At 39.7% G+C, this 72,089-nt stretch overlaps 3 protein-coding genes and 1 long non-coding RNA gene across 4 annotated transcripts in view; 2 read left to right on the plus strand and 2 right to left on the minus strand.

Moving 5' to 3' along the window:
* LOC131896161 (uncharacterized) overlaps window positions 1-858 on the plus strand; it is a 1,591-nt gene extending 733 nt beyond the window's left edge. The window contains 2 exon segments of the mRNA XM_059246741.1: window positions 1-661; window positions 664-858. The exon segment at window positions 1-661 is cut by the window's left edge and continues 171 nt beyond it. Coding sequence (XP_059102724.1) covers window positions 1-661; window positions 664-858 — 856 coding nt within the window.
* Window positions 859-7,023: 6,165 nt separating this feature from the next.
* On the minus strand, window positions 7,024-11,145 carry LOC131895528 (ovomucoid-like). The gene is made up of 5 exons (XM_059245998.1): window positions 10,798-11,145; window positions 10,184-10,275; window positions 9,279-9,316; window positions 8,239-8,351; window positions 7,024-7,393 (listed from the first exon to the last, which is right to left on the minus strand). Exons 2-5 carry the CDS (start codon window positions 10,224-10,226, stop codon window positions 7,348-7,350), a joined length of 240 nt encoding a protein of 79 aa, XP_059101981.1. The 5' UTR covers window positions 10,227-10,275; window positions 10,798-11,145; the 3' UTR covers window positions 7,024-7,347.
* An 18,847-nt stretch (window positions 11,146-29,992) lies between these two features.
* LOC131896068 (uncharacterized) lies at window positions 29,993-32,107 on the minus strand. The gene is made up of 3 exons (XR_009375355.1): window positions 31,944-32,107; window positions 31,301-31,358; window positions 29,993-30,029 (listed from the first exon to the last, which is right to left on the minus strand). It is a non-coding gene; the product is annotated as an uncharacterized LOC131896068 (long non-coding RNA).
* Window positions 32,108-56,829: 24,722 nt separating this feature from the next.
* LOC131896042 (neuropeptide Y receptor type 6) lies at window positions 56,830-58,274 on the plus strand. Its single transcript, XM_059246620.1, has one exon. The coding sequence runs from the start codon at window positions 56,973-56,975 to the stop codon at window positions 58,086-58,088; it is 1,116 nt and encodes a 371-aa protein (XP_059102603.1). The 5' UTR covers window positions 56,830-56,972; the 3' UTR covers window positions 58,089-58,274.
* The last annotated feature ends 13,815 nt before the right edge of the window (window positions 58,275-72,089 follow it).

Here is a 72,089-nt window from a genome sequence, read left to right on the forward strand (position 1 = left end):
GCCTGACAGGCAGGCCGAGGTCATAATGTCCTTCATTGGACAATCGGCCCCTGACATCCACGCTAAGCTACAGCGGCTGGAAGGGCTCCAGGGGTATACCTTGCCAGAGCTAGTAAAAGAAGCTGAAAAGATTTTCAACAAAAGAGAGACGCCGGAGGGGAGGAAGGAAAGGCTACGCAGAGAGCAGGAGCAAAGGGAGGAAAAACTGCGTAGGGAGCAAGAACAGAGAGAGGACTTAAGAGACAGAAAGAAAAATAAAAAATTGTCTAGAATCCTGGCCACCGTAGTCTCAGGGACAGAGCAGAATAAGCCTAGGCAGAATAGGAACCTGGGAAACAAGAGGAGGCCGCCACTGGAACAGGACCAATGTGCCTATTGCAAAGAAAAGGGACACTGGGCCAAGGAATGTCCAGTCCGTGTCCAGAAGACAAAAACATGCAAGCCTATCCCGGTACTGTCCTTGGAAGAAGATTTGGTGAGTCAGGGCCAGGAGCCTCCCCCTGAGCCCCGGGTAACTCTTAAAGCGGGAGGCCAACCAGTGACGTTCCTGGTTGACACAGGGGCCCAACATTCGGTCCTTACCCAGACCAAGGGGCCTGTGAGCTCCAAAACATCATGGGTCCAGGGGGTCACCGGGGGAAGACTATATAAATGGACTTCAGAGAGAGAGAGGTCCACTTATCCACGGGAAAAGTTACTCATTCATTCTTGCTGGTACCAGACTGTCCATACCCACTGCTGGGAAGAGATCTTCTCTCCAAGGTAGGAGCCCAAATTCACTTCCAAGAAAAGGGAGTCTCCGTTATAAACTCAAAGGGTCAGCCTCTCCAAGGTACTGACCCTGAGATGGGAGGATGAGCACCGGCTACACGAAGCTCCTCCAAAATCCCTCCGAATGGACCCCAAATGGCTCACCAACTACCCCTTGGCATGGGCAGAAATAGCAGGCATGGGACTGGCCACCCAGCAGCCACCGCTGGTGGTAACTTTAAAGCCTACCGCCACCCTGGTGTCCATCCGCCAATATCCTATGGCCAAGGATGCGAAAGAGGGTGTAAGGCCTCATATCCAGAGACTCTTACAATTGGGCATTTTGAAGCCCTTCCAATCAGCATGGAACACGCCCTTGCTGCCAGTCAAGAAACCTGGCACCAATGACTATAGGCAGTCCAGGACCTGAGAGAGGTAAACAAAAGGACTGAGGACATTCATCCTACTGTACCTAACCCTTACAATTTGCTCAGCACCCTGCCTCCAGGACATGCCTGGTACACCGTACTTGATTTAAAAGATGCCTTTTTCTGCTTGAGATTGAGCCCTCAGAGCCAGACCCTTTTTGCCTTTGAGTGGAAAGATCCGGAGTCTGGATTCTCGGGGCAGCTGACCTGGACCAGGCTACCACAGGGATTCAAAAATTCCCCCGCCTTGTTCGATGAGGCTCTGCATCAAGACCTGGCGGACTTCCGAGTTAACCATCCAGATCTGACCCTCCTCGAATATGTAGACGATCTGCTCCTGGCAGCTGAGACGGAACAAGGATCCCTCCAAGGTACCGGGGCCCTGTTAAAAAGACTGGGAGAGCTGGGATATCGGGCCTCAGCCCCAAAAGCCCAAATCTGCCAGCGAGAAGTGACTTACTTGGGGTATCTTCTACGGGAGGGCCAGAGATGGCTAATCGAGGGACGTAAACAGGCCGTGGCTCTGATACCCTGGCCCTCTATCACTAAGAAGCTGAGAGAGTTCCTAGGGAGTGCAGGCTTCTGCTGCCTCTGGATACCGGGGTTCGCAGAAATGGTGGCCCCGTTATACCCCCTCACAAAGGCCAATGCTCCCTACACCTGGGGCGAGAAGGAACGGCAAGCCTTTGATAACATCAAGAAGACTTTATTATCAGCCCCCCGCTTTGGGCCTCCCAGACATAAAAAAAAAAGCCGTTCACCCTATCTGTGGATGAACGAAGAGGGATAGCAAAGGGAAGGAAACTGCAGTAGAGCACGACTGCCACCTAGTGCTGGCTGAAACCCATGGCACTCAGGAAGACCTGACGGAGCAGCCGCTTCCGGATGCAGACTGCACCGGATGGAAGCAGCTTCCTATATCAGGGGGAACGGAGGGCAAGCCTTGAAGACAGCCAAAGACACCTTCTCTGCGTGGGTGGAAGATTTCCTTACGGGGGGGAAAAATGGCACAGGTGGTGGTCAAGAAGATTTTAGAAGAGATTTTCCCCCGTTTTGGCCTGCCCAAGGTAATAGGGTCAGATAACGGCCCTGCCTTCTTTTCCCAGGTAAGTCAGTTGGTGGCCAGGATATTGGGGCTGAATTGGAAGCACATATAGACCCCAAAGTTCAGGACAGGTAGAACGTACCAATAGAACCCTCAAAGAAACCCTCACTAAATTAGCGATGGAGACTGGCACTAGAGACTGGGTCGAACTCCTCCCCATGGCCCTGTTCCGGGTTCAGAACACTCCTGCTTTCTTTGGTTTAACCCCCTATGAAATCCTCTATGGGGGCCCTCCCCCAATAGCAGACCTGTTGGGGCCTGACATAGACTCCTTTGCTACACCCCCCAGTCTCCAGGCGCGCCAAGTCTGGAAACCGCTGGCAGCTGTGTACCAGTCCAAACCACCTAGTGTGCCGCATCCCTTCCAGATTGGAGACTCTGTTTACGTCTGCAGACATCAGACTAAGACCCTGGAACCTCGCTGGAAGGGACCTTACACCGTGTTGCTGACCACCCCAACAGTCGTCAAGGTCGACGGAATTGCTACCTGGATCCACGCCTCCCACATCAAGTCCGCACCTGCTGAGGCCAACGAGGACTCCATGAAAAAGCTCTGAGCTAGACTGGATAAAAGACAGAGAGATCGGGAAGCCCCACAAGGCTGGTTTGAAGGATGGTTTAATAGGTCCCCATGAATGACGACCCTGGTATCTACAATTATGGGACCCCTGATTATTTTACTCCTGCTTTTAACCTTTGGCCCATGCATTTTAAATATGTTACTGCAATTTATACGGGAGAGATTATCTGTTGTACAGGCCCTTGTTTTAACTCAACAATACCAAGCTTTAAAAGTTACTGAAATATAGGATACCATAATTTTAAGATTAAAATTTGCCAAAAGAAAATGGAGGAATGAAAGACCCTAACCCTTCAGGCTTACACTCCCCCCCCCCCAAGCCCCAGGAGAATGAGGAACTAAAAAGCTAGTTCCAAGGGAAAACTGACTCAGCCATTACTCAACCACCCCTGCCACAATGTAACAATGTAAAGAGATTTCTGTTAAGAGATGAGATGCGCTCCAAGAACACATCAAAGAAATTATCCACCATGACAAAGTAGGCTACATCCCAGAGATGCAAGGATGGTTCAGCATAGGAAAATCTGTCAGTGTAAAACACCATATAAACAAACTGAAAGAAAAAACACATGATCATCTCATTAGATGCTGAAAAAGCATTTGACAATATCCAACACCCCTTCATGAAAAAGGTCTTGGAGAGATCAGGAATACAAGGAACATACCTAAACATAGTAAAAGCAACTTACAGCAAGCCAACAGTCAACATCAAATTAAATGGAGAGAGGCCGGGCGGTGGTGGCGCACGCCTTTAATCCCAGCACTCGGGAGGCAGAGCCAGGCGGATCTCTGTGAGTTCGAGGCCAGCCTGGGCTACCAAGTGAGTTCCAGGAAAGGCGCAAAGCTACACAGAGAAACCCTGTCTCGAAAAACCAAAAAAAAAAAAAAAAAAAAATTAAATGGAGAGACACTCAAAGTGATTCCACTAAAATCAGGAACAAGACAAGGCTGTCGACTCTCCCCATATCTACTCAACATAGTACTCTATGTCCTAGCTTAGCAATAACACAACAAAAGGAAATCAAGGGGATACACATTAGAAAAGAAGAAGTCAAACTTTCACTATTTGCAGATGATATGACAGTATACAAAAGTAACCCAAAAAATTCTGCCAGGGACTACAGCTGATAAAAACCAACAATAATGTGGCAGGATACAAGATTAACACACACACACACAAAAAGATCAGTAGCTCTCCTATATACAAATGATAAATGGTCTGAGAAAGAAATCAGAGAAACATTACCTTTACATTAGCCACAAAAAATATAAATTACCTTGGGGTAACTCTAACTAAGCTAGTGAAAGACTTGTATAATAAGAACTTTAAGTCTCTGAAGAAAGAAATTGAAGAAGATATCAGAAAATGGAAAAACCTCCCATGCTCATGGATAGGTGGGATTAACATAGTGAAAATGGAAATCTTACCAAAAGCAATCTACAGATTCAATGCAATCCCCATCAAAATCTCAAAACAATTCTTCACAGACCTGGAAAAATAATACTCAACTTCATGTGGAGAAACAAAAAACCCAGGATAGCTAAAAGAATCCTGTACAATAAAGCTACCTCTGGAGGCATCACCATCCCTGATCTCAAGCACTACGATGGAGATATAGTAATAAAACACAGCTTGGTATTGGCATAAAAACCAATATGTGGATCAATGGAATCGAATTGAAGACCCTGACATTAACCCACACATCTATGAACACCTGATTTTTTGACAAAGAAACTAAAACTGTATAGTGGAAAAAAAGAAAGCATCTTCAACAAATGGTTCTGGTATAACTGGATGTCAACATGTAGAAGATTGCAAATAGATCCATATCTCTCATCTTGCACAAAACTGAACTCCAAGTGGATCAAACACCTCAATATAAAACCAGTTACATTGAACCTGATAGAAGAGAAAGTAGGAAGTAGTCTTGAACACATTGGCACAGGAGACCACTTCCTAAATATAACACCAGTAGCACAGACATTGAGAGAGACAATTAATAAATGGGACCTTCTGAAACTGAGAAGCTTTTGTAAGGCAAAGGACATGGTAAATAAGACAAAATGACAGCCTACAAAATGGGAAAAGATCTTCACCAACCCCACATCTGACAGATGGCTGATCTCCAAAATATAAAAAGAATTCAAGAAACTAGACATCAAAATACCGAACAATCCAATTTAAAAAATGGGCTACAGATCTTAACAGAGAATTCTCAACAGAAGAATCTCAAATAGGTGAAAGACATTTAAGGAATTGCTGAACATCCATAGTCAGCAAGGAAATGCAAATCAAAACGACTCTGAGATACCATCTTACACCTGTCAGAATGGCTTTGATCAAAAACACTGATGACAGCTTATGTTGGAGAGGAGGTGGAGTAAGTAAACACTGATGATGGGAGTGCAAACTTGTACAGCCACTTTGGAAATCAGTATGGTGACTTCTCAGAAAATTGGGAATCAATCTTCCTCAAGACTCAGCTATATCACTCTTGGGCATATACACAAGGAATTCTCAACTATACCACAAGGACACATGCTCAACTATGTTCATAGCAGCATTATTCATAATATCCAGAACCTGGAAACAACCTAGATGCCCCTCAACCAAAGAATGGATTAAGAAAATATGGTACATATACACAATGGAGTACTACTCAGCAGTTAAAACAAAAACAACAACAATGACATCATTAAATTTGCAGGCAAATGGATGGAAGTAGATAATATCATCCTGAGTGAGGTAACCCACCCTCAGAAAGACAAACATGGTATGTACTCACTCATAAGTGGATACTAGATGTGGAGCAAGGGATAACTAGTCTGCAACCCACAGCTCCAGAGAGCCTGGCTGGTAAGGAGGACCCTGGGAGGGACGCAAGGATCACCCAGTGATGGAGAAATGAATGAGAGCTGCAGGAGCCGACTCGGGGTGAGGGTGGTAATGGAGGGCAAGGGTCCGGGGAAAGAAAGCTTAGGGGAGCGGGAGGTTCAAGCTGGATCAGGAGTGGAATGAGAGAACAAGGAAAGAGATTCCATGATGAGTGAAGACACCATGGGAACTGGGAGAGACAGAGTGCTAGGGAGGACCCCAGGAATCCATAAAGATGACTCCACCATTGACTAGTGGCAATGGTCGAGAGGGTGTCTGAGCTGACCTGCTCTGGTGATCAGATGGCTGAATACCCTGACTGTATGACATGATAGAACCCTCATCCAGTGACTGATGGAAGCAGATGCAGAGATCCATGGCTGGATCCCAGGCAGAGCTCCAGGAGTCCAATAGATGGAAAAGAGGAGATTCTATGAGTGAGAGGTATCGAGACCATGATTGGAAAAAGTGCAGAGACAACTAGCCAAACTAGTGGAAACACAGGAACTGCAGACCAATAGCTAAGGAGGCTCCATGGTACTGGACAAGGCCCTCTGGATAAATAAGATAGCTGTTTAGCCTGAAGTGTTTGGGGGGCCCCCAGGCAGTGGGAGCGGGACCTGTCCCTAGTGTATGAGCCAGCTTTTTGGAACCTGGTGCCTATGGTGAGACAATTTGCACAGCCTTGGTGTAGGGAGGAGGGGCTTTGACCTGCCTTGACTGAGTGTGTCAGGCTCTGCTGACTCCCAATAGAAGACCTTCTCTTGGAGGAGGTGGGAGTGAGGGGTTTGGGTTGTGGGGGAGGGCTGGGGAGTGGGATGGGGAGGACAGGGTAATCTGTGGTGTATATATATATATATATATATATAGATAGATAGATAGATAGATAGATAGATAGATAGATAGATAGATAGATATAGATATAGATATATAGATATATAATAGAAAAATCTCTTAATTTAAAAAAAAGGAGAAAAAAATGAAAATTAGCACTTTACTTCCAAGAGCATGTGTTTGAGTTACATCATTATCCAAACAAGCAAAGAGCATTGTTTTTAAAAGATACGTTTTCTTTTACATTTTTTTTTTGTGTGTGTGCATGTATAACATGTCTGTGAAGGTTCTAGAGTGAACAGAAGATGGTATGAGATCCCCCTAGAGATGGAAGTTATAAGTTACACAACATGGGTTCAGGAAACCAAACATGGGTTCTCTCCAAGATCGCCAAGCATTGCTAACCAGTGGGCTGTCTTTCCATCCCACAAAAGATTTACTTGATAAAGAGTGTACTTTAAGATTTTATTAAGAAATACAACAGAGGTATTGATTGTTTTAAATGGTCAGTTTACAGAATGTAGATACTAACATTTTGGATTCTTAGGTGTCAATTAAGTACTTGACCATAGAGGGTAAAACACTGAAATCCCAGGATCCCAGAGGTGAAAAGAGCAGTGACAGCCCAGCCTTCCATCTTGTATCCCACACACAGATTCACCCAATCTTCTAGGACTGTGAGAACCTGATGACAAAACCTCCAGCCCACTGTAGACTTCAGTGCAAAACTGTGATCATAATAAGATTCATAGGAAGATGTAGCTCCATCAAAAACTCAACATTCACCATCATGTTTAAATTTAATGGAACCATGGCTTCGTCTATAAAGAAAAAAATAAAAGAGGTCAAAAAGTTTAAACAAATCATTAAAGAAGACATCAAACTCTTTGAGCAGTGTATTATGTAATTTTCAAAAGGGAAAGATTGAATTGTGGACATTAGTTTCTCCTTCTATGAACAACTAAACCCTGACTGCTCCCAGCATCTTCATACATCCAGCTGTGGGTGTACTGGGCCCTTTCTACTGTCTCAGCTCTGCCTTAGTCTTGGAGCTTGGCCAGATTCATAAAAGAAAAGAAGTAGGGATTGTTAGTAGGCGTTGAGAAAGACATGGCAATTAGAGGATTGTTAAGTGGAAAAGCCATTGCGACCATGTCATATAAAATAGAAGAAGAAATAATTCTACATGAGACACAGCTATCTGATCACAGAGCAGAAAGGACAGAAGGAGGAATCCAAGAATGTCTTGTGATGTAAAATCTTTCATGGAGCTCAAGGGATAAGAGGATTCTCTCAGGGAGTCACTTTCTAGCATGATAGATTGCAGACTATAGCAGAGACACATTTAGCATCAGGGCTTTGGTATTATCTCATAATGTTTACACATCTGAAATTAGTATTTCCCAATAATTAAGTGAACTGATTTATTTGTTTGCACCATGTTCAACACAACTATATTCTTAAGTCCCAAATGCAAAAGCCACTTTAAGAACTCAAATATTAAAGGGAGGTACGTATGTTTCTTTGTCTTTCATAGCACATTGGTTTGGTAAGTTCATGTTTTTCTTTGTATTATGAGCATGGAACACCAATAACACAAACCTAAGATTTCACTACTAAGTGTTGATTATTTAGAAAGAACTTGTATTTATTATTGTAATCTTACCTGTTTGCAATACAGAACATGCATCTGTTGCCATAAGTATAGCCATCAGTCCCACAGACTGGTAAATACTCTTTGGTACAAAATCCATGAGGACTATACGTTCCACATAATGACTGAAAAACACACAAAGATAACAGAAATGTATTAGATGATGGGGTATTGAATAAAATGTTCTTCATTCTTAGTATTTAATGTCATACAAAAGAGTTTAAGTATGATCTACACATAGATGTAAAGGACATACGACACACATAAAACGTGAAAATAATTATCGTATTTTTAGTTTGTAAGCCTCTACTAATAAGAACACCACACAGCTAGTGTGACATGATCTTGTAAAGCAGCCAACTCACAGTATAACTATGTGATTCTTCACCAGACAACTTTCCATTCATCAACCCCACCTCTAGCCTGAATTTTTTATTGATCATTCTGTTATTCCTCTGTAAATTCTCTGCAATTCAATGAATGTATTTACTGTATATTTACATATCAATACATCTCATTTATGTGCATGTTTATAAACACACCTTTGCAATTTTAGATACTTTGGTAATTTATAGAAAGACAGCAACACTATATATATATATTATATGCATGTGACTTACTTCTTACATATTCTAGTGACACATAAATGTCACAGGCATACAGATATATTGATATTTAGTTACAATTCTTTTATTTTCAAATTTAACATTTATTTTCAAATGTAACATTTTACCATGGGAGTATATGGAAGTCATCATTTTTAATGGTAAGTTAACCATTGAGCTGTCCCCACTGCTTGTATAGATACTGAATTATACATCAAATTGTCAGTGGCTGGAATTTGGGATTAAGTCACTCATTGTTATATCTTGTATCAATAAGAAGTTGTCTTGCATTTCTGGATTGATGTTTTGGACTTCTTGCAATGATGTATACCATTTTTTAATGTTTAAAGAGTTTATTTTCTTTAGTAAATTTTACCCTATATTGCTTCATTTATGAAAAAGAAAGCTTTACATTTTAAATTTCCATAGAAAATAAAAGTAACTTACATATCTCCTGGTAAATGCTGATATTATAAATAAACATTCTGAAAAGAGAACAGAGAAGACAGATAAAAAATGTATAAAACAACATTGTCCACCTTGTTCATGGTGAGAAGTACCTACATCTAAATGAAGCAGACATTGATGTAAATTGCATATACCTGTAAGTAATAAACCAGAATTTTGTGGCAGTGGTAAAACATTAACTAAAAATACATGCAAATCTAAATAATTGTAATTTCCAAATATATATAGCTCTGTGAAAAGTAGTACTATATACTATGCTACTATACAAAAGTATTATGTTCCATTTGTTAATAGATCTGGGTTTATTAACATTACATAATTTTATAAGTGAAATACCCTCACCTCAGAGTTCACAATGTCTTCCATGTATTCACATAAGTTGGAAAACAATTAATCAGCTGTAATTTCAAGGTTCTATGTAACATTTCACAAATCCTCACTTTGAAGTTCATAGCCAGTCTTGATCTAGATTGAGGATAAAAGACCCCCTAATGGAGGCCTTGACTTAGAGGGTCTAAGGCTGTCAAACAAATTGGATTTCCAAAGAATAGTATATTTAAAGACATTATCCTTTCCTTGACTTTGCATTTACCAATAGAATTTAGTTAGCAATCTGGAGTACAAATTAGCAGAGACTGAATGTCTACACAGCCTGTTCTAATCCTCTGTTCTCTGTACTCTCTGCTCTCTGTTCTCCAGTGTGGACTAGTTAGAAAAAGCAATCCACCACTGTAATTTTAGAGATATTTATAACAAGGCCATTTAAGGACTGCAACACAATCAAGACAAGCTCGTTCATTCTTTGTGGTTTTTCAGATATTTACCTCCCTGAAATTTTTAGAATATGCTTAAGGTTCTGATCCAGGACAGGAAAATGTACTCACCAGAAAAAAGAAGAAGATACATAACTCTTGAGAAGACCAACATTTTATGAAAGATACACAAGAAATCTTTGGAATGTGGGTAAACACGGTACCTTGGACAGTAAATAAAAACAACCAGGGATCAGTCTGACAAAGCATCTTGATTTTGAGGAAACAGTTCCATCCACCCAGATTCCTAATTAAGAGAATATTCTCTTTGATCTGTTTCTAAAATATGATTTAACAAGGTCATAAAATATAATCACAGTAGACCACCCAGAGATGAGAGAGAGAGAGAGAGAGAGAGAGAGAGAGAGAGAGAGAGAGAGAGAGAGAGAGAGAGAGAGAGGAGAGGAGAGGAGAGGAGAGAGAGAGAGAGGGAGGGAGGGAGGTAACAAAGAAGTGGAAAAATACTAACGGAGGAAATCTACAAGTGTGTGTGTGCGTGTGTGTGTGTGTGTGTGTGTGTGTGTGTGTGTGTGTGTGTGTGTCTGAGAAAGAGAGGGTAGGGGAGACAAAGGAGACATTTAAATCTGTATTTTAAAAAAACCTCCAGTGTCATTATTTTAGGAAGAACACTAACCTGGAGAAGACCTCACACAAGGCTGTCTCACTGGGAGCCCCACTTGACCTACCTCACACAGAGAGATATTTGGGTTAAGGACAACAGTTCAGAGACTGTGGCTGTTTTGTTAATTCCAATGTTCACTTCGATTTCCTCAGTCAAAGCCTTCTTCAGTTTATCTATGATGGATGAGTTCTATGGACTAAGAGGATTGCTCAGGGCAGATAAGACAAGGAGGCATCCTGCATTCTTCCTGGAAGCTGTAAAGCAGGTCATGAGTGAAGCCTATCAAATCATTCTCAGTAGATCTTTTCTTGGCAGGAGAACAGAGGAACAAGTTGTCCTCATGAATTTATAAGTACTAAAAGAATGAAAGTGCTCATTTATTTTAGAAAAGGGAAGATACATAAATCTTCGAAAGGAACTAATTGTAAGAAGAAAAGAGAAAATAAATGAAGAAAATGAGTTGACAATGACATTTAGACATGGGCATCAGTTATTAATTTTTTAAAAATAAATATATGGTAGAATAATGCAAATGTTCTAACAACAGTGAAGACATTGTCGCGCTGTCAAAGTAGTGAATTCATAGTTAAGAGAAAACCTGAACATTGCATGGGCAAATGCTCCCAGGTGAGTCTCGTCAACAGCCTGGTTTAAGGGAGCTTCCCCCAAACAGAATTCAAAAGTACAGAGCAAAAGAGAGCACAAGCTGAGGGGAAAGTTGCCTTGTTAAGGTTTATTAATTACTTCTTTCCAACTTTTCTGCAACTATAAATACTGGGAATGGATTCTTGCCCTGGCCAGCATGGTCTTCAACAGGGACCTAAAGGGAGGGCCGGCGAATGAGAGGGACAGGAGAAACAAAGAATGAGAGCAAGACAGGATGTCTCTGATCAAGCTCCAAAAGTTTATTTTCCTCTTAAGGCATATATAGGCGGGGGCAAAGGGGGTTGCAGTCAAGGAGGGGACTTTAATCATAGCTTGTTCAGCCAGCAGGGAATGTTGCTACGGGGATTATCTATCTATTCTTGCCTAACTGCCTAACTGCAGCTTGCTCACCTGATTTCTGAGAAGAGGTTCTGGTATTTGTGAGAAGAGGTTCTGGTGCTATGGAGACTTAAGCAAGGCCTAGATCTAGGAAAAGAGGAGAGAAGCCCAAATATGGCGGCATGTGTGTCAAGGGTCACTTAGGCTTATGGCTCCCATCAGATTTTCACTGTGCCTGTCCTGACACACACTTTCCTGCTGCTGTGCTTTTCAAGTTCTTTCTTTTTCCTGAGTACTTGGGGAAATAAACTCTAAGAGTCTATTCTTCATTAAATCTAGAACATTAAAAATAGACCATTGTTTTAAATGAATATAAAGATATAAGACTGAGAAATGCATTTCTATCTCTTAGTTTGGGGGTAATCTTGATTATTTTAAACTAAAAATAAAATTTTAATACAATATTTTCTGATTATAATTTCCCCTCATCATAGATCCTCCCCAACTTCCCCACCCAATTGAATCCACATCCTTTCTTTCTCTCTCTCATTAGGATACAAACAGGCAACTAAAAAATAATGTTAATAAAATAAAATTAGATAAAATACAACCGAATAACAGAATAGGACAAAACATCTCAAGCATTATTAAGGACCTGCCTTATAATATTCTTCCCACCATCCCAGAAAAAAAGCTACAAATGGCAAGAATTATTTTTAGGAAATGAATCTAAATACACCAAGCTCTTTGTACATCTACTTTCTTCCTCTGGGATAAAATCCCATCTACACAGCTTCAGTTCTGTTCTCATGCCTAGCTCCTTTCTTGCCTGATTTCTCTCTATATTTATCTGCTGTCCCCTCTAAGTTCTATCTTAATTCTCTCGTCTTAATTCTGCCTCATCTATGTCCTTCTCATCTCATTCTTACCTATCTAGTACTTCCCCATCTGGCTCTTCCTCATTGTTCATCTCATCCTCAGGTTCTCTAGTCAAAATCCTCCTCTAAGTCTCCTTATACCTCTTAGTTCTCTCCAAGTCTCTCAGGTATTCAGTTATAAACCTAAGCAATAGCAATCCTCTGGCAGAGCAAGGTCACCAGGCTTGATGTACTACAGGGTCATAAAGGCAGACAAGAGTTTTCCTCAGGTAGTCACCCTCAGGCTTTCTTCTACAACCAAAAAAGGGAGTTGTAAAGGAGGAGGTCAACTGAGAGCTGAAAGCAGTTAATACATCAGAAAAACAGAATTTATGTGCTCAAACTACATTCCTAGAAGTGGTTAGGTAAAAATGTTAGGAGCCTATAATGTTAGTAAGGCTGTATAAGAAAGGAGGGTCTCAGCTTAAATAGCACAAGAAATAAAGCCATTAGCCTGACCTAGGAGACAGGTGAGACAGGTGTTGTTTCTGTAAGGGTGTTACCTTGGTTCAGGAGACTGTTTGGCCTTGGATGCTTGATAGGTGTTTTAGATAAATACACTGTTAGGAGTTCTTAGAAGCACACACAGCATACAAGAAAATCATTTCAGGAATTGGCTAATATATATACAAAAGCTAAAATATCAACAAGACTTCTTAAGCCTTGGCTTGACCTTTGGAAAAGTCCTTAACCTTTCCAAGTAGTAGCTTTTGTGATAGCAGCTGAATTCCATTACATTTTCCTGCAGATTATAACAAAAACAAATGAAGAAACAGACAAAAAGAGACAAAGAAACAGCTCAAGAAACATCTAGGGACACCACACACACACACACACACACACACACACACACACACACACACACACACACACATTCTCACACACAGAAATCCCAAAAAACACAAAACCAAAAGCTATAATATATACAAAAAGGACATGTAAGGTTAAAAAATAAACAAAGCCTTGACAAGCATATGAGAAAAAAATGATGTTCAAAGGAAGAATTATTTAAATTATAGAAGATGGGCATGTCTCCATGATCTCTTTCTCTGCATGTTGGTTGGTGCTGTACAGAACACCTACTGATGTTTATAAGTTGATTTTGTATCCTGACACTTTGCTAAAATGGTTGTTTCTAGAAATTTTCTGGTGGCAGTTTTGGAACATCTTGTGCATAATATCATATTATCTGCAAATAGGAATAATTTGACTTCTGTTGTACTGACCACATTCCAGGGGAGGACCACACCTGAGAGACTTTTCCATCACAAACCAGACTTGCAAAATTGATGAGGTAAGGAGGATGGAAGGTAGGAAGGGAAGCAGGGAGGGGGAGGAGGGAGAGAGGGAAGGAAGAAAGAAGAAATGGTGGGAAGGAGGGAGGGAGGAAAACATGAAGGTGGGTAGGTAAAGAGTTAGGATGATATGGGAGGAGTTGGGGGATTAATATGTTCAAAATACATTGCATGAAAATTTCAAAGAATTAAAGACATTTAACTTTATATAAAGAGTATCTCATCACTCCCACAGCTACTTCTGCAGTCTTCAAATTGACTTGATCATGGACCCAACAAACCTCTTCTGGCATCAGACCCATGAGCTTCCTCTATCATGAGACAAGACTTCCTGCTCCAAGTGCTACCAAAGCAACACCTACCATAGCTTCAGTTTCTGGCACAATCCTACCAGAAATATCTGTAACAGCTCTTCCAGAAGGAATTTGATAAAAAGGCTTCCCAGAGCCTGCAGCCAGGGCCACCTTCAGCACCCCAGTGGAGAAAGGCATCACTGCATAAGCTAAGCAGGAGCTCTAAACTGTGGTTTGGGCCCCACACAAACTCCTACCCCTCTAACCCCGTGGGAATGCAGAGACTGCATTAGGACAGAGTTTGTACTGGCTATCTACAGCTGACAGAGCAGAGCTGTTAAGCAAAGATTACATGCAGGGGAAGCTAGACTAGTGAAAGTCAGTACAGAAGATAGCTCAAACCAGGACCAGAGAGATGAAGGAACAGACCAAAGAGACAAAATGAGATTCAAATGATCATATTTCCTCATATCCGCACTTCTCTTTCCCCACTATAGCTATTATTTATCTGCCAGTGATTTCATTATGTTACACCTTCTCCCTACTCTCTGTTCACCAAAACAAATATGTATTATCGATATATTGCAGAAAGTCAATGTAGAAGACCAATACTGCCCACTACTGTTAACATCTTTTAAAATTTTGCTCTCCTTATTTTTCATTGTTTTCCTTCCTGACTTTTTTTTCTATACCCACTCCTTTTTTTTTTGTTTGTTTTGTTTTTTTTTTTGTTTTTCGAGACAGGGTTTCTCTGTGTAGCTTTGCGCCTTTCCTGGGACTCACTTGGTAGTCCAGGCTGGCCTTGAACTCACAGAGATCCGCCTGGCTCTGCCTCCCGAGTGCTGGGATTAAAGGCGTGCGCCACCACCGCCCGGCCCTATACCCACTCCTTTTACTGTTACACCTCCAAAAGACCAGAGGTTGGCCTGGTTTCTGATATTTGAGTACATATCCATACCCTGTTTTTAGTGTATCACTAACCAAACTCCCACAAATTTCACCTCTCCCCATTTTTTTTTTACTTTGCCTCAGTAATTCTCACTTTTCCTCTACCTCCAATCCAACAAATAATAGTACTTAGCAGTCTCACTGAGAATGCTTCTTTTTCTTTTATTTTCCTGTCCACTCATGACAAAATAACCAGTATATCATTGCACACAGCACCATCAGCATCCTCTTGCCTTGCTCCCTAAGCTAATCAGTACTGAACTAGTGTCTGGTTTATAGTCGTGTGCTAGTCAGTTATTAGAATGGGTTAACTGCTGGATAGGAACTGTTGCTGCAAACCATACTCAGCAACAAGAACAAACTAGATTTAGGCTCTGGTGCCTTGAGCACCAGTTTAATACATGAAAGCATGACCGCAAATGTATACAACCTGGTCTGCCTCCTGAACACTACAAACACAAATGTTGAAAAAAAAGGTAACCTAACAAGAATTACAATAGAAATTGAGATTGGGGAGATCTCAATGAAATAACACAAGTAACATGGAAAAACAAAATGGGTTTTTCCTCCCAAAATTACCAGCACCATAGCAAGGCCTCTGATGGGAATAACTTTAATGAAATATCTGGTGCAGAAGTCAAAAGAAGGTTTATAAGTGTGATCAAATGACTCAAAGCAGATACAACTATTTTCTAAGACAACACAGATAATATAATGAAATACGGTGTTGATACACGATTTGAAAATGAAATTCACTATACCTTCTTCTTAGCACTTCATGGAACCTTCTCCAAAATTGACCACATACTAAGTTACAAAGCAAATCTCAACAGATACAAGAAAATTGAAATAACCACCTGTCATCCTATAAGACCACAACAAATTAAAGCTGAGTTTCAGCAACAACAGATATACTACAAACTCATGGAAACCGAACAGCTCTTTACTGAATGACTGCTGGGTCAAGGAAGAAATAAATAAAGAAATTAAAGACATTCTTGAATTCATGAAAATGGAACCCAAAGAAAGCTGTGCTAGATAATTTAGAAAGCATATTTGAAGAAGTAAAGAAAGTTTTGTCTCATTGGGGATATCAAATTGCTCCTGAAAAATACAAAGAGGAGATTCTATTAATTACTTAGGATAAAGACAGATCTATAAAAATTTAGATCCCAAAAGGTATAAATCATGAGTGATTGATTGTGGACTGAATGGTTTTCTTTTTTTTCCCTGCCTCTTTATTTTTTTTAATTTTATTTTATAATTTAATTTAATTTTTCATATCAGCCATGGATTCCCTTCCCCCCCCCCCCCCGCCTTCCCCCAGCCCACCCCCCATTCCCATCTCCTCCAGGGCAAAGACCCCCCTGAGGATTGAGTTCAACTTGGTAGATTCAGTCCAGGTAGGTCCAGTCCCCTCCTCCAAGGCTGAGACAAATGTCCCTGTATAAGCCCCAGCTTCCAAACAGCCAGCACATGCACTGAGGGCAGGTCCCAGTCCCACTGCCTGGATGCCTCCCAAACAGATCAAGCTAATCAACTGTCTCACTTATCCAGAGTGCCTGATCCAGTTGGGGGCTCCTCAGCTATTGGCTCATAGTTCATGTGTCTCCATTCATTTGGCTATTTGTCCCTGTGCCTTATCCAACCTTGGTCTCAACAATTCTCGCTCATACAAACCCTCCTCTTTGTGGCCAATTGGACTCCTGGAGTTCCACCTAGGGCCTGACAGTGAATCTCTGCATCCACTTCCCTCAGTCATTGGATGGGGTTAATAGCACGACAATTAGGGTGTTTGGCCATCCTATCACCAGAGTAGGTCAGTTCGGGCTGTATCTCGACCATTGCCAACAGTCTGTTGTGGGGGTATCTTTGTGGATTTCTGTGGGCCTCTCTAGCACTTTGCTTCTTTCTATTCTCATGTGGTCTTCATTTATCATGGTCTCTTATTCCTTGTTCTCCCTCTCTGTTCTTGATCCAGCTGGGATCTCCCACTCCCCTAAGCTCTCTTTCCCTCAACCCTTGCCCTTCATTACCCCCACTCACATCCAGGTTGTTCATGTGGATCTCATCCACTTCTCTGTCATTGAGTGATCCCTGTGTCTTTCTTGGGGTCCTGTTTTCTAGGTAGCCTCCCTGGAGTTGTGAGTTGCAGTCTAGTCATCTTTGTTTTACATCTAGTATCCTCCTATGAGTGAGTACATACCATGTTTGTCTTTCTGAGTCTGGGTTACCTCACTCAGGATGATATTTTCTAGATCCATCCATTTGCCTGCAGACCTCATGATGTCATTGTTTTTCTCTGCTGAGTAGTACTCCATTGTGTATATGTATCCCATTTTATTTATCCATTCTGCAGTTGAAGGGCATCTAGGTTGTTTCCAGGTTCTGGCTATTACAAACAATGCTGATATGAACATAGCTGAGCAGGTGCCCTTGTGGTATGATTGAGCATTCCTTGGGTATATGCCCAAGAGTGGTACAGCTGGATCTTGGGGGAGATTGATTCTCAGTTTTCTAAGAAAGCGCCATATTGATTTCCAAAGTGGTTGTACAAGCTTGCATTCCCACCAGCAGTGGAGGAGAGTTCCCCTAGCTCCACATCCTCTCCAGCATAAGCTATCTTCAGTGTTTTTGATCTTAGCCATTCTGACAGGTATAAGGTGTTATCTCAGAGTGAAGTGATAGTGAAGTGTCATAGGAAGTGATCTCCTATGACAATATGTTCAAGACTACTTCCTACTTTCTCTTCTATCAGGTTCAGAGTAGCTGAATTTATGTTGAGGTCTTTGATTCACTTGGACTTAAGTTTTGTACACAGTGACAGATATGGATCTATTTGCAGCCTTCTACACGTTGATATCCAGTTATGCCAGCACCATCTGTTGAAGATGCTTTCTTTTTTCCATTGTACAGTTTTGACTTCTTTGTCAAAAATTATATGTTCATAGGTGTGCAGATTAATGTCAGGGTCTTCAATTCGATTCCATTGGTCCACATGTTGGTCTTTATGCCAGTACCAAGCTGTTTTTATTACTGTAGCTCTATAGTAGAGCTTGAGGTCAGGGATCGTGATGCCTCCAGAGGTTGTTTTATTGTACAGGATTCTTTTGGCTATCCTGGGTTTTTTGTTTTTCCATATGAAGTTGAGTATTATTCTTTCCAGGTCTGTGAAGAATTGTGTTGGTATTTTGATGGGGATTGCATTGAATCTGTAGATTGCTTTTGGTAAGATTGCCATTTTTACTATGTAATCCTGCCTATCCATGAGCAAGGGAGATCTTTCCATTTTCTGACATCTTCTTCAATTTCTTTTTTTAGGGACTTAAAGTTCTTGTCATATAGGTCCTTCACTTGCTTGGTTAGTGTTACCCCAAGGTATTTTATATCATTTGTGGCTATTGTAAATGGTGATGTATCTCTGATTTCCTTCTCAGCCTGTTTGTCAATTGTATATAGGAGGGCTACTGATTTTTTTGAGTTGATCAAGTATCCTGCTATGTTGCTGAAGGTGTTTATAAGCTGTATCAGTTCCTTGGTTGAATCTTTGGGGTCACTCATGTATACTATCATGTCATCTGCAAATAGGGAAAGCTTGACTTCTTCCTTTCCAAGGATGCAACAAAGAAAGAGAACTACAGACCGATCTCCCTCATGAACATTGATGCAAAAATACTCAATAAAATACTGGCAAACAGACTCCAAGAACACAAAAAAGCAATTATCCACCATGATCAAGTAGGCTTCATCCTAGGGATGCAAGGGTGGTTCAACATATGAAAGTCCGTCAATGTAATACACCATATAAAAAAACTCAAAGAAAAAAACCACATGATCATCTCACTAGATGCTGAAAAGGCATTTGACAAAATCCAACACTCCTTCATGATAAAGGTCTTGGAGTGATCAGGAATACAAGGAACATACCTAAACAAAATAAAGGCAATTTACAGCAAGCCAACAGCCAACATCAAATTAAATGAAGAGAAACTCAAAGTGATTCCACTAAAATCAGGAATGAGGCAAGGCTGACCGATCTCCCCATACTTATTCAATATAGTACTTGAAGTTCTAGCCAGAGCAATAAGACAACCTAAGGAGATTAAGGGGACACAAATTGGAAAGGAACACTAGAGGACCTGTCAGACCAATGTAGGACCTGATGTGTGTTTTATATATAGTATGTTCCCTATTTCTGATGATTTCTAGTAATTGTATAATAGTAAAGTTAATTCTGTGATATCAGGAATAAGTTCAGCAGTTTCAATATGTAAAACAACTCTCTTTGCATATTGAGAGTCAGTAACTATATTGAGAGGTTCTGTGAAGACCACTAGTATTATAAGAATGACATACAATTCTGACTTTTGTACAGAATTGTAAGGACTTTGAACCACTTTACTTAAATATCCTGATTTATATTCTGCCTTTGCCGATTTATTTGCATCAGTATAGAAAGTGGAGACTCCAGAGATTGGTTTTTTGCCATACAATGTGAGGAATGACTCAATTGGTTCTTTTTATTTATTCTATTCTCTTGCTTTTGGAGTGACAGTTGTTAATCTCTCCCCAAAAATTACTATAAGGTTTTTGCCAATACTCTTTCCATACCTATAATTTCTGCTAGGTCCATTTCTGTTAATTGACGAAGGCTTAATTTTCCTTTTAAAATCAAATCAGAGATCTTTTCTACATATGCCTTTAATTTCTTACTTGCTGCATCAAAATCCCTGTAGGGGAATGTCTGGAGGGTAGTATGACCAGAATTCAGTTAAGCTCTGGATTCACATGATCCATGTGTACCTCTCATATTTTATTTTCTATTAGAACCCAAATCTTCTCAGCTTCAGTTGATAATTCTCTTGGACTATTTAAGTATTTGTCCCCATTAGGGTATTGGCCAAATTTATTAGTCCATCTTTAGGTATTCCAATGAGAGTCTGTAAGTTGGAAATGCTTCCTAATAATCTTTGAAAATCATTGAGTTGCCCCAGACCTCCCATCTGGAAAAGAGGTGAGTGCCTGGGTTCAGACCCAGAGAGGCTTGCCCCTAGATTTCATCCCTGGGCACCAACCATTCCAAGTTCTTTATCTTATTTCTCAGAGTAGATTCAATGATCTATCTCATATTTTATTCTCTTTTTCTTTTTGCTTTCTAGGGGTGAAGATATCTTTAGGGAATCTTGAAAAGAAAATTTTTGGGTTAATTGTCCTGTATCATTTGTCCAGTCTCTGCATAAAAGGAAAGTTCAGGGCTTGTCATAAGTCCTTGCTCGAGTAGTCTGTCAGGCTGGATCATCTCAGCTAGTCATCGTGAAATTGTCCTGACCAGTTTGTAGTCCAAAGTCGATTTTTCCATGGTGTTAATTGGCTTAATGGCTTTACCATAGTCCATGTGGAATCATCATTGTGGAGTCCTGTCCTCTTTTTGAAGATTTCAAAGTCACTGTTAGGCATGGTCATGGTTCCCTGCAGACTTTTTTTTTTTTTTTTTTTTTTTTTTTTTGCCTCCTCTGTAGTTTGGAGTAATCACAGTCTGATAAATGTCTGTCTCTCAGAACCATGAACATTCTTCCCTAGAACAGAAAATCTTCACAGCAATTTCTCCCCACCATTTGTCTTGCCAAACTTTTCCAAACTGACCTTTGTCGATGCTTTCTTGTAACACGATGGTCCTGGCAATTCTTCTCTGAACCAGCAGCAGTAAACCCTTCATCCCAGGTAGCAGCATTACCGAAGTCACCAACACGATGAGAAGGAGCTGGCAATGCGGAGCAGTAGCCACTGCTCCCATGGTCCCACCACTGTTTGTGGCTCAGTCTGGGCCGAAGCTTCTCCCAAGCCTCCTAGGCCGGCCTCAAACTCAGGATCCTCCTGCCTCTGCCTCCTTCAGCAAATCCTACCGGTGTGCGCCACCACAACCGGCCGAGTGTATCTCGGGTCTTTTCAAGAATTCGTACCACTAATGTTGGGCGCCAGATGTAGCATGAATCTTATTAATAAAATCAAACCTGAGGCCAGTTATTGGGGTGAACGCTGGAAGGTCAGAGAATCAGAACAAGCCACAGCTATCTCACCTCGCCAGATTCTCAGCTGGTCTTGTTTCCTCAGACTGGAAGCTTCTGTGTTTTCATCCCAATGGCTCTCAGCTGAACTGCTGCTAGAAGCCTGAATGCTTAACCAGCCAAATACTTAACCAGGCAAATGCTGCTAGCCAAATGCTTCTAGTTTCTGGTCCTCATGCCTTATAAACCTTTCTGCTTTCTACCACCACTCCCTGGGATTAAAGGCTGCTTTCTGGGATTAAAGGCATGAGTCACCATGCCTGGCTGTTTCCAATGCGGCCTTGAACTCACAGAGATCCAGAGGGATTTCTGTCTCTGGAATGCTAGGATTAAAGGCGTGTGCTAACGTTTTTCTAGCCTAAGTATCTTGTGGCTTTTCTGTTCTCTGACCCCAGGTAAGTTTATTAAGGTACACAATATTTTGGGGAACACAATACCACCACACCTTTCTACCACATTGGCTTCCTGAGACAGATCTGCCAGCTCTGATTGGACCAAGAGTGGCTTCCTGAGACATAGAATCCACTAGCTCTCATTGGACCAAGAGCTCCCATTGGACCAAAAGTAGCTTCCTGAGGGACAGAATCTGCCAGCTGTGATTGGACCAAGAGCCCTGATAGGATCAAGATCAGCTCCCTGAGGCACAGAATCAGCCAGCTCAGATTGGACCAAGGGCAGCTCCCTGACACAGAATGTGCCAGCTCCAATTAGACCAAGAGCCAAGATTGGACCCAGAGTGACTCCCTGAGACACAGACACAGCAAGCACAGATTGGACCAAGAGGAGTTTGCTCAGACACTGGCATTTCTTGCACTTATTGGAGGAAGAGATGAGTAGATGCCAGTGAAAAAAATACATATAACAACATGAAGAGCAATATGGTATCACCAAAACCTAGAGGTTCCAGAACAGCAAGACTTCCACATCAAACTGTAGAAGAAGCAGAAGAAAGTGACCTTAAAAATAACTTTATGAAGATGATAGATGAAAGAGGAAATGAAAAATTCTGTTAAAGAAATTGAGGAAAAGACAAACAAAAATTGGAAGAAATCAAGAAGCCCAGTAAAGAAAGTGAAGAAAACCAAGAAAAGGCAATTAAACATGAGAAGGAAACAGTTCAAGACCTGAAAATTGAAATAGAATCAATGAAAAAGAAACAAACCGAGTACAATTGCATGGAAACTGAATAATGTGCAACTGAATCACCAATAGGTCAAGGAAGAAATAAATAAATTAAAGACTTCCTAGAACTCAATGAAAGTTAATTACTACATACGCAAACTTATGGGACACTACTAAAGCAGTGCTAAGAGGAAAATTCATAGCACTAAGTGACCACATGAAGAAGATGGAGAAATCTTACACTAGTGACTTAACAACACACCTGAAATCTCTAGACATTTTTTTCTGGATAACTTATCCCTTTTTTCAGATGTGTCATTTGTCCAGTGTTTTCAGGTTCCTTAGCCTTCATTCTCCTGAAGGATAAAACACAAAACCCTTCCTCCACCCTAACTTTGGGAAGGTTTCCTTTTGACAAGTTATATCTGATTAAATGAAAATCATTTGTTAGTTACATAAGTTAATTTAAATTGAATGGTCATGCTGGTTGATGAACTATAGCTTCTGAATTTGATGTCATTCTATATACTGCTTAAGACAATCTTTGTAAGAAATCAGTGAAGATTTCTTTTGGGCCCTGTATAACTTTAGTAAATAACTCAGTTTTCTTTCCTAATTCTTCAATTCTGTCCCAAGCATTCAAAGCTGCCATTTGGCCATCTCCATGGTACATAAATATCACAATAACACTTGGAGTTTTGAAATAAAATAGCATTTTTTAATTAGAATTGTTTTCCTTGGTAGATGGTAGGTCGTGTGTGTGTGTGTGTGTGTGTGTGTGTGTGTGTGTGTGTATTTTAGAACACACACAACTGCTTTTTCTCCTTCTTCTCCTCCCAGTCCCTCTCCCCATCTACTCTGTCCTTGCATCCACTCACACTCTGTTTATATTCAGAGGAGCGCAAGCCTCCCATGGATATCAAGCAAACATGGAATATCAAGTTCAAGGCTGGATGAGGCAACCCAGTATGAGGATAAGGGTCCCAAAAGCTTTCAAAAGAGTCAAAGACAGTCCCTGATCCCACTGTTAGGAGTCCCACAAGAAGACAAAGCTACAAAACTGTAATATATGCAGAGGGTCTAGGTCAGTCCCATGCAGGTTCCTTGGTTGTCAGTATAGTCTCTATGAGGCCCTATAAACCCAGGTTAGTTGATTCTGTGGGTTTTCTTGAGGTGTCCTTGATCCATCCGCTCCTGCAGTCCTTTCTTCCCCTCTTCTGAAAGATTTCTGAGGCATGCCAAATATTTAGACATGGGTGATGGGGGAATGTCTTTCTGTATGCTGTGAATATGTGTTGCTCTGAATGGTTGATAAGTAAAGCCATTTGGTTTATGGCAAGGCAGCTTAGAGGCAGTTGGGAAATTCAAAGAGAGAGACAGGAAGAAGGCTGCCAGAGATGCCAGCGAGCCAACCTAGGAGCAAAATGCAATGGGATGCAGGTAAAGCTACAGAACATGTGGCGATACATAGATTAATAGTTATGGGTTAATTTAAGATATAAGAACTAGCTAGCAAAAGGCATGAGCCATGGCCATGCAATTATAATTAATATAAACCTCTGTGTGTTTACTTGAGGGACACAAGTAGGAGAGATTTGTCCCGACTGCAGTAGGCCAGAACACAGGAAATCTTCTGGTTACACTTTGGTCTCTGCATCTGTTTCTATTAGGTGCTGGATGAAGCCTCTCTAATGACAATTGGGATAGGTAATAATTTATGAGTAAACAGAATATCATTAGGAATCATTTCACTGATTTTTTTCCAGTTGTGATTGGTTTTATCCTAGGTCTCTGGACTATCCAGCCTCTGATTCTTGGACTTCCAGACAGTGTCAGGGGTGGGTTCACTCTTGTGGCATGTGTCTTAAGCTGGACCAGTCATTGGTTGGCCACTCCCACAATTTCTGTGCTGCCTATGTTCCAGCACATCTTCTAGGCAGAACAAATTGTAGGCAAAGGGTTATGTGGCTGGGTTGATGTCCCAATCCCTCCACTGGAAGTCTTGCCAGTTTACAGAAGGTGGAGAGCTGTTGAGGGGTTGGTTCTTTTTTTTTTGGGGGGGGGGACAGCCACCCAGCTCCCAAATAAATCACACACAGAGACTTATACTTAATTATAAATGCCCAGCCTTACTTTGGCTTGTTGCTTGAAAGCTTTCCTTATTTCTTAAATTATCCCATCACCCTTATGCCTCTGGGCTTTTCCTATTCTTTTACTTTGGCAAATTTTACTCTTACTCCATGGCTTACTATGTAGCTGGGTGGCTGGCCCCTGGAGTCCTCCTTGCTGTGGGATGTTCTGTATGGCAAATGTGTTGCTGATTGGTCAATAAATAAAACACTGATTGGCCATTGGCTAGGCAGGAAGTATAGGCGGGACAAGGAGGAGAATAAAGCTAGGAAGTGGAAGGCTGAGTCAGAGAGACACTGCCAGCCGCCACGATGAGAAATGGCGTGTGAAGATGCCGGTAAGCCACGAGCCATGTGGCAAGGTATAGATTTATAGAAATGGATTAATTTAAGCTCTAAGAACAGTTAGCAAGAAGCCTGCCACAGCCATATAGTTTGTAACCAATATAAGTCTCTGTGTTTACTTGGTCGGGTCTGAGTGGCTGTGGGACTGGCAGGTGAGAGAGATTTGTCCTGACTGTGGACCAGGCAGGAAAACTCTAGCTACACCTCCTCTTCTCTGGCTACTTCTTTTTCTATTCTCCCACATTTCTCCATCTATATGCTCTCTCTGCTTGCCAGCCCCACTTATCCTTTCTCCTGCCTTGAATTGGTTGTTTTTTATTAGACCATCAGGTGTTTTAGACAGGCACAGTTGCGCACCTTCACAGAGTTAAAAAAATGCAACATAAACAAAAGCAGCACAGCTTAAAATAATGTTCCCCAACAATGGAGAGTTCAGGTTCTGGAATCCCCATTGCTACAAGTCTTAGCTAGGGTTACCTTTGTAGATTCCTGAGGTTTCTAGCTCATCCCCGAGATGCATCCAATTTCAGTTCACTCTCCAAGTACTCTCTCCCTCCATTCTCCCCCAACCTGTTCCTATCTACCCCATCTCTCATCCACTCCAGATATCTATTCTATTTACCCTTCCCAGGGAGATCCATTGTCCCCCCCCCCCTTTAACTCTCCTTGTTACTTAGCTTCTCTGGGTCTGTGGATTGTAGCATGTTCATCCTTTACTTCACAGCTAATATCCATTAAAGTGAGTACATACCATGTTTATCTTCATAGGTCTGGATTACTTCACTCAAGACAATTTTTTCTAGTTCCATCTATTGGCCTGCAAATTTCATGATGTCATTGTATGTTTGTCTGTCTGTTTGTTTTGTTTTTCAAGACAAGATTTCTCTGTGTAATTTTGGTGCCTGTCCTGGATCTTGCCCTATAGACCAGGCTGGCCTCGAACTCACAGAGATCCACCTGCCTCTGCCTCCTGAGTGATGAGATTAAAGGCATGCACTAACACTGCCCAGCTCATTGTTTTTAGTAGTTGAGTAAGATCAACAATTACTAAATGGGACCTCATGGAACTAAAAAGTTTCTGTGAGTCAAAGGACATAGTCAATAAGACAAAATGACAGTCTACAGAATGGGAAAAAGATAAAGAGCAGGAGAAATCAGACATCACAATGCCAAACAATCTAATTAAAAAATTGGCAACAGAGCTAAGCCTAGAATTCTCAACAGAAGAATCTCAAATGTCTGAAAGACATTTAAGGAATTGCTCAACATCCTTAGTCATCAGGGAAATGCAAATCAAAATGACACTTAGATATCATCTTGTACCTGTAAGAATGGTTATGATCAAAAACACTCATAACAGCTTATGTTGGAAAGGATGTGTGGAGCAAGGGGAACACTCCTCCACTGTTGGTGGGAGTGCAAACTTGTACATCCACTTTTGAAATCAGTATGGTGGATTCTCAGAAAATAGGAAATCAATCCTCCTCAAGACCCAGCTATACCACGCTTGGGCATATACCCAAGGAATGTTCAATCATGCCACAAGGACACCTGCTCAACTATGTTCACAGCAGCATTATTCATAATAGCCAGAACCTGGAAACAACCTAGATGCTCCTCAACCAAAGAATGGATAAGAAAAATTTGGTACATATGCATAATGGAGTACTGCCTAGCAGTAAAAAACAATGACATTATAAAATTGGCAGGCAAATGGATGCGAGTAGAAAATATGATCCTGAGTGAGGTAACCCAGACTCGGAAGGACAAACATGGTATGTACTCACTCACAAGTGGATACTAGATGCAAAGCAAAGGATAAACAAACTACAGCCCACAGCTCCAGAGGGGCTACCTAACAAGGAGGACACAAAGAGGGAGATATGGGTCACCTTGGGAAGTGGAAATAGATAAGATCACCATGAGTAAACTGGGGATGGCGGGCAATGGAGGGTAGGGGATGGGGGATAAGAACATAAGGGAACATGATGGTGGAGCTGGAACAGGGATGGAGTGGGAAAGCAATGAAAGAGATACCATGATAGAGGGAGACATCATGGGGATAGGGAGTAACCGGGTGCTAGGGCAGTTCCCAGGAATACACAAGGATGACCCTAGCTTAGACACTAGCAATAGTGGAGAGGGTGCCTGAATTGGCTTACCCCAGTAATCAGACAGGTGAATAACCTATCATCATAGAGCCTTCATCTAGTAACTGATGGAAGTAGATACAGAGATCCACAGCCAAGCACCAGGCTGAGCTCCAGGAGGTCAGTTGAAGTAAGAAAAGAGGGGTTCTATGAGCAAGGGGAATCAAGATCATGATGGGGAAACCTGCAGAGACATCAAACCAAACTAATGGGAACTCACAAACTTTAGACCAATAGCTATGGAACCTCCATGAGACTGGACTAGGCCCTCTGCATAAGCAAGACAGTTATGTACATAACTTGATTTGCTTAAGGTGCCCCCCTGGCAGTAGGATCAGGACCTATCCCTGGTGCATGAGCTGGCTTTTTGGAGCCTAAAACCTATGGTAGGACACCTTGCACATCTTTGATGCAGGAGGAGGGTCTTGAACCTGCTTCTACTGAATGGACCGGGCTCTGTTGACTTCCCATGGGAGGTTTTACTTTGTTGGAGGAGGCAATAGGGGACTGGTTTGGGAGGGGAGACTGGAGGGGAGAGAGGAGGGAAGAGAGCGGCATATATGGTTTGTATGTAAAATGACTAAATAATTACTTAATTTAGAAAAGGGGGAAAAGATTTTATTAAGAACTACAACTAAGATATTGATTGTTTTAAATTGTCAGTTTACAGAATGTATATATTAAAATTTTGGATTATTAGGTGTCATTAAATAGCTGACTACAGAACGCAAAACATTGAAATCCCAGGATCCCAGGAGTGAAAAGAGCAGTGACAGCCCAGCCTACATACACAGATTCACCCAATCTTCTAGGACTGTGAGAACCTGATGACAAAATCTCCAATCCACTGCAGACTTCAGGGCAAAACTGTGATCATGATAAAATCCATAGAAAAGCTGGGCGGTGGTGGCGCACGCCTTTAATCCCAGCACTCGGGAGGCAGAGGCAGGCGGATCTCTGTGAGTTCGAGGCCAGCCTAGACTACCAAGTGAGTTCCAGGAAAGGCTCCAAAGCTACACAGAGAAACCTTGTCTCGAAAAACCAAAAAAAAAAAAAAAAAAAATCCATAGGAAGATGTAGCTCCATCGAAAACTCAGCATTTGCCATAATGTGCCAAATTGATGGAACCACGGCTTTCTCTGTAAAGAAAAAATAAAAGAGGTCAAAAATATTTAAAGAAATTATTGGAAAAATACATCAAACTCTTTGGGAAGTGTATCATGCAATTTTCTATGGGAAAAGATTGAACTGTGAACATTAATTTATCCTTCTATGAGGAACTAAACCCTGACAGCTCCCAGCTTCTGCACACTTCCACCTGTGGGTTTACTGGACCCTTTCTATGCCTTGGCTCTGCCTTAGTCTTGGAGCTTGCTCAGACTCAAAATTGAAAAGAATTTGAAACTGCTACTAGGCCTTGGAAACAACACGGCAACTAGAGGATTATTAAGTAGAACAGCTATTCAGAAGATGTGATCTAAAATAGCAGAAGAAATATTTCTACATAAGACACAGCTATCTGATTTCATGGCAGAAAGGACAGGGATATTGAAGGGAGGTATCCTAGAACATCCTGTGGCACAGAATCTTTCATGGAGTTCAGGGGATAAGAGGATCCTCCCAGGGAGTTTCTTTCTAGCATGATAGATTGCAGACTGTAACAGAGATGTATTGGGGCTTAGGAATTATCTCATAATATTTACACATCTGCAATTAGTAATTCCCAATAATTAAGTTAACTGATTTGTTTGTTTGTACAATGTTAAACACAATTATATTCTTTAGTCCTAATACAAAAGCCACTTTTATAACTCACAATATTAAAGGGAGATATATATGTTGCTTTGTTTTTCATAGCACATTGGTTTGGCAGGGTCATATTTTCTGTGTATTATGAGCATGGACATCAATAATGCAAACCTAAAATTTTGCTACTAAATATTCATTAATTATGAAGAACTTGTATTTAGTATTGTATTATTACCTGTGTGCAATACAGAAAGTGCATTTGTTGAAATAAGTACGGCCATTGGTTCCACAGACTGGATAAAACTCTCTGGTACAAATTCCTAGACGACTATACATTCCACATGTTGTCTGAAAAACACACAAAGATAACAGAAATATATTAGACAAAGTGCTATTGAAGAAAATGTTCTTCACTCTTAGTCGCTAATGTCATACAAAAGAGTTTAAATATAATCTACGCATATATGTAAAGGACATATAACACAAATAAAACATGTGAAAATAATTATCATATTTTTAGTTTGTAAGCCTCTACTAATAAGAACACCACACAGCTAGTGTAACATGATCTTGTAAAGCAGCCAACTCACATTATAACATCTGTGATTCCCCACCAGACAACATTCCCTTCATCCCTCATCACATATTTTATTGATTATTCTCTTATTCCTCTGTAAATTCTCTGCAATTTGATGCACATATTTACGGTATATTTACATGTCAATACATCTCATTTATGTGTGTGTTTATAAATACACATTTGTAATTTTTAATATTTTGATAATTTATACAAAGAAAACAATACTATTTATATTGTGCACATGACTGACTCTTTACACATCCTTCTGACACATATATGCCACAGATATAGAGATATAATAATATTTAGAGGGACAATTTATTTATTTTCAAATTTAACATTTATTTTCAAATGTAACATTCTACCATGTGAGTATATGGAAGTCATCATTTTTAATGCTAAGTTAACCATTGAGCTGTCCCCACTGCCTGTATAGATATTAAAATATACATCTAATTGCCAATGGCTGGAATTTGGGATTAAGACACTCGTTGTATCTTGTATCAATAATAAATTGCCTTATATTTCTGGATTGATGTTTTGGAGTTATTGTAATAAAATACGCCATTTTTCAATGTTTGAAGAGTTTATTTTCTTTGATAAATTTCACATTAAATTGCTTCATTTATAAAAAAGAAAACTTTACATTTTAAATTTCCATATAAAATAATAATAACTTACGGGTCTCTTATAAAATGCTGGAATTATAAAGGAACTTTCTGACAACAGATCAGAGAAGACAGTTAAAAATGTATAAAAACATAAAGCACAGGGACAAATAGCCAAATGAATGGAAACACATGAACTATGAACCAATGGCTGAGGGGTCCCCAACTGGATCAGGCCCTCTGAATGGGTGAGACAGTTGATTGGCTTGATCTGTTTGGGAGGCATCCAGGCAGTGGGACCGGGTCCTGTGCTCATTGCATGAGTCAGCTGTTTGAAACCTGAGGCCTATGCAGGATCGCTTGGCTTGGCCTGGGAGGAGGGGACTGGACCTACTTGGACTGAGTCTACCAGGTTGATCTCAGTCAGCGGGGAAGGCTTTGCTCTGGAGGAGGTGGGGTGTGGGCTGGGGGAAAGGTGAGGGGGGCGGGGGGGGAGAACAAGGGAATCCGTGGCTGATATGTAGAACTGAATCGTATTGCAAAATAAAAATTAAAAAAATGTATAAAAACGACCTTGTCCAGACTGCTTATGGTGAGAAGTACCTACATGTAAATGTAGCAGACATTAATGTAAATTGCCTAATGCTGTAAGTAATAAATAAGGATTTTGTGACAGTAGTAAAAAATTAACTAAAAATACATGCAAATCTATACAATTCTGATTTCCAAATATATATAGCTTTGTGAAAAGTAGTACTATATACTACTCTCCTTTACAAAAAGTATCATGTCCAGTTTGTTAATAGATCTGTGTTTATTAACATATAAATTTTAAGTGAGATATTCTGGCTCAGAGTTCAAAATATTTTTCATGTATTCACTTAAGTTGGAAAAAATCAATCAGCTGTAATTTCAAGGTTCTAGGTAATGTTTCACAAGTCCTCACTTTGAAGTTCAACTGCCAGTCTTGAAAGTGACTGAGGATAAAACACTATCTAACATAGGTCTTGACTTAGAGGGCCTCGGGCTGTCAAACAAATTAGATTTTTAAAGAATGGCATATTTAAAGACATTATTCTTTCCTTGACTTTGCATTTCACAATAGAACTTAGTTAACAATCTGAAGTACAAATTAGCAGAGACTGAAAGTCTACACAGCCTGTTCTAATCCTCTGCTCTCTGCAGACTTCTCTAGTGTGGACTAGTTAGAAAAAGCAACCCACCACTATAATTTTAGAGACATTTGTAACATTTCCATTTAAAGACTACAACCCCAGAAAGACAAGCTCATTCATTCTTTTGTGGCTTTTCAGAGTTTTGGCCTCCCTGAAATTTTTAGAATATCTTTAAGGTTCTCACGCAGGACAGGAAGATGTACTCACCAGAAAAAAGAAGAAATGACAAGATGATGAATGTAACTCTTGAGAAGACCAACATTCTCTGAAAGATACGGTGAACAGGTTACTTTGGACAGCAAATGAAAACAACCAGGGGTCAGTGACAGAGTTTCCTGATTTTGAGGAAATAGTTTTATCCACCCAGATTCCGAATTAAGATAATATTCGCTTTCATCTGTTTCTAAAATATGATTCAAAATGATCATGAAATATAATCACAGAAGACCACCCAGAAATTAAAAATAGATAGATAACACATAGATGATAGATAGATACATAGATAGATAGATGATAGATAGATAGATGATGATCATAGATAGATGGATGGATGGATGGATAGATAGGTAGATAGATAGATAGATAGATAGATAGATAGATAGATAGATAGATAGATAGATAGATAGATAGACAGAGAGACAGACAGACAACAAAGTAGAGTGGGAAAATACTAAGAGAGGACATCAGCTAATGTATGTGTGTGTGTGAGAGAGAAAGAGATGGGGAGGAAAAGGAGACATTTAAATCTATATGTTAAAAAAATGCCTCCAGTGTCATTATTTTAGGAAGAACACTAACCTAGAGAAGACCTCACACAAGGCTGTCTCACTGGGAGCCCCACTTGACCTACCTCACAGAGAGATATTTGGGTTATGGACAACAGTTCAGAGACTGTGGCTATTCTATTCAATCCAATATTCACTTTTATTTCCTCAATCAGAGCCTTCCAGTGAAGTCTCCAATTTACCTATGAGCAGTGAGCTCTATGGGCTAAGAGAATTGCACAGGAAAAATAAAAAAGGAGGCATCCTGCATTCTTCCTGGAAGTTGTAAAGCAGGTCATGAGTGAAGCCTATCAAATACTTCTTGGTAGATCTCTTCTTGGCAGCAGACACAGGGACAATTTGTCCTCGTGAACTCATGAGTACTAAAGAATGAAAGTTCTCATTTATTCTAGAAAAGGAAAATATATAAATCCTTCCAAATGAACTAGTTGTTAGAGGAAAAGAGAATCAATGAAGAAAAATGAGTTGACAATGACATTTAGACATGGACATCAGTTACTAAATGTTTGTAAATAAATGTATGGTGGAATCATGGAAACCTTCTAAAACCAGTGAAGACATTGTCATGCTGTCAAAGCAGTGATTCATAGTTAAGAGAAAACCCAAACACTGCATGGGCAAATGCTCCCAGGTGAGTCTCATCAACAGCCTGGTTTAAGGAAGCTTCCCCAAAACAGAATTCAAAACCGGGCAACAGAGGTGTATGCCTTTAATTCTCACACTGGGGAGGCAGAGCCAGGCCGATCTCTGTGAGTTCATGGCCAGTCTAGTCTACAGAGCAAGATCCAGGACAGGCACCAAAACTACACAGAGAAACTCTGTCTCAAAAAAAAAAAAATCCGAAAAACAAACAAAACAGAATTCCAAAGTACAGAGCAGAAGAGACCACGAGCTGAGAGGAAAGTTGCCCCGTTAAGGTTTACTAATTATTTCTCTCCAACTTCTCTGCAAATATAGACACTAGGAATGGATTGTCACTGTGCCTGCCCTAAGGCACACTTTTCTACTGCTGAGCTTTTGATCAATAGCTTTATTTTTTCCCTGAGTATATAGGGAAATAAACACTGACTTCATTAAATCTAGAACATTAAAAATAGACCATTGCTTTAAATGAATATAAAAGTATAAGACTGAGAAGTGTATTTCTGTCTCTTAGATTGGGAGTAATGTTGATTTTTAAACTGAAAATAAAATTTTAGTACAATATATTCTGATAATAATTCCCCCTCTTCATAGATCGCCCATATCTTCCCCATCCCCCTGAATCCACACACTCTCTTTCTCTCTCTCTTGTTAGGATACAAACAGGCATCTAAAAAAATAATGTTAATAAGATAAAATAAAACAAAATAATAGAATAGGACAAAACAAATGAAGAAACAGAGAAAAAGAGACAAAGAAAAAGTTCAAGAAACATATAGACACACACACACACACACACACACACACACGTTTGCACACACAGAAATCCCAAAAAAACCACAAAACCAAAGGCTATAATATACACACAGTGGAAATGTAAGGTTAAAGAACAAACAAAACCCTGACAAAGCATTATGAAAAAAAAAATGATGTTCAAGGGAAGAATTATTTAAAATATAGAAGATGGGCATGTCTCCATGATCCCTTTCTCAGCGTGTTTTTTGGTGGTGTATAGAAAAGCTACTGATTTTTATAAGTTGATTTTGTATCCTGACTGAATATCCTTGGCTGAAATGGTTGTTTCTAGGAATTTTCTGGTGGAAGTTTTGTAACTTCTTATGCATAATATTATATCACCTGCAAATAGGAATAATTTGACTTCTGTTATACTGCCACACTCCAGGGCAGGACCCACCCTTAAGAGACTTATCCAACACAAACCAGACTTGCAGACTTGATGAGGTAAGGAAGGAAGGAAGGGAGAAAGAGGGGTGGAGGGAGGGAGAGAAGGAGGAAGGGAGTGAGGAAGGAAATCATGAAGTTGGGTAGGTAGAGAGATAGGATGATCTGCGAGGAGTTGGGGGATAAATAAGTTCAAAATACAATGCATGAAAATCTCATAGAATTAAAGACATCTAACTTTATAAAAATAATAACTCATCACTCCCACAGCTACTTCTTCAGTCTTCAAATTGACTTGATCAAGGGCCCAACAGACCTCTTCTGCCATCAGACCCATGAGCTTCCTCTATCATGAGACAGGACTTCCTGCTCCAAGTGCAAGCAATGCAATTCCTACCACAGCTGCAGTCTCTAGGCAAATCCTGCCAGAAAAAGTCTGTAATAACTCCTCCAGAAGGAATTTGATAGAAGGCTCCCAGAGACTGCAGCCAGGGCCACCTTCAGTACCCCTTGGAGAAAAGCAACACTGCACAAGCTAAGCAGGAGCTCTAAACTGTGGTTTGGGCCCCACACAAACTCCCACTCCTCCAACCCTGTGGGAATGCAGAGACTGCATTAGGACAGAGTTTGTACTGCCTGTCTACAGCTGACTGAGCAGAGCTGTCAAGAAAAGTCTACATGCAGGGGATGCTGGACTAGTTAAAGTCAGTACACAGGATAGCTCAAACCAGGACCAGAGGACTGAAAAAACAGACCAAAAAGACAAAATGAGATTCAAATGATCACATTTCCTTATATCCCCACACTTCTCTTTCCCCACTACAGCTATGATTTATTTGGCAGTGATTCATTATCTTACACCTTTACCCTGCTCTCTTCCTCCACAAAACAAATATTTATTATCGATATATTGCAGGAGGTCAATGTAGCAGACCAATACTGCCCCCTACTGCTCATACCTTTTACAATTTTTCTCTCACTTCCTGTTTTTCCTTGTTTTCTTTCCTGTCTCTTTTCCTATACCCACTCCTCTTACTGTTACACCTCCAAAAGACAAGAGGCTGACCTGGTTTATGGTATCTGGGTACATATCTTTACCCTATTTTTAGTATACCAGTAAGCAAATTCCCACAAATTACACCTACCCCCTCCATTTTTTTTTTACTTTGCCTCAGTAATTCTCACTCCTCCTCTACTTCCCATTCAACAAATAATATTACTTAATAGTCTCATTGAAAATGCTTCATTTTCTTTTATTCTCCTGTCTTCTCATGACAAAATAACTAATATATATCATTGTACACAGTACAATCAGGGTCCCTTTACCTTACTCCCTAAGCTAATCAGTACTGAACTAGTGTCTGGTTTATAGTCGTGTGCTAGTCAATTATTAGAATGGGTTAACTGCTGGATAGGGACTGTTTCTGCAAACTGCTCAGCAACAAGAACAGACTAGATTTAGGGTCTGGTGCCTTGAGCACCAGTTTAATACATGAAAGCTTGACCACAAATGTATACAACCTAGTCTGCCTCCTGAACACTACAAACACAAACATTGAAAAAAAAGGAAACCTAACAAGAATAAACAATAGAAATTGAGATTGGGGAGATCTCAATGAAATAACACAAGTAACATGAAAGACCAAAATGGTTTTTTTCCTCCCAAAATTACCAGCACCATAGCAAGGCCTCTGGAGGGAATGACTTTAATGAAATATCTGGTGCAGACATCAAAAGAAGGTTTATAAGTGTGATTAAATGACTCAAAGCAGATACAACTATTTTCTAAGGCAACACAGACAATTTAATAAAATATGGTGTTGATACATGATTTAAAAATGGAATTCAATATATCTTCTTCATAGCACTTCATAGGACCTTCTCAAAAATTGACCACATACTGAATTACAAAGCAAGTCTCAACAGATACAAGAAGATTTAAATAACCCACTGCCATCCTATCTGATCACCATGCATTAAAGCTGGATTTCATCAACAACAGATATCCTACAAACTCATGGAAACCGAACAGCTCTTTACTGAATGACTGCTGGGTCAAGGAAGAAATTAAGAAAAAATTTAACATTCCCTAGAATGCAATGAAAATGGGACACAATGAAAGCTGTGGTGATAGGAAAGTCCATAGCACTAAGTGCCTTCGTAAATAAATGTCGGAGATCTCAAAATAGCAACTTAACAGCACACCTAAAAGCTCTAGAAAAAAGGAAACAAACACACCCAAAAGGAGTAGACAGCAGGAAATAATCAAAGTCTGGGCAGAAATCAAAAATAGAAGCAAAGAGAACAATATAAAGAATCAATGGAACAAAGAGTTGGTTCTTTGAGAAAGTCAACAAGATAGACAAAATAACTAAAAGGCAGAGAGAGAATATCCAAATTAACAAAAACAGAAGTAAAAGGGGGACGTAATAACAGATAGTGAGGAAATCCAAACATTTTTTTATGTCATACCTAAAAAGCCTGTACTCCACAAAATTGGAAAATCTGAAAGAAATTGACAAATTTCTTGATAGATACCATATACTGAAGTTAAATCAACAGATGTATTAGACCTATGGAAACAGGAGCATTTATTAAAAAGCCTCCCAACCAAAAAAAAAAAAATCCCAGTGCCAGATGGTTTTAGCAAAGAATTCTAACAGGCTTTCAAAGAAGAACCAATACGAATACTCCTAAAATTATTATGCACAATAGAAACAGAGAGAATGTTGTCAAGTTCTTCTTTATGAGGCCACAGTCATCCTGATACCCAAAAACCACACAAACACTCAAATGAACAAATGAAGAGGGAAATACAGACCAATTTCCCTTATGAACATTGATGTAAAAATACTCAATAAAATACTTGCAAACCAAATTCAAGAACACATCAAAAAGATCATCCTCCATGACCAAGTAGAATTCATCCCAGAGATGCAGGGATGGTTAAACATATGAAAATCTGTCAATGTAATCCACCATATAAACAAACTGAAAGAAAAAAAAAACACATGTTCATCTTATTAGATGCTAAAAAGCCCTTGACAAAATCCATCACCCCTTATAATAAAAGTTCTAGATAGAGTAGGAATACAAGGAACATACCTCAACATAATAAAGGCAATTTACAGCTAGCCTATAACCAAAATCAAATTAAATATAGAAAAACTCAAAGCGATTCCACTAAAATCAGGAACAAGACAAGGCTGTCCACTCTCTTCATGTCTATCCAATATAGTACTTGAAGTTCTAGGAAGAGCAATAAGACAGCTGAAGGAGATCAAGGGGATACAAACTGGAAAGGAACAAGTCAAACTTTCATTATTTGCAGATGATATGGTAGTACACATAAGCAACTCCAAAAATTCTTCCAGCAAACCCCTAAAGCTGATAAACACCTACAGTGAAGTGGCTGGATACAAGATTAACTCCAAAAAATCAGTAGCCCTCCTATATACAAATTAGAAATAAGATGAGAAAGAGGGAAACAATATCTTTCACAAAAGATATAAATAATATAAAATATCTTGGGGTAACTCTAACCAAGCTAGTGAAAGACTTGTATGATAAAAACTTCAACTTTCTTCTTTGAAGAAAGAAATTGAAGAAGGTATCAGAAGATGGAAAACTCTCCAATGCTCATGGGTGAGTAGGATTAACATAGTAAAAATGGTCATCTTACCAAAAGCAATCTACAGATTCAATGTTCCACCAAAATTCCATCAAAATTATTTACAGACCTGGAACAATATTCAACTTCATAAAGGAAAAACCCATGGTAAGCTGAAACAATCCTGAGCAAAGACAATCTTGAACAAGAAATTTTGATTTCAAGGTGTATTACAGAGCAATAGTAATAAAAACCAAATGATATTGGCATAAAAAGAGACACGTTGATAAATAGAATTGAATCAAAGACCCAGAGACAAATACACATGCCTGTGACAACCTGGTTTTTTATAAAGAAGCCAGAAAAGCACAGTGGAAAAAGAAAGCATCTTTAACAACTGATGGTGGCCTAACTGGATGCCTGAATGTAGAAGAATACAAATAGATCCATATTTATACCCTGCACATAACTCAAGTCCAAATGGGTCAAAGACTTCAACATAAAACCAAATGTACTGAATCTGATAGAAGAGAAAGTGAGGAATAGCCTTGAACTCATTGGCACAGGAGACAAGGTCCTGAACAGAACACCAATAGTGCAGGGAATAAGATCAACAATCAATAAATGGGACCCCATGAAGCTGAAAAGGTTCTGTAAGGCTAAAGATACCATCAATCAGGCAAAAAGGCATCCTACAAAATGGGAAAAGATTTTCACCAGCTATATCCTATAGAGGGTTAATATCCAAAAGATATAAAGAACTCAAGAAACTAGACATCAACAAACCAAATAATCCAATTTAAAAATGGGGTATCTTCTAAACAGAATTCTCAATAGAGGAACTCAAATGGCTGAGAAACACTTAAGAAATGTTCAGTATATTGCCTAAGTCTTAGGTTATCTTGTAGATGTATCACATGGGATTCGGCATACCTCAGCCTGACATCAGAAATTTGAATAATCTTTAACAGTACCAAATTATATACACAGTTTTCCTTAATTTTTGCCTTTCGCAAACTTTGTTCTGACACACCTTAGCTTTTCTATCTTTGTCCTCATCTTTCCTCTTTATTTTCTAAGAAAAAAATCTTTTACTTTGTAAATCTGATTTAAATCTAAAATATTTTCCAATTTAAAATGTTTACTCTTTCCCTTAACTTTCTTTTTACTAAAATATAGTTCATGCCTATAACTTTTGATTTCTTTTTCATGTTTTATGGACACACTTGCTTAACAAAATACATCTTTATATTTTTTAAGTGAGAGAAGCTGTTCATGAGTGAAAATTCAGTTGATTCATTTAGTTTTATACTTAACATTGAATCATTTGGAGTGCAAAGAATTAGCACTTCTATTAATTCCAGAGAGTAAGGTACTCAAGAATACACTAAAAAGAACCATTGTCAATATCATAGTCATCATATGGGACAGGGAATGTTGCATTGTGTCCATTTATAACTTTCTGGTTAACTATGACTAATATACATGGAGGTGATTCAAAGTTTAAATTTTTTGTCCCTTTTTCCTCCTAACTAACTACAAGCTGAATTCTAAAATGTATACAAAAATTAACAATTCCATTTCCAAAACATCCTTCTCCCAGAAGAGTGATATTCATAATTTTTGGTGCAGTCTTGGTATAGAGCCCACAAAGTCCTATGGCACTGAAGTTTTGCCCTTCTTACATGCATTTCTAGGGACTGGGCCAAGTTATCCTGTAGTCCTGCTAGTCCAAAAAGTTTTCATCCACTTGTAACAAGCTTTGTTGTCAGCCACCAGCTCACAAATAAACACAGAGACTTATTAATTATGAAAGCTTGGCCTTAGCTAAGGCTTGTCCCTCAAGCTATTATAACTTAAAGAAACCTATTTATGTAAGTCTACATTTGTCCCATAACTTCTTACCTTTCTTTTATTCTGTATGTCTGACTCCCTCTGTGTATCCTTGATGTCTGATGTGCACCAAGATTCATCGCCTACTTCCTCTCTCTCCCTCTGCCTAGAAATCCCGCCTATACCTCCAGCCTAGCTATTGGCCATTCTTTTCTTTATTAAATCAATCACAGCAACATATCTTCACACAGTGTACAAATATCTCACAACTTTTTCCCCTTTTTTCTAAATAAAAAGGAAAGGTTTTAACTCTAACACAGTAAAACTATATAAATAAGAACAGTTATCAGGTAAGAATTACATTTAAAATGTCCAGTCCATCTGTATTTGGCAAATTCAGAAAAAAAAATTTCATTATCTATCCTATCTTGGTGAGTTAAAAGTTTTGTACCTAATTTACTTCCTATCATAACTTGTATTACCAACCCAAAATCATCTTTTTAGACCTTAAAACATTTTTAGATTAAAAAAAAAAACCCTTAAGCTTTTTATGCTTTCAACCTTATAAATTTTATATCTCTTGTAAAAGTTTTTTTAATTGGTAATTAGGAAAACTGCAACTATAACTATCTCATCTTTAATTCCATCAGAGACCCAAGAAAGATATATTAACTAGTAAACAGGAAGTGCAGAGCAGAAAACTTCCAAAACTACAGAAATGACAAAAGCAGCTGGCTACCTGGACAGTCACCCAAAGTTCTTCTGTAACATTGGGACATCCATCTTTGGCCTACAAGCCTAGAATATGTGACAGACTTTTGAGAATCAGGAATTTTGAAGAACTGTCCTACCTTGTCTTGGCAAAGTTTGGCAGTCCCTTTCTTTTGAGTCCTGTTTGTCCAATTTGGATAGCATACTGTCAGCAGTAGAGGCAAGGGTAGTTTTTGCACCAATGGCTAACTTTGCCACAATGAAAGCAAACTCCATATAGAGATTCTTCAGTGTCCACCATCCTTTCTTGAAATAAATTGTTGCTGTGGTGGTATTGTGTTTCCCAAAATATTGTGCACCCTAATAAACTTATCTGGGGTCAGAGAACAGAACAGCCACTAGATAGACATAGAGGCCAGAAAATGGTGGCACACACGCCTTTAATCCTATCACTTGGGAGGCAGAGATCCATCTGGATCTCTGTGAGGTTAAAGCCACACTGGAAACAGCCAGGCATGGTAACTCACGCCTTTAATCCCAAGAAGTGATGACAGAAAGCAGAAAGGTATTTAAAGCGTGAGGATGAGGAACTAGAGCTGGTTAAGCTTTCAGGCTTTTGAGAAGCAGTTCAGCGGAGATCCATTTGGATAAGGACACAGAAGCTTCCAGTCTGAGGAAACAGAATCAGCTGTGGAATTGGAGAGGCGAGGAAGCTGTGGTTTGTTCTGCTTCTCTGATATTCTGGCATTCACCCCTATACCTGGCTCCAGGTTTGTTTTTATTAATAAGATCTGTTAAGATTCGTGCTATATGTTGCTGCCAGGAGCAGACATATCTCACTGTCATGAAAAGCCTTATGTTTTTAAAACAATTTAAATGCCATATTCTATAGGTCTTTGAAGTGTTTGAAGACCATCTAGCTATCTAAAATATATTTCTGTATCACCTTGAAAACATCCTTGACTATAAGTTTGATTGTTATAGATGATTAACTACTAACCTGCATTTCTTAATTATTCTAAGTGACTCATAATAAAAACTTTTAAGGACTAGAACTTGACATTACATTTTTAAATGAGCTGCATAAGTCTAATACCTTAAACAAGAGCAGAAACACATATACAGTATAACAAAAGTAACCTTAAATTTGTATCAATATACAAAAATTCATACCAATGTAAAATATTTGAGACTAGTGGTTGTTCCAAAGTAGACTCTGCAATCCACCCTTTAATTACATCATTTCTATACTATACCTCCCCTTTTTCCCTTTAGAAAGAGATTACGGAATCGAACCTTCTTTGTTCAGTTGTTTTTTTTTTTTTTCACCATTACCAACACCCTAAACAATGACAAACATCCATAACCCACCAAATGACCAAGAACCACCCACCCCACCTCTTGGCAATGTGGGTGTCATGTTCTTTGGACTGCTTCCTGTTGTCTGGGGGCTATGGCATCTTTACAACATCCTGAAAAAATTGAGATAATTATCAAGTCTTAGGAGAGCTAACTGTATTATTTGTTGTCCAGTCTCTGTGTAATGGGAAAGTGCAGAGCTTATCTGAAGTCCTGGCTGGAGTATCGCATGTAACTGGACCATCTCAGCTAGCAGCTTTGAAGTTGTTCTTCAAAGTAGAATTTTGAGGAACCTGCAACAGAGGCATTCTGAGAGGCTAGATCACCTGGGCTACTTGTCTTCATTGATGTTTGGTTCCTGTTTTTCTGAAAACACACAAACTTTTAAAGGTAACATATTTACATGTACTAACACAAGTATGGAATGTGTGGTGTGCACAAGTCAGCTAAAGATGATTTTTTGTTTTATGTTTGAGCAGGTAAAAGGCATCTGTCAACTTTATAAGTCCATTTGGACTATATAACCAACTGTAATATAAATCTTTATTTGTGCCACATGAAAGCATGGCATGCAATAATAAGTCATGAGGACTCTGTAGCCGACAAGATTGATCATGTCTCATCCAGTCTCAGAGCTCTTTCTATATCAAGGGATCAGCTTATACATTACCTGCCTTGTGTAGTCTTTCTTGTCTTTTTCCCTTATGTCTGAGTCAAGATCCTCCAGAGGTCTTCCCTGATCAAATCTGACCTTTATTAATTTTGAAGAGAACCATAATTTTTGTGGAAACAATGGCATGACCTTTCCCACAACGCAACATATTTTCTGACTTCTGTTTTGAAGTTAAGACATTTAAAAAATACATAGGTTGGTTTAATTTAGCAGTTTCCGTAATCCAATGTTTCTCAGCAGCTATTGTTTTTTGTACATTAGCATTTAAAAAATTCAAAGTCAACAAAGTACATGATCCAGACACCCTGTGTATTTCCCATCTTTACATGACTTATTCTTTTTATATTACTTTATTCTTTCTTCAAAAACTTTATTATTTTTAAACTATTTAATTTTTTCTATGATTATCTGTATCCATTTTCTTTTCTTTCTTTAGCATCTAAGAACATCTTTAAACATATTATATCTGTTCAGAGATTTTCTCGGTCAGGACCTGACTATACTAAGCACTTGAAGCCACACACTTGCAGTGTTCTCTGACACATGAGTCAAACCTCAAACTGCTAAGCAGCTGCTCCATGGCTCTGGTGGCTGGCTCCTCCCCTCTCAGTTCCCTGAGGGCCTAGCTTCATGTCAGTGGTACTGGGCAGGAGCCCTTTACCTCCCCAGCTCTGGGAATTTGCTGAGTCCCAGTAGCAGGCACTTTTACCTAGCCCATTGGCTGCTCTTGTGTTCTGCTGTATAGCAGGGCCTCTTAAAGGAGCCATGCCTGTTTCCTGTGAGAGGTGGACTCTTCATACATGCCACACATTGGATGCCATTTGTAACAAGCTTTGTTGTCGGCTGCCAACTCACAATTAATGACATGGAAACTTATTAATTAATATAATAAATAAAGTAATAAAAGCTTAATAAAGCTTGGCCTGAGTTTAGGCTTATCCCACTGGCTCTTATAACTTAAATTAATCTGCTTTATTAAATCATGTTTTGTCTTGTGGCTTTTTACCTTTCTTTCATTCTGACTCTCTCCATGTCTCCTTGACATCTGACTGCACCTAAACTGCCTGAAAGTCCCACCTATACCTCCTGCCTACCTGTAGGCCATTCAGCTCTTTATTAAACCAATCACACTAATGTATCTTCACACAATGTACAAATATTCCACAACATCCACTCTTTCTAAGATTCTCCTGGTTATTGTGCAGAGCATCTTGTTGATTCCGACTCTTGGTTTGGCAGTTGTCCCTCCAGGTCTTTGTTCTGAATTTCAATTTCCTGTGGTTTCCAAGTCAGAGAGTCACTCTGTTCTTGCAGTTTTCTGCTGTTATCCATTTCTTGTTTTAAACTTTCTATTTCCTCTTCCTTTGCTTTCGGGGTCTCTTGTGGTTCTTTCACTGTCTGATATAGGTCTGTCTTGTGGCTGCGTACAGCGTTAGCTCAGCTACTGACACAAACTCTGTGACTTACTTAAGCAGATGTGTTGTTTCATTGTTTCACACTGGCAGTGGACTCTAATCAAGGTGCAGAGACGTTATCATCACTTCCTCTGAGGGTAGGCTGTTCAGCTTCTCAGTGTTTGCCAACTGGTGAACTATAAAAAACGGCAATGCACTGTGCCACCAACCTGCTGCCAACCTGAAAATAACTCTGCTGTTTGTCCTGGGGAGAATGAATGAGTTGATATCTCTTTATATTTTAATGAAAAAAGCAACAATGTGTATCTAAAGCAAACATGTTGGAACCCCCCTGGTCAGACAGGACATTTTTTTAAATAGAAAAAGACATGTACCTTTCCTCTTTGGATATCAAACTTTTGAAACAATAGACTTCTAAGAATCAAATTTTCACAAGGAATCTTGTGTGAGGAAAAGAAAAAGCTGAATTAGGTTGCCAGCTAGAGGGAATAATTTGCTTCCCAGGAAGAGATTTCACATAGTTCTGGCAAATTGTAGAGTCACCTTGCAGAACAGAACACGGAAGTGACAATGATGGTAGGGAACACAAACCTTACTGTGTCATTCTACATACCTCTTGCCTCTCTTGAAATCTAAGCCTTATGTCAGCAGCTCAAAGGCAAATTTGAGGTTGACTAGATTCCTTTATTTGACCCTATTATCAACGTGACCACACTGAATAAGTCTTTTTTTTTTTATTTCTCCACTTTTTCTTTTAGTTCTTTAATTAGCACATAGGGGACCACTGGCCAGAGCCTAGGCTTCTTGCTCTAAAATCTGGTAACAATGTTAACAGTCTTGGGACATTGCTATTCTTTCTTATCAACAAGTTTAAGCTAACTCATTGCTAAATATTTAAGTCTTATTATAACAAAAACTCAGAAACTAGTCATTGCTAAAAAAAAAATTAAAGAAAAAGAAAAAAAAGCACTGACTTCTCATTTGGACATCAAAGGTAATCAAAGATAGAATAAAGTCTAGTATCTCCACATCTGTACTCTATCTCTCTTCTCTTCCTTTTGAGTCCCTTTCTTGCCTCTGTATATAAGCAGTTTAATTGCCTAAGTACTATCTAGTTGGCTTGTTCAGGGTTGTTTTGTCTTAGTCTTTAAAGCTTCCATATATATTATATTTTTCCAGAGTCCTATTATGGCTGTCTGTGGTTGTGATACTATATCTCTCCCTAACGAAGCTCCTCTTTGGACATGAAGATGATACTCCCAGTGCACTGAACCTTCCAACATCAATCATTATTGAACAAAATGACCCCCAGCTTGCCTACAGGTCAGTCTGATAGAGGCAATTCCTCAGTTGAGGTTCCCTCTTCCCAAGTGACTCTACTTTGTATCAAGTTGATAGAAACTAACCAGCATACTTTTTAAGTTATAATGCCATATGTAATGTTTTAAGGGTTTGAAACTGAATGAATATCTTTTAATGTGGCTCTAATATAATAAATTCCTTTTTCCCTTTAGATAATATTTCATGTAACCCGGAATGGACATGATCTCAATACACAGCCAAGGATCATCTTAAATTTCTGGCCCTTCTGTATCAACCATTAAGTACAAAGAATTATAGGCATGCACCATGATTTCTGTGTTAAAAATAGCACATTCTAGTGGATGGCTCCATTATGAATTAATACTAGTCATGTGATTAAGCAAATTTCACAAAGATCATTCATTCAGATGCTGGATTTTTTTTTTTTTACTAATAAAGAAATTAGGCCTGACATGTATGTGTGGCAGGTTGAAAGTTATCATCTAGTGTTAATATACATTTCCTCCAATAGATTCAATTTTTTAAACTAAACATTTGACAACCTAGTGAAACCTGTTCTTGTTAAATAGAGAAGCATCAACTTGAATGAAAATGGCTATACTATCTCAAAAAAAGCAGTTACCTAGCTTCCACAACTACTACTTTCTGTCTTGACTGATTCATGACACAGAAATGAAATGTTTTTCTTCTTTGAAGCTTTGGAGATGCTACAGCGTTTTTGGAAATTGTAACACATTCAATTAGAGACATGTTTTCCATACTGCCTATCATTTCTTATACTAAAATCCCAAAATTAACCCAGAGGTACATTCTAGATTTTAATTTTCCAAATATCTCTCCAGAAATTTAGATTTTTAAGGATTAGAGAAGATCCCTGCCTTCATTTTGATGAACATTCAAGTATTTGCATTATTTATAAATCATTGAAAAGGCTTCAACTATAACTACAAAGAGTATCCATTTACCTTAATCAACAGCTCCCACAAGAAAGAATCCTTAATAATAATACAATCATTTAACATTCTATTTACTGCTGAAATCATCTTTGTAAGAAATCAGTGAAGATTTCTTTTGGGCCCTGTATAACTTTTATAATTGACTCAATTTTCTTTCCTACTTCTTCAATTCTGTCCCAAGCATTCAAGGCTGCCATTTGGCATAAAGCTAGGGTGTGATCATCATATAAAGGTTGTCTTTCCCGATAGGAGACCTCCATTTGAAAATGTGGGGATGGGGGGAGGGTTGGAGGAAAGTTTGGGGGGTGGAAAGAGGGAAGAGAGGGGATCTGTGGTTGGTATACAAAGTGAATAGAAAATTTCTTAAGAAAAAATGAAAAAAATAAAATCAGAATGATTCCATATTAAAAAAATAAAAATATTGTTTTTGTATATCAGCATAATTGTCTTATTCAAGAAGTTGATCTTGAGATATTTCAAGACCTCTAGCCCTACTCTGTTGTTCAATGGCCTCATTTTTCCACCAGGTCCTCCATTGTATTTGGGGACAAGCCTCTAAGACTGCTGTAACCAAACCTTTTCAGTCATGAGGGATAATTCTATTACAAGTTGATCACAAGTTTAACATATGCTTCACAAAAGATGAGTGGATGCCATAAGAGACTATTACTGCTTTGAATCCCCTCAAATCTAACATTTACACAGGAGTCCATTCAGCTTGTACACAGTCTTGGGGATATCTATCATTTGGCAGTTCCTGTAAAGTTGCTGGATAGATTAAGGATGGCTGTTTGAAAACCTTATTCTGTTTCTCTGTAACTTTATAATGCAATGCTGAGATTGGTTTTCCTTTAAATTTTTCTGTCTGGGTCTGAATATCTCTATGATCTGTTTTAACAAGTTTTTCATAAAATTTTATCTTGGTAATCATATTAACCAACTTTTTAATGATAAAACATAAATAATCAAACAAATAATATTTATGATTGACATTACATAAATCCCATCAACATTAATTATCCTCTCATTTAGTTGTTACATTTTAAGAACGTCAATCATATTATCAAACAGAAAAGAAACTCCCTCCATTGTAAAAATGTTTCCCAGTTTATAATTTGAGAAAAAAATTTTCTTTTAGCCGGGCGGTGGTGGCGCACGCTGTAGCTGGAGAATTTCTCTCCAGCTCCCGCCACCAAGTCCCGCCAGTCCCAGAGCCCATTTATAAAATAAACACACAGGCAACACACTTGACATACAGACCATCCCACAGCAGCACGCCTTTAATCCCAGCACTCGGGAGGCAGAGCCAGGCGGATCTCTGTGAGTTCGAGGCCAGCCTGGGCTACCAAGTGAGTTCCAGGAAAGGTGCAAAGCTACACAGAGAAACCCTGTCTCGAAAAAACAAAAAAAAAAAAAAGAAATTTTCTTTTAAATAATTCCTCCGTTTAAGAAATCCAATTGAGTCAACAAATCTGCTGACAACAATGAGTCAGATGATGGTTTGGCAGCAGCCCAAGGAGGGGGCCCAGAGAAAGCCAAAACCCACTGGGAGAGGAAAGAAGTGAAAGATCCATCTCTCTTCACAGGGAAAATGTGTGAAAGTGGGCTAAGTCCTGCAGTTTTGGGAGCCCAAAAACCTATGGAGTTTGCTGCAGACAGGTTGCAACAAAAACTTAGCCGGCAGCCCAGTGGTGGTGGTGCACACCTTTAATCCCAGCATTTGGGAGGCAGAGGCAGGCGAATCTCTGTGAGTTCAAGGCCAACCTGGGCTACAGAAGAGTTCCAGGAAAGGTGCAAAGCTACACAGAGAAACCCTGTCTCGAAAAAAAAAAAAACAAAAACAAAAACAAAAAAACACTTATCGGGCAAGGTGGGGACTCTGGCCACATGTAGCTCCAACCTGTGCCACAAGCAAGTGGCTTTTTTCCCTGAATTCATGCCCCAAAAGTTGGACATCAGATGTAACACCAATTCCTAAATGGTCTTATAATAAAAATCCCAGATTTTGGTGTAAATGCTGAACAATCAGAGAAACAAAGGAACAAGCCACTGTCATGTCTCACTTTACCAACTCCACGAATCCTCTGACTGAAATCCTCTGAGTCTTCACCCAAAAGGGGACCAGCCAAAAAGGTCTTTCTAGCCTAAAGGCCTCTAGCTGAAAAGGCTTTAGTTCCTGTCTCTTCACGCTTTATTTACCATTCTCCGACCAGCCATATCACTTCCTTCTTACTGCTGGGATTAAAGGACTGTGACTCCCAAGGACTGGGATTAAAGGTGCATGCCACCACTGCCTGGCATCCATGTTTAATATTGTGGCTTGTTCTATTTTCTGATCTTCAGGCAAATTTTACTAGGGTACACAATATATCACCACAACAATCCAACTTCTCCACATCACTGTAGTTCTAATCAACTTTGCAGACAGTTTCTTTCCAAGAATTCTCATTAATAGTTCCACCTGTCTACAAAGCATTACATTTGGTGCTTACTGGGGCCCACATATGATTTGTTAACTATTATAAGGCTCCTAGGAGCTGGGCTCATTTCTGGGATCTGATGTAGATGAAACTGAATCTAGGACAGTTCATCAATCTTCAGGAAAGAATATCTGGTTAAAAAAAATTAGAAAGAAATTTGTGGGTCATATAAAAGCTATTAGCCATCATAGACAACCAGGTCTGTCCCATTTTTTCTTATGCCCTTTGTATCTTGTATTTACTTGTGACATTTAATTGGACTACTAAATCTAGGATTAAAATAATCAAGAACAAGATTTGGCCTACTGGGTTGAAGGTAACAGATGAAGGGAACATGTATTTTAAATAACCAAAATTTGCATGAGAAACAGTCTCCTTCTAACAATTTATCACACACAAGCCATTTTCAGCTCTGACTTTCATTTAGAGTCATAAGCAGTCAATTGTCAAAGTCTTAGATAAAAATCGTATTTATGTCTGGTATAGTGGTACATGGCTGCAATCTCAGTCCTTGGCAGGTGGAAACAGCAAAGTCATGATCCCAGAGTCAACCTCAAGTACATAACACATTCAAAGCCAGCCCAGGATACATGATGCTCTGTCCCAAAAAATAAATTTATGTATTTATTTCTAAGAAATTTGGTGTTAATTTCAATTTTAAAAGCATTTTTATTAATACTACAAATTATGGCACAATGTAGAATGAAATCCATCTATTCAATAAAAGTAAATTTTCTGTAGCTAACTACTAATATTTACTAATAATATCCCAGGGACATTTAAATCAATTTTCAGATTTTCACACAGCTAATCTTTTTGAAAAGTATAACTATACATGCCAGAAAGTGCCATAGATTTTCAAGATTCACTATTACTATCATCTCTGCAGATGCTAGAGAATGACATTTGTGACATCTTCACAGAATCCTGTAAGCAGCTGCAGCTAGGGTTCCCTGCTGCCCAGCTTCCTGACTGCCCCCCCACCCTTCCTCAGCAGCCTGCAGCACCCACTGGATGGCAGAACTCCATCTTCTCTGCCTGTGTCCTGACTCCAGCTACAGGGAGGAGCTCCTGAAGTGAAACTACAGATTATTTCCGGGAGAAAGACATCAGGAGGGGAGAAGGAAGTGCTGGGACTTGGAGAAATGGCTAATGTGGCATCCTTCTGCAGAGAAAGAAACTTTAAAAATATCAAGACTGCAGGAAGAAAGCATGAAGAAGATGAAAAGACAGTAATAGATCTGGAAGTTGCTAACAGGTAAAAAATTGGGAAATGAAGTTGTAAGAATTTTTTTAATCACGTAAATATGATTTTCAGATATGCATTTTATGCTAAGATATTATTTTAAAGTAGGAGGTTATTAGAAATTGGAATTTTCCTATTTTTAATTTTAGTTGTATCAATTGTGTTTGTGTTTTTTTAATCTGAAAAACAAATTCATAGCTTTAGAATGAATGCACTATTGTAGGAAAAATATCAAGTTCCCAGAGCTACTATTTACACAATGAGGACTTAACTACTTTTGTTCATCTGCTAGCAAGTAAACTTTAAATGTCAGTAAACTTATTTTCATTGGTAAAGCTAAGCCTTTTTTCTGTGGCACATTTGATGAGGTGCTGTTTTAACAATTGAAGAGCATCAGTGTGCTGGGCTCTGCTGACTCCCCATGGGAGACCTCAATTTGGGGGATGTGGGGATGCGGGGTGACTTGGGAAAGAGGGCTGGGGATTGGGAGGAGGGAGGAGGGGGGATCTGTGGATAGTATGTGGAGTGCTAATTGTGGGTACTCATTGTAGATCTGCATTCTTAGGGATGTAACAAAATTCTAGTTCCATTTGACTTCATGGAACAATCCATTTGACTAACTTTTTAAACAAATTAAATGAACAAATACACAAAAATATGTCTTGGTATGTGGTTTAGAATATACAATTCTAGCCGATCATGAACAAGTCAGTGGGTCCTAATTTCTGTGTTTGTAAATAAAAAATGAAGTGTCGTTCCTATTAAAGCACAAGATTGTGTCTGATCAGGTTAAGACAACCCACCTTGTCAGTACATGAATGCTTGTTGAGTGAACTAAAAAAAAAAAAATGTGTAGCACTTTGCAAATCGTTAAGTCTCTAACAACTAAAGATCCTATTTGCATTAAAGCAACTACAGAATTTCTGTTTTTAGAAACTTAAGGGGGAAAGTGAGTTCAATGTGTGTGTGTGTGTGTTGCAGAATGCTCTTGACCTGTTTTGAACAACTAATAATAGAAAATATAGAACTTTGAAAGAAATGTATAGCAAGAAGCAGCAGAAAATAGTGGCAAGAGCATGAGATTCTGCCAGCCAGGCGATTTGAGCTGTGGTCACAGTGGCACCTGCCCAATGAGAGGAGGGCAGAAGAAGAGGTCACTTTCAAGTCAAAGAATTTAGAGTTTCTTCTAGGCCAAAATATAGTTCTAAATAGTTTAAAATGTGCTTTTGTTCTCCTTAACTATATTTCATAGTTAAGAAAAGAGGAAAAAGAAATTAGAGAAGGACAGACGGACAGAACATGAGGGAGTTAATGATAAGGAAAGAACTGAGTGAACAAGGGCAAACACATACAAATTCTATTCCCAACTTCTCCTTCCTTCCCTCTGAAAAGAATTGTGTTAATGACAAAAAGACAAACACACCCTAACAAAAATCTATCCAGATATGGAAATAAAAATGTTCATGGAGATTTTCATAGAACAATTCTCTTATTTGTTCATCTTGAAATATAAAAGCCCCAAAATGTTTTTTCATTAATTTAATGTGAAATTATTACACCACAAGTCAAGTAAATGAAACAAGTCAAGGTAGACACTCCGTGAGCAAAATATAATCAAGCTGAAGGTTGGAGAATACCTCTGTTTTGTATTACCCATTTCCAAACAAGCAATCCAAGATGAATATTCCTAAAATAGAATTGTATCCTAAGAATTTTTTTATGAACTTGAGCTCAGCATTACTTTGCTTCCAGATAAGCAGGACTGACATATTTAAACTTTAGAGTTACCAATTACGTACAGTGCAAAGCCTACGGTGCAATTTAAAGTCCATATTTAGAGATTTCACTACTAATCTTTGAACTGTGCAGAGGGCTTGGGCAATACAGCTCCTGCGTTCATCTCTGAGTCCCTCCCAGATGAAGCCCATCCAGTGCTTTTCTGACTGTTCCAAGCTCTGAGCCTCTCTAGGAATTTATAGATTTTAGAGCATTTTTTTTCCTTGAATACTAGTCAACATACAAGGGAATAGATAGGTTTCCACACAGCCTTGCAGGTGCTGTTGCGGATGGTGAGTCCCCCAGTCCACTGTTAAGACATCAGCAAGAAAGGACAAAAATAAAGTCTGCTGATGTTTACTCTTTTCTCTGTTGTCCATCTACTAGAGATTCTGTAAAGTTCTGTGGATTTTCACATCTGTAAAGAGAGAGCTGTCTTCACAGGATTCATAGGAAAGTGTGTTTTTCTTAAACAATAACTGTAGAGAAAATTACTTACACACACACACACACACACACACACACACACACACACACACGACTTTGATGAGCTTGTTTGGCTCCAGATAATTTCTTGGGCCTTCTGAGACTTGGCTTTCTGTAAATTAGATATAACTAGAATATCCCCACCCCTTCCCATAAAACACGATGCTGGAGATATGAACAGTATAGCAGATATAAGAACACTCCAGTGTCTGGAGGATGGAGGCCAGATCAGTTCTGCCCAAGTAACTGACGCAGTCAACAATACAATAATGAGGCGTGTTTAATAGTTTATGAAATGTTTTCAAGATATCATTTCATTGGTCCTTCCTTATACAGGATGTAAAATGAAGAGGCCATTTTTTAAATTTAATTTGACTGATAAAGAAATTGAGCTCTAGAGGACTGGCAGCTAGCTAGTAGCAAATATGTCCTCTTTGAGGAAGTCCCATACCAGGCTAGCACGCCAGACTGCATATGTAGTTACGGTCCATCTCCTTCTCATTCCTTTTCTCCTCCAAGTGAATTTTGCTTGGTGGGAAGCCTTTACTTAGCAATCAAAGCTTTCTATTTCTCACCTACAGTTCAAGTCTATCTACTGACATGAGGAGCTTTATTATATTTTGAAATTTCCCTTCAGCCAATATCTGCTAACTTCAGGCCTGTAAAAACCCTGAATCATTCAAGCCCTAAACCTTTAACGTTTTTAAACATTGCTATTTCTCCTGTCACCACATCACCGACAAGTCCCTCAAGGCTTTCTTTATAAAGTACATTGCGTTTATCAGTGGCTCCTATTTATCTGTGGTATTTTTATGGTTTTCTTCTTTGTGGGGTTTATTGTACAGACAAAAGTACTCTTGAGGTGCTTTCTTTCCAGTAACAATCTTCTAAGCCTTTGAACTCAGGAAAGAGCAGGCCAAAGTAATTTCACACAGCAAAGAAAAGTTCATCTCCTCCCATTCCTATTGCTCAGTTTCCTTTATCAATTTTATTTATGTTTCCTTCCCCAGATTCCTAAAGAATAAATCAAGATGTGAAGGTTTTTCATCCCTCCACTCTACCCTCCTTCTTGTGTCCCCTTTAGGACAGAAATCTCACTATTTATTCTTAGTTCATTAAGCTTGTGTTGTCTCCTGATATGAATAATTCCACTGAATATAACCACTCTAAACTATGCTGAGCCATGGGACCAGGGCTATGTGTAGCTAGAGTTTTCCTGCCTGGCCCATGGTCAGCAACACACTTGACATACAGACCATCCCACAGCACTTCCCCTTTTCTTTTCTTAAAAAGGAAGGTTTTAACATTTACATATCTCCAAAGTCAGCTTGGTATACTTGGGAATTTGGGCGTAGTTTCTCTTACTACTTCCTGCTGGAGGGGGGCGCTGTATCTTATGGGGATACAAAGAAAATTTTAGAATTATGGAATAGTCCATGAGGGTATGTCATCTGAGCCAGTTGCCTTGAAACCATTCTGGATGTTGGATCATCAGGGCCATGGTGTCATCGGAGATCTTTCAGGGGGTCTTGGCTGGTCAAACCTGATGTATCTTAATCTTGAACAAATCCATAGCCTCTGGCTTTCTGTGGAAACAAAATCAGAGCCTCCTTTCCAAAGCAACATATCCTTACATCCAAATTTTGAAGTCAAGGTACCTTTAAAATATACATTTTGGCATAACTCAACAGCTTTTGTAATCAAATGTTTTTCTTTAGTTACAAATATCAAAGAGAACATAATCCAGATTCTCTGTGTGGTAGCCATCTTTACGTGGCTTATTTTTTTATATTAGCTTGAGCCTATTGCTTTAAACTGTAGCCTTCTAAGCCTGAAATGGCGCTATGGCTGCTGGCTCCGCCCACTTCAGCTTCCCAACATGGCGGTAGTACGTTTTCCGCCAGCTCTGGGAGCCATCAACTCTCAGAAATAGTGGGTCTATGCTTCTATCAAAGTAGAGTGTAGCCCATAAACCTCTTTTTTTGTACTAGCAAAGGCTAAATCCACCACACAGCTTAATGTGCCACTTGCAGAGGCCTCATTCCCACCGTACTGCAGGTCGAGAGCACACACTAGGAACCCGCCAGTAGCTCAAACCCGCAGCTGCTGCTCATTTGAGAGAGACAATTAGGAAGCTGTTTTTAGCTCCGTTTTAGAATCTTTTTTTTAAGTTTTTAGGTGGAAACTCTTGCCACCACGTTGGACGCCATTTGTAGCTAGAGTTTTCCTGCCTGGCCCATGGTCAGGGCAAATCTCTCTCACCCGCCAGTCCCACAGCCACTCAGACCCGATCAAGTAAACACAGAGACTTATATTAGTTACAAACTGTATGGCCGTGGCAGGCTTCTTGCTAACTGTTCTTATATCTTAAATTAATCCATTTCCATTAATCTATACCTTGCCACATGGCTCGTGGCTTACCGGGATCTTCCCATGCGGCTTGTCATGGTGGCGGCTGGCAGTGTCTCCCTCTCAGCCTTCCACTTCCCAGAATTCTTTTCCTTGTCCCGCCTATACTTCCTGCCTAGCCAATGGCCAATCAGTGATTTATTTACTGACCAATCAGCAACACACTTGACATACAGACCATCCCACATGGCACCATCCCTGATGTGGCCTTCGCAACTCGGAAAAGGTACAGTGCCCTTTTCTTCGAAGGCAGCTGAACAGGCAGTGGGCCGATGGCTTCTGATGTGCTATGGAACAGCAGCTGAAACAGTTATTCTTGAAGAGTAACTAAGCTCACGCCTCTCAATAGTAGACTGGCATTTGATAGAGAGATGTGGAGAAGAACGGGATGCTGAGATGAAGCCATATGTACACAGCCAAGAAGAATGGAGAGCTGAATTAAAAAACCATCAACATTTTCCAGAATTTAAAATCCTGAATCATGACATGACATTAGTGGAATTCAGGTGTTTCTGGTGCATGGACTGCTCTCACCCAATGTGAGGTTGAACTGTTGACCTTGTGTACATCCTACTTCACAAATGAGTCTGTCAGATATGCTAAGCCTATAGACTGAAGATGATGCCCCAGCATTGCGGAGAAACCTCAGGTGACTGTCCAGGCAGTTGGCTGTTTCTGTCAACTCACAAATTTTTTTGGAAGTTGCTTGCATGCACTTTCTGTTTTTATTTTTGTTAGCTAATATTATTTCCTTCTTGGGTCTCTGAGGGAGTTGAAGATTAGTTAGTTATAGTTGAAGGTTAGTTAGTTATAGTTGAAGATTAATTAGGATAGAAAGTGAATTAGATACATTTTGGACTTAACAAAATAGGATAATGAAATTATTATCTCTGAATTTGTCAAATACAAATGGACTAGACATTGTTTAGACATTTATTATTTGTATATATTGTATATAGTTATTGTACTTTTGTATATAGTTTTTCTTTTGTTAGTTATAACCTTTTTCTTTTTTTTTCCTTTTTATTAAAATAGAAAAGGGGAAATGTGGTGGTATTTTACTTGTACTGAAATGTGATTTTAATTGTATGTTAATAAATAAAGTTGCCTGGGGGTCAGAGTTATAGAGCCATAGCAAGTGCGTGGCGGTGGTGGCGCACGCCTTTAAGGACCTGGAGGGCGGTACATACAGGCAATGACAAGGCAGTCACGTGTTTAGTTTACAACCAATGAGAAGGCAGAACATCTAGACTATTTAAAGACATACACACAGGAAGTAGGTCTCTTTTTCGGAGAGCTCTCTTGGCTGAAGCAGGATAGCTGAAGCAGGAAGGGTAAGGCTCTTAGTTCTGACCTCTTGGCTTTCTTCTCTGAATCGGCTCTGTGTTTCTTATTTAATAAGACGGTTGGTTACATCTACAGCTATGCATTTAATTCCTTCTTTGATTCTCAAAATCTGAGCATGGTCCCAAACAAAGTTCAGTTGCACAATATTATGTAATCTTCACACAACTCAGACAGATAGGCATTATTTACTCTGGTTTTTCAGATAGGAATCGGATGTAAATCATTTCTAGTAGTGCCCTCAGGTATGTCCAACCTGTGGCCTGCAGGCTACAAGTGATTGGCTACATGAGAATGGCATAACACAAAATCATAAACACGCTTTAAAAGTTAGAACACTTTTTTCCACTTCTTTGATAACTTAATCACATTGTTCTCTTAGAACACTTTTTTCCACTTCTTTGATAACTTAATCACATTATTCTCAAGTATGAACCTTGTAGATGACAAATGTTCTCTTCCAGTGTCAAAAGTTTGGACATATTTGCCTGGAACCTGTCTTCCTCCAGTTCCTTTGTGCTGCGTAACAGGATACCATAAGTTCTGTAATTGATAAATGATAGAAGTTTATTTCTCATCGTTCCTAGTTTCTAGTAAGTTCAGGATCTATGTGTCAGCAAGTTCAGGTAGGTGAGAACCACTGCCTGCTTTCCAGGATGATGCTTTTGTAGAGGGAATAAGTACTGAGGCCTTAGTTGCAGAAGGGACAGAGGCAGAAAACTCTTGCTAGATGGTTGCATGCATTACTGCATGAGTGGATGAATTTTTGGAGCAGATGGAGTACAAAGCCTTGTACATGTTAAGTAAGCACTCTACCACAAAGCTACATCCTTAGCACTCATCCCCTTTTACATGGTGCTAATCCATGATGGGAAAGACTGTTTGGCCTACTTATCTCCTAAAAGTCCCACCTCTTAATATCGTTACCATGAATATTAGCCATGAGTTTTGGAGTGAACAAAAACACACTATGACAGATACAAATCTAAACATAGTCTTCCGGGATCTACAATACAATTTCTACCTCCGTGATTTGCACAATCTGTTAGATGAAAAGGGTACATATTCATATGATCCTGAAAAAATAGGCAGAAGGTGTGTATACATGCACCACTGTCTTACATAGTTACCTGGGTGTTGTCACATTCTTGTCTTACTCCTTACTGATAAGACTAGTAATAGACCCGCTTAACTTATGTCCATATCCTCAGGAACATTGTCCTATTTGTAGAATTATTTATACAGTTAACAATAGTATCTATATTGTTAAGATTTTGTGGCTGGAGATGTAGCTCCCTTGGTAAAGTGCTTGCCTAACACGCATGAAGCCCTAGGTTCTATTCCCAGGACTATGTAAAATCTTGTGTAGTGATAAATGTCTATAATCCCTGCAGGGGGATCAGAAGTTCAAGGTCATCCTTTCATGCATATGAGACTCTCTCATGAAAACAGGAACTTACATTAATATTACGGGTTGTGTTTGATTTTCAGGATCACAAGAAGAGCATGCTGACATCATTTATGCTTCCACCAAATACAGTCAGAGTTCAGGAAGATTCAACCCACTGATAATCCATTGAGAGTTTCAGAGCCAGGGGTACCTCAAGAACTGATGGCCAAACGTCCACTGCTGACACAACCCTGACATAATGGAAGTGCCCCCAAACCCACCAGCACCAAATAAAAGCAGTGCCAAGAGCAACAACTCCGCATTTTTCTACTTTGAGTCCTGTCAACCCCCTTTTCTAGCCATACTCTTGCTACTCACAGCATATACTATGGTCCTGATCATGGGCATTTTTGGAAACCTCTCTCTTATCATCATCATCTTTAAGAAGCAGAGAGAAGCTCAAAATGTTACCAACATACTGATCGCCAATCTGTCCCTCTCCGACATCTTGGTGTGTGTCATGTGCATCCCTTTTACAGTCATCTACACTCTAATGGACCACTGGGTATTTGGGAACGCCATGTGTAAACTCACTTCCTATGTGCAAAGTGTCTCAGTCTCTGTGTCCATATTCTCCCTTGTACTGATTGCTATTGAACGATATCAGCTGATTGTGAACCCCCGTGGCTGGAAGCCCAGGGTATCTCATGCCTACTTGGGCATCGTCTTGATTTGGCTCATTTCCCTTTCATTGTCTGTTCCCTTATTCCTGTCCTACCACCTGACCAATGAGCCCTTTCACAATCTCTCTCTCCCGGATGACATCTACACCCACCGGGTGGCCTGTGTAGAGATCTGGCCTTCCAAACTGAACCAACTCCTCTTTTCCACATCATTGTTTATGCTCCAGTATTTTGTCCCTCTGGGTTTCATTCTTATCTGCTACCTGAGGATTGTTATCTGCCTCCAAAAAAGAACTAGAAAGGTCGACAGGGGGAGGGAAAATAAGAGCCGCCTCAATGAGAACAAGAGGGTAAATGTGATGTTGATTTCCATTGTGGTGACTTTTGGCGCCTGCTGGCTGCCCTTAAACATCTTCAATGTCATCTTTGACTGGTATCACGAAATGCTGATGAGCTGCCACCATGACCTGGTGTTTGTAATTTGCCACTTGGTTGCTATGGTTTCCACATGCATAAACCCTCTTTTTTATGGCTTTCTCAACAAGAATTTCCAGAAGGACCTAATGACGCTTATTCACCACTGTGGGTGTGTTGCACCTCAGGAAAGATATGAAAATATCGCCCTGTCCACGATGCACACGGATGAATCCAAGGGATCATTAAGACTGGCTCACATAACAACAGGGGTATAGAAACTAGTAACCAAAACCAAAGCCCTTCTGAAATGGAAGAAGGAGAAGGAACTGCATGGAATAGGGTGAGATGCAGAGGAAGCCAGAGTTAAGCACATAATCTCTTTATACCCAGATTTGCTTTAAGTTAAGCATGTCTATCCCATTCATCCACAGAACACACAGAAATCTAGGCCCACCCTTTCTTTTTTTTTTTTCCCCTTGGAAGAATAACCCAAACAACCTAGCCACTTCCACTGTAGTAAAGAGCAAAGACAAGAAAGCAGATAACAGGAACAGCAAAGGTAGCCAGGGCACAGATTCCTGCTATTCACTGGAATAGCCACAAAGTTATCAGCTGGGCTATGGCCGGTAAAAACCCACACTACGCCTCCTTCACATCAAAGCAATCCCACTTCCAGATCAAACACCTTCAATCACATAACCTTTCAATTAATTAGCTAAATCAGAAAACACAGTGTTATAATTTATTAGTTAGATGTATCTAGGTTAAAGTTGAAAATATATTCTAACATTTAGACGGAACATTGTAGTTATAATCAATTTTCCTGTCTGAATCAGATCCTTAACTTGTGATAACACTACATTTCTCTTTATTAACAATGCTTTTTTTGTTTTGTTTTGGTTTAGTTTGGTTTTCAAGACAGGGTTTCTCTGTGTAACAGTCCTGGCTGTCCTGGAACTCATTTTGTAGACAAGATTGGCCTCGAACTCACTGAGATTCGCCTGCCTCAGCCTCCCAAGTGCTGGGATTAAAGGTGTGTGCTACCACTGGCCGGCCTAACAATGCTATTTTAAGACTAGGAAAACCAGTCACAGCACTCCAGTTATGCCAGATAGCATTTTAACTAATGAATGACCTATATCAATAGAGATTTCATTACAAAATGGCCTTTTATCCTGATGACTTTTTGTATGTTAAGTAGGAGTCTTTATAACTTTATAAACTGGGAGGTTTTTATCAACAGCAACATTATAATTAACTACAGCATTTCAGAAAACTATCATGTCTCTAATTACTTAAACATTATTAAAGGATCCACATTACATAGGAGCATCGGCTAGATTATCTTTAACAAGATAACTGACTTATTGTTTCAACAGCTGCTAACTCAGAGCCTTTTACTACATCACACAAGCTTTGCTATTTCCTCAGTTAGACCTCCCTGATAGCTATGAAATTGGAATGGCAGCCTATTTGTACTGTAAACAAATGTAAATGTGTTTTATTTTGAATAAAAATTCTCTTAATACCTGTAATTTTTTTCAGTTCTTGAAATACTGTCACTGCCTTCCCCCTTTCTCCTTCCTTCCATCCTTTCCCTATTCTCATCAGAATTTCTATTCTCGGCCATTTGAGGAAGAATGGGCCACATAGACACTGTCACTTGGCAAATGTTGGATATGGTTTCAGAGCCTAACAAATGGTGCTGGTTAAACTGATTGGCAGCATGTAGATGGATGAAACTAGAGCTTTACTTCTCATCCTGTAAAGAGCCTGAATCCAAATAGATCAAGAATTCTCACATAAGACCTGACACCCTGACTCCAATAAAAGAGAAAATACAGAATATTCCTGAACTCATTAGAAGAGAAGAAACTTTCTGAAAAGGACTCCAATAGCACATGCATTAAGATCAACAAATGATAAGTGGGATATCGTAAGTACAGCAGAGAACAATCTCACTTGAGTGAAGAGGAAGGCTACAGAATGGAGGGAAAATCTTTCCCAGTTATACATCTCACAGAGGGTTGGCATCTAGAATATACAAAGAGCCCAAAACTTTAAATGCCAAAAAAACAAACAACCTTATTAAAAATTGGGACATACAACTAAACAGAGTTCTCAAAAAAAGAAATGAAATAGCTTTGAAATTTTTGTTAATGTTCTACATTCTTAGTCATTGGGAAAATGAAAATGAAAACTACTTTGAGATTTCATCTTACCCTAGTCAGAATGGCCAAGACAAAATGAACAAATGACAATAAATGCTAGGAAGGATGTGGGAAAGGGGAACACATATTGACTATTGGTGGGAATGCAAACAGGTGAAATCATTATGGAAATCAGTATGGAGAGGCATCAAAAAGCTACATATAAATCTCCCATTTAATTCAGCTACACCTCACCTGACCATGTGCCCAAAGGGCTTTATATCCTACTACAGAGATATATGCTCACCCATGTTCACTGCTGCTCTATTTCTAATAGCCAGGAAATGGAAACAGCCTAGATGTTCATCACCTGATCAATAGATGATGGAGATGTAGTGTGTATGTGTGTGTGTGTGTGTGTGTGTGTGTGTGTGTGTGTGTGTGAGAGAGAGAGAGAGAGAGAGAGAGAGAGAGACAGACAGACAGACAGACAGACAGACAGACAGACAGACTATAATTTGGCTGTAAAGAAAAATGAAATCTGCTGGTAAATGGATAGAACTAGATACCATCATTTTGAGTGAGGTAACCCAGTCCCAGAAAAATAAATGCTATGTGTTATTTCTCACATATAGGTACTAACTTTGAATCATTAGATATGTGTATTCAAACTGTAGTACCCACAGAAGTCAGAAAATTTAATAAGGGTTCATGGGAGATAGATTTCAAGAGAAGTAGGCTAGAATGCAGGTGGTATGTAAGGGAAAGATGATTAATAAAACAAGAAGTGTTCAGCTGAGTAGGGGATGGGAGATCAAGGCAGAGGAGTAACTATAGGGAGTGATAGCTAATGCTAAAGACTTTTAAAAATGCCACATGGCAGCCTACTACTACAAAAGTTTCTCAAAATGAACATATATGCATATATAAAAGGAGCATAAATGGGGTTACATTATAATATGTGGGACATAATATAGTATGCCTACCCCAGAGACCATAAAAAGAATTTCAGTGCTAGGTATGGATTACTGTAAGTGCCCAAACCTACTTACAGGGCCAAGGTCACCTGATAAGGCCACAAGGAAGAAACCAGTCTCTGGTTGGAGAGGCCACAGCAAGACTGATGTTGTAACAATTTTATTGAGAACAATCAGACTGTTTATACCTTTATCAAACAGAAAATATAAGGCCAAATGCCAGAATCAATACAGTTGTAGTTGCCAGTATGCAATGAAGTTGCAACCTATACAGGGTACACAAGATTAATGTCTAAGACCAATTATTCTATCAAGTTTCCATGCTTCCTTGACTACTAAGAGAACATACAGAAAAACACAAAGTGGCCTGAATGCTTCACAACCTGAGGGAGTGTGTCACTCTCCAGGAACTAGAAGGCACACTGTGGCCCAGGAGCCACAGACTCTAACCTGAAAAACCCATGACTCAGGCTTCTCAGTGCAGCTAAGCCAGGTCCACTCCATGGTTCCCAGGAAGTTTCTTCTTCTTCTTCTTCTTCTTCTTCTTCTTCTTCTTCTTCTTCTTCTTCTTCTTCTTCTTCTTCTTCTTCTTCTCCTTCTCCTCCTCCTCCTCCTTCTTCTTCTTTTCCTTCTTCTTCTTCTTCTTCTCCTTCTTCTTCTTCTTCTTCTTCTTCTTCTTCTTCTTCTTCTCCTCCTCCTCCTCCTCCTCCTCCTCCTCCTCCTCCTCCTTCTTCTTCTTCTTCTTCTTCTTTTCCTTCTTCTTTTTCTTCTTCTCTTCCTCCTTCTCTTCCTCCTCCCTCTCCCTCTCCTTCTCCTTCTTCTCCTTCTTGTTTTTTTTGAGATAGGATTTCTCTGTATAACAGTCCTGGCTGTCTTGGAACTTGCTTTGTAGACCAAGCTGACCTTGAACGAACAGAGATCTGCCTGCCTCTGCCTTCTGAGTGCTGGGATTAAAGATATGCACTACCACCAGGCTGGTTACTTCTTTTTGAGTTCTTGAACAGTGTGGTCCTATACATACCACAAACACCTTAGGCTATTGCTATTGTTCTCAGGTACCCTCCAGAACTTGATGGTGTAGACCTTATTGCTGAAGATACTACATACTTGAGTCATGACATAGAAAAATCAATCTGGTGTGGGCCTGGAAGCTTTATTCCTATTGGATAGCTTTCACAAGACTTGAAGGTGCTGTGCACAGTGCTGGGGAAGAAAAGCAATCAACCAGTACAGACATGAATTCACAGAAACTATGACTGTATGCATAAGACCTCAACAAGAGCAAGAAGGCCAAGATTCCAGAATGGGTGGGAGAGGGACTCATTAATTCCCACCCCTTTCTGAGGAGCTATTGGCAATTGTTGCCTGCTAGTAGAGGGGCGAGTCAGTTTTCTTCAGGGGTATGGTCCCTAAGAAGCTACCCATGTTCCAGTGGAGTGTTCCATGTCTATGCGTATATAAACAGCACTACACAGATTCAGCAGTCTTTTAAGAAATATCACATGAAGTTGGGAGGAATAAGTGGGGTAAAATAGGGGAGGTGTTGGAGGGAAGGAGTGAAGGTGGGTTTGTTCAAAACACATTATATGAATGTATGAAACTGTCAAAGAAGAACAAGGAGGAGAAAGAGCAGGGGGAAGAGAAAACACACACATGAGAAGAGAAAAAGAAAAGGAAAGATGGAGATGGTGGTAATGCAGGATGTACAGGGATTTGCTTCAAAGCCCTTGTAGTCAAGGACTGAGTCTCAGTTACCTCTCCTTTGCCTTATGTATTTCTTCTTCCAGAATAGAATCTCACTAAACTTTTGCTGACTTGGATTAGACTAAATCTATTGTGGGTCATTATTTTTATGTTTGCAACATTACTGAAGTGTTAAGTATTTTAAAACTGCACATAAATACACTATGTAATTTATTGAGTTTGGATGTGCATCTATGTCCACAAAGCCATTGATACAATTGAGATAAGTACTGTATCCACTGCACATGAAGTTTCCCAATGTCCCTATTAATACTTCCCGCTGTCTCTCTCCAACTTCAACAGCCATGGATTTGTTCTTCTACAATCCACTAGTTTTCATTCTCCATAGTTTACAACATGCAAGGAGGCAACCATACTCATGTAGGAAAAACTTTCACGAAGCCACAGCTTTGGACTTCCTGTAGCAGGGAGCCTCCCCATCCTCAAGGAGACCTGATGTCACAGTTTGCCTACCAGATACTGCAGGCATTCTCTTTTTTAAAAAATATTATTTTCTTTACTCTTTTTCATTTTGATCTTTCTTTCCTTCTTATTTTCCTTTTCCTATCTGAATTCATTCAGTATAATTTTGTTGAAAACACAACATTCACCCATGTTGTATCCTGTACCAGAAGTTCACTCATTTTTATTCTTGAATACGCCATGTATGTGTAGTTCATTTACTGGTTGTTGGACATCAGGTTGTATATGATTTGGGGTTATTACATACAAAGCTGTTGTTAATACACACACACACACACACACACACACACACACACACACACACACACACATATATTTACGTGGCTATATTCTTTGATTTCTGTTAGGTGACTACCCAGACAGGGAATGGGTGGGTCTTACGGCTGATAATCTCTGTGCCTCTGGTGATGTTTTTTTGTTGTTTTTTTTTTTTGCCAGAGATGATCCACACCTTACAGAAATAGTCTCACTTAATTCCCGGAACATTCTATAGTGGGACAAAAATGCCAAAAGCTAATATAAAGCAGGTTTTCATGCTGTGCAAGGCCCTAGTTAACAATTTAATATTCATGTTCATAAAACTCTATGACACGGTACCTTCTATTTATTATTAATGTCATTGTACAGACAGTATAACTGAGGTCCAGAAAGGCTAACTAACTTGTCAGAGATCTCTAGCTAAAAGGATGGATTTTATAATCATCATTATATAGATCCTAGCTTTCATAGGTTTCAGTAAACGGAGCTCACTTTAAGCCGTCAGCGTTTGTTGGATTCTCAAGTCCACATCCTTTATTTGACTCCCATTCTGTCCTGGCATGAATCATCAATAGCATATGCTCACAGTCAATTCCCTCATTTTTACCCCCTTTTGGATTCTGGGAATGGCTTTATGTTAACAGGTGCTTCCAAGGGGAATGTCATCCATCGGGAGGGAGAGCCAAATGCAGATGCCTGGGGTTCTGAAGCTGCTCACACTTTCCTGGGGCAGCTGCTGTCATCTTCCCAATGAACTAACCTTATCATTCCTAAATTGCCTTTCAGACATTTATTCATTCCTCATCTAGGGTTGTAGCAATGACCCTTTACATCTTTCTAGTGGTTACTACAGACTTCTCCTGTTTGTTGTTTGTTTGTTTGTTTGGTTGGTTGGTTTTTCCTGTAGCTCACAACGTCTTCAAAATCCTCTCCTCTGGGAGAATCAAAACTGCTTGAACACACCCTCTCCCAAACCACCTTGAACACATAATTCAAATGAGCAGTTCTCAAGGAGGAAATCTGGTTAAAAATCTTAAAACTAGTGAGTTAATGAGTTCGTTGGCTTAAAAATAAATATCGCTCTATGTCCTGAGCTGACCTAGTGTTCACTGTGTAGCCCGAGCAGGCCTAGAACATGGAGTTGCCGCCTGAGCCTTTGGTATGTAATGTGCTACCATGCCCAGCGAAGCCGTAACTATTGCAGGAACTGATTACTTAATCTGGGACAAATTATTTTCTTTCTTTGTTCATTGTAATAGTAGAGAAAGGTCTCTGAGTCTAGATCAAGGATTGGTAAGGCATCTACAACCCCTTTCCAATGTCTCCCTTCTCTAGCCACCAAGACAGAAGCAAAGATGGGACTCTGCTGCCATCTTGTGACAGAACTGAGAGGCATTGAGAGAACTGACCTGACAGCCTATGTGCCCCTATTAAACTCTCCCTTCTGCTTGCTACGCTTGCACAGGGATCCGTAATTCATAGCACATTCTTAACTACGTTCTTTCATTTTACTCTCTTACCAGTTCTGTGTGGTGGCAGGGCCAATGGTACAATTCCCTGCTACTGTAGAAGAAATCAAAGCTCAGAGAGACTACCGTGAACCAAAGTTCTCGGAAAATAGCTGTACCTTCCACTGAACCTCCTGATGGGCTGGTTAATCGATTAGAATCTCAGCAGTTGTGGAAAGTTCAGAATGTTACAGGTCCAGAGCCAAATTATCTTGGATCATCTTAACCAGCCCTCTTAATAGCCATTTATTGGCCTCCTTTGTGTGTGAGCTAACGTCTTTGTGACCATTAGGTGAATCCTTTGAAATGTGCAAACAGACACCCAGCCCCCACAAACCACATGGCTCAGAATGTCATCAGAGAGCATCCGAGGCCAATAGCAGAGATTTCCTGCTTTGCTTTAATTTGCTGTGTGAGTTTTGGTTTCTACTGCTATGACCAAAAGCAACTTGGGGAAGAAAGGGTTAATTTCAGCTTATACGTCCACAAAAGAGGTCATCAAAAGAGGTCAAATATATTAAGTTACCTTGACCGTGGTAACTATTTCACAATGTGCATGCATTTCAAACCATCAGGTTGCAGAGCTTAAAGATGGATACTTTAGCTGAGCGGTGGTGGTGCACACCTTTAATCCTAGGCCTTGGGAGGCAGAGGCAGGCAGATCTCAGTGAGTTTGAGGCCAGCTGGGTGAGTTCCAGGAAAGGCTACAAAGCTACACAGAGAAACCCTGTCTCAAAAAAAAAAATAGATACTTTAAAAAAGATAAATCCTTTGATTAAGGGAAACTCAAATTATAAACGCATGTGAGATGTGAATTTGGTACTTGGTGGTTGAGAAGAGTGTTAAGAGTCTTTCTGGCTTGGTGGTTAGGGGTCAGGTCCTGGAAGTGGGTAAGGAGGATTCCTTGCACTCTTGGCTTCCCAAGCTCAGCCTTACAGACCCTCCTCCCCTTCCATCTTGATCTCACCCTATCCCACTCAGAACATAAGTTATTTTTTCAGTTATTTATGGAACAATAGTCTGGGCTCTGAATATGTAGACCTTGCTCTTAATCCAAGCTCTGCCATTTTAGAGAACATGGAAAAGTTATGAACCAGCCCTCCGCAAGCATCAGTTACTAGATCTATAAAGTAAGCATTATAAAATCATTCATTTAGGACCCATGAGATCTCTCGGTGGTTAGGGGTGATTGCTGCCAAACCTAAAGACGTGAGTTCAATCCTCATGACCCACACGGTAGACTCATAACTCCCATGAGTTATCCTATAACCGCATGAATAAAATATTGCAAAAATCTTTGAAACACTCATTTTGAAAAGTTGGTGCCTGTGTGTGGATCAAGGGAAACAGGATGCACAGAGTTGTACATTAAAGATACCAAGGATGATCAAACAACCCCTTAGCTGGTTAGCCCTGTGCCTTTGAACATTCTCCACTTACCTGTCATCTCCTTCACCTCCTCACTGTCCCACTCCTAAATTTCTATCCAACCCACTGCAAAGTCCCTCACTGAGCATTATCACTTCTGTTCACATCTCCCATGCTGCCCTATGGGATAGCAACTTGTACTTCTCTGTAAGTCTCTTTCTGGTCTGCTGTGCTGCAGGAGGCAAGAGATGACTCATTCTGCCCTAGTTCTTAGCACAGAATAATTCAAGGTACCGATAGAGAAGTGGTTGTTGAAGGAGTAATATTGTAACTGGATGCTGGGGAAATGAATAGGAATCAGAACGGATTTTTGAACACCTCTATAAAAGCAACACCTTTAAACATAAACATTAACCTGGTGCTATTGCCCCTTAAACCATCAACTCCTGTGGAATTGATTATAAAGGATTAACCTTTAAGATGAATTGGCTGACAAAAATACAGCAAATCAAAAGCTCATATGGGGAAGCTGGGTGTCCATGTACGTATGAATAGAAGGAGTCTAGAGCCCAGAGGCAGCTCAGAAATTGGTGTAGGACTTCCTCCAGCAGCCAGGAGCATGTTGAACATATTTGGTGTATGAGGGAATGTATTCACTTTAGGAAAGGGGGGCTGGCTAGAAAGATTGCTCAGATGTCAAGAGCAGTGGCTGCTCTTCCAGAGGACCAGGTTCCATTTGCAATGCCCACATGGCAGCTCACAACTGTTTGTGACTACAGTTCCAGGGGAGCCCTTTTCTGGTTTCCACAGGTACTGCCCACATGTGGTGCAGACATGCATTCAGGCAAAACACTCAAAACATAAAACAAAAATAAATATATATTTTCCTTAAAGAAGAATGGACAACAATTTAAGGCCAAACAGAAGAGGGAAAACAGAAAGAAAGAAATCAAAATTGTTCAGGGGTGATTCTAAGGGGAGAATAACACAATACATTGCCTTAAAGGGCACAAGAAACTTAAAAGGGTTGGTGCATGGACTAAGGCTTTATCTCTGTTCATGACATTGTTCTCATTATTTTAAGAGTTGTTCGCTGCAATACAAAAGACACCTCCAGGTCCTGTTAAGACAATTAAAACATTTCCAGATATTATTTCTTCAAATGTTTCCCTGGTATCTCTGCCCTTCTCCATCTTCAGTTATATATTGGACAGATGGCTTGAAGTTTCCCTACAGCCCACTGATGTCTCATTCTTTCCTCTCCCAGTCTTCATTCTCTGGGCTTCATATTGCACAACTTCAGTCATTACATCTTCAAATGTACTGATCTTGTCTTTTACTGTTTCTAATCAGCTGTTAATCCCACACAATATATGTTTTGTTTAATATACTTGAATCTCTGAAAATGTGACTTTAGTTTAGATGGAAGTTGTGCACCTTCCATCTCTCTCTTGTTATGCTCTGGTTTTGTTTTACCTCTTGTATACCACATTTCAATTTGTTGTGGTAATGATTTTCCCTCCTAACTCTATGATCTGTGTTCATTCTAAATTCTGTCTCTATTAATTAAATAATATTCATGTTCTGGGTTATATTATTCCACTTCTTTGCATTTTCCAGCATCTTCACTGGATGGCAGACTTTCCATCATCTTCCTTCCTACAAGGGCCAGAGGCTAGGGATGCCAGTTGTCCAATGTATAAAAAAAATACTGTTTCATAAATTTTGCTGGGTTTTTTGGTGTTTAGGGTGAGATGGTAGGTAATTCTGTTCCTAGTATTCCATAGCTAGTAATGGATGACCCTGTAATGATAGGCCCTGTAAACTATCAGAGTATGTAACTAGTTATTACATAGCAATTACTGCTATTACAAAAAGACAGTCAGGCACCATGCGCCACCTAGTGGGAAAACATCATATCACCTGTGAGTCCGTCTTGGAAAAGGGAAACAGAAATTCAGACTTTAATTTGATCCATGCACTAAACAGGGACCAACATATTCCAACAGGAATATCTCAGATTGCACCACGAGATGCAATCAAAATAGTCGATAGTGCAGTAAACTCTACATAATAAACAATTACTTTCTTTAACAATTAAATTGTAAGCAGACAAAATGACAGAAAAAAGGCTACAGATTAAAAGAGACTTAAATGATATGCAAATCCATTGAAATAAACACAAATCTATTGAAACATGTCGATCCTGATTCAAACAAAATGCAAGACAAAATTATAACATTAATGAGCTAGCTAGAGATTTCAATTCAGACTTTATAGTTGATGATATTAAGGAGTTATCTGGTTTAGGTGCAATCAGTATTATTGTGATTATTACATTCTTCTGTTATTATTATATTTTTCCTAGAGAAACATACTGCCATAGGTTAGATAAAATAATGTTTATTGTTTGCCTCAGAATAGTATATTGGGAGAAAAAATGTGGGAGTATGTGGTGATTTGAAAGAAAATGGTCCCCAAAGAGAGTGGCACTATTAGGAGGTGTGGCCTTGTTGGAGGAAGTATGTCACTGTTGAGGTGGGCTTTAAGGTCTCTTTTGCTGAAGTTTCCCTCAATATGACTTTTAGTTGACTTGTTGCCTGCAAGATGTAGGGCTCTCAGCTCCAGCACCACATCTGCCTGCATGCCACCATGCTCCCCATCATGATGATAATGGACAGAACCTCTGAAACTGTAAGCAAGCCACCCCAATTAAATGTTTTCTTTATAAGAGTTGTCATGGTCAGGTGTCTCTTCACAGCAATGAAAACCCTAAGACAGAGTATAAATGATATAAATTGGTCATAAATATGTAATTGTAGAAACCAGAGAGTATAGCTAAATACAGATATCTATACCTGAAATTTTCTGTGGCAACAATTTTTTAAAAGAGTTGTAAAACTGAGACATGGATTCTCAGTCTGGCTCTGACATTCTTCTGTGCTCGGCCTATGGAATAATTACCTCTTCCTTGGTCTCACATTTGTCTATTAAACATGATATATCAAACATATCCTAGTACCTTTCCCATTTCACTGCATCCACTTAGCTACATAACATAGGAAAGTTAACGAATTCTATTTATTTTTAGAATTTTGCTGTGTCACCCAAGCTGCTCTCAAACTCATGATCTTCCTTCCTCCGTCTCCTGAGTGATAGGGTTGCAGGTACATACCACCACACTGGGCGTAATCAAACCTTTGAAGCTTCACTTTCTTTATCCGTGAAAGGAGAGGAAACTGGTAGTTAATCTTTAAGACTGTAGCGTGCGTCGTTAGTTGTATGTTGAAACCTTCAACATGGTGTGTTGCACCAGGTGCTCACTAAACATTTCTATCGTCATTAGTCTTATGTCTGGCTGCATCCAAGAAACGCCAGTAGATGGATTCTGTGTATGTGCTGTAATTCAGAGGCCTCTACAGTGCATGGTGCTGTCTGTCATCCCCTCCTACCACATTCATCCTTTTCTTTTCTTTCTTTTCTTTTTTTTTATAAAGTCAAGAAAAATCTGAAAGTTCCCCTCCAAAATTCTACGGGCCAACGTGCCTGACAGCACAAGCCAAGGAGAAAAGGCTTGGCTCCCCTTCGCAGAGCGAGTCACTGCTGTGGGTCGGAAAAACAGAGGCGCCACTTGCGTCACTTTCGGAGTATAGCGTGCAGCTGCTCTCCTGGAATGCCACACATCCTGAGGTTGCTCCCAAGGGCTAAAAACAGCCTAGCCAAGTTTGTTCTTTTCCAAGGTGGCCTCACTGCAAATAAAATGGGCACTCTGTGGGTAGCTCTTTTTAGACTAAGAATTAGTCTTCTCATCAGGCCCTGTGCTCTTTCAGGGTGAGGCAAAAGTTGTCTTCATAGGTTAGGCTCCTAGCAAAGTACTCAGGATGCTTGTTTTGACCAGGAATGGGAGGGGACTTTGGTTTTTTTTTTTTTTTTTTTTTTTTTGCCATACTGGGCATCAACCTCAGGTGTGGGAGACCCTCTCCCACATTTATGTCCAGGGAACTCTTGAGGAGGGAGAAGTGAGAAATATTTAGATAGAAAGAGATACCTAGATGATGAGAAGAAAGACAGAAACACAGGATAGCTTCGGGAGGACCTGGATCAATATCCACTGGCCTAGAACTTTATTCAAAAGGGCTTTTTATAACAATGCTAAAGGGTGAGGCAAAAGACCTACCCCTTGCTAGATACAGCCAAGTGAAGACCCTTCCAAACCCCTGGTACCCAGGCCCGTGGTCCAATCATCCTTTTATGCAGCCCTGCTGGTAAAGCAAGCTCAGATCTCACTAGGAAAGCTCTGTGGTCTCCAACACCCAGTGCTTCACAGATACTGAGAAAGGGAGCTACATTTCTTGGTGCCCCTATTCCCCCCTACTTTTTGAGACAGGCACATACTATGTTAGGTTGGCTTGAATTCATTATGTAGCCTAAGGTGGCCTTGAACTTGAACTCTCTGCTTCAATCCACTGAATGCTAGGATTATACATCTTCACCTTAGCACCTCACTTGTTTTAATTTTAATTATCTTTTTACTCTCTTTATTGACAAAAAAGAAAGTCTTTATTGCCAGCTGGAGGCTGCATGGGGGAACCTGCTCAAATCATGCAGCCTTGATCCTCACAGTTCTTTGTCTTTCATGCACAAAACCAACATTCTGGTTGACACACTTCAGTTAACAAGAACAGTTAGCAAGAAGCAGAACTACAGAAGCCAAAAGGCAAGGTTAGTACATTTGGGGACTTTCCTGGATCCTAGAAGTATGGACCAGGTCTTTGATGGATTAGGTCTTTATTTCTGTTTTAGCAGGTATTGGGCTGTATGTGCTGGGTTTTAAAGTATGGTTCCTCCAACATGGCCTCAGTTGTGTTAAGGTCTGGGAGCCTGTTACATCCCTCTCTGGTTCTATGGGCATGAGTCAAGTGGACTCCTCATAGTCATAGGGTTATACCATTCCCTCAGCACTAATAATTTAATAGAGTTTATTTTCTGTTTTACATAGTGAAGTAGGCAGGTGAGCAATCAGGGTCCTATGGCGAAGGCTAGAGCAAAAGAATTAATGGTCCATTCATGGCTATAAGTAGAGTAGTTAACCAGGGGGACCAGGGTAACAAGGACTGATACCAATTGTTAGACTCTAGTTGTCTCCTTTCTCTTTCCTGAAGGTTATTTCTGACCATGGCTAAACTTTCTGCAATTATTCCTAATTTGTTGGCATAGAAGCAAAACATTTCTCCTAGTGCTGTAAGAAGACCTTCTTCCTTCACGAAGAGGAGGTCCAGACTTTTGACTCTAAAGAACAACCTCAACTAAGGAGTCTAACTGAGCTTCCAGACGAGAAACAGAATTTTCCAGATGGCCCAAATCTATGTCTATGTGAGCACTGAGTTCCTTAAAGTTTTTAATCCCCCATAATTAGAGCTGAGGTTCCAACTGCAGCAGAAACCACAATACCTGCCCCAAAGTTGGTTTGAAGCTTCTTTTACTATGGTGTCTGTAGCAGCAACTTCCTGAAAACAAGGCAGCCAACTGGCAGAAACAGGATCAAGTTTTTTTTGGGTGGATAGGCCGCTGATCTCTTCCAGGGTCCCATTGCCTGGGCTCTCCCAGTTAGGTGATATGGGTAGTCTGTCAATGAGCAGAAATTTAACAATGGATTTTTCCCCCTACTTTTAATGTTACCCTGGGCTCCTGGGGACTCAGTGGAATGGAGCCCTGGCCCCATTACTTCTCTCCCTAATGAAGGATGGGGCATCCTTCTTCCCTCCTCTTCCTATTCGGGCATTTATTTT

The sequence above is a fragment of the Peromyscus eremicus genome, chromosome 19, assembly GCF_949786415.1.
Source record: "Peromyscus eremicus chromosome 19, PerEre_H2_v1, whole genome shotgun sequence".
In the NCBI taxonomy this organism is placed as follows: Eukaryota; Metazoa; Chordata; class Mammalia; order Rodentia; family Cricetidae; genus Peromyscus; species Peromyscus eremicus.

What these genes read in the sequence shown, in the direction of transcription:
- LOC131895528 (XM_059245998.1), bottom strand. Translation starts at nt 10,226, where the DNA reads ATGTTGGTCTTCTCAAGAGTTATGTATCTTCTTCTTTTTTCTG. An exon ending in GTATCTTCTTCTTTTTTCTG is followed by an intron (nt 9,317 to 10,183) that starts GTGAGTACATTT and finishes TTCTCTTTTCAG; the next exon opens with AATGTTTATTTATAATATCA. An exon ending in CAGCATTTACCAGGAGATAT is followed by an intron (nt 8,352 to 9,278) that starts GTAAGTTACTTT and finishes TGTGTTTTTCAG; the next exon opens with TCATTATGTGGAACGTATAG.
- LOC131896042 (XM_059246620.1), top strand. Translation starts at nt 56,973, where the DNA reads ATGGAAGTGCCCCCAAACCCACCAGCACCAAATAAAAGCAGTGCCAAG.